At 45.6% G+C, this 72089-nt stretch overlaps 2 protein-coding genes across 6 annotated transcripts in view; one reads left to right on the forward strand and one right to left on the reverse strand.

Annotated features, from left to right (window-relative positions):
• Positions 1–2494: 2494 nt before the first annotated feature.
• Positions 2495–42789, reverse strand: ets1 (v-ets avian erythroblastosis virus E26 oncogene homolog 1; the record flags this gene model as incomplete). Of its 2 annotated transcripts, XM_080007200.1 has the most annotated exons (10): positions 2495–2756; positions 3507–3625; positions 8052–8312; positions 10968–11213; positions 12508–12585; positions 13192–13392; positions 14439–14558; positions 35637–35784; positions 38501–38600; positions 42702–42789. In XM_080007200.1, 9 exons carry the CDS (start codon positions 38567–38569, stop codon positions 2541–2543), a joined length of 1458 nt encoding a protein of 485 aa, XP_079863326.1. In that variant the 3' UTR covers positions 2495–2540. The 2 variants fall into 2 exon arrangements, with proteins under 2 accessions (XP_079863326.1, XP_079863327.1); XM_080007201.1 differs by lacking the exons at positions 35637–35784; positions 38501–38600; positions 42702–42789 and adding an exon at positions 26250–26316.
• A 15337-nt stretch (positions 42790–58126) lies between these two features.
• The window catches only part of fli1 (Fli-1 proto-oncogene, ETS transcription factor), a 36869-nt gene continuing 22906 nt past the window's right edge, over positions 58127–72089 (forward strand). For 3 of the 4 annotated variants that reach the window (XM_080006541.1, XM_080006543.1, XM_080006544.1), the window contains exons 1-4: positions 58127–58262; positions 60308–60391; positions 69872–70083; positions 70912–71063. In XM_080006541.1, coding sequence (XP_079862667.1) covers positions 60353–60391; positions 69872–70083; positions 70912–71063 — 403 coding nt within the window. In that variant the 5' untranslated portion in view covers positions 58127–58262; positions 60308–60352. Of the gene's footprint in view, positions 58263–60307; positions 60392–64601; positions 64696–69871; positions 70084–70911; positions 71064–72089 lie in introns of those variants that run through there. The other variant, XM_080006542.1, reaches the window with a different exon arrangement.

A 72089-nucleotide genomic window follows, 5' to 3' on the forward strand; every position in this document is an offset into this window, starting at 1 on the left:
CAACAAAAGATGGAAGGACAAAAAAAATAATAATTAAAATACGTGAGAGATTTTGGGGGTCTCACTGTCGACCGAACAGCCAGTGGCGAAGACCTCACGCGAGTTTTGGTTATTATTCCTGCTTTGTCTCGCGCTTGTTTATTGAGCCAAAAGTCGGGGTCTCAAAGTATCGAAACACAATCCCGAACAAACAACAGTCTATTCTCATCCGTGAGCGGGATAACACAGTCGGTCACTGTCAACAAATAAAGGGTTTATTTATGCCTTGATAATGATATTTCTCGACTTTCCCATAAAGGCCAGTGCACAGCCACGGTTCCCACCGAAAAAAACAAAACAAAACAAAAAAACAGCGATAAAAGAGTTGCTCATTTTGCCGTTTCAATCCCTCTCTCTGCTCTTTCTTGTCTCGTCTTATCTGACAGTCAGTAACTTTCCGTCTCTCCCTCGATATTCACAAGTTCCTGTAGTTCGTCAGCGGCTGCTTGCTGCTCTTCTTCCTTCCTTCCTTCCTTCCTTCCCTCCTTCCTTCCTTCCGCGCACGTATTCTGCCCCCCTCTTCGCTCCCCTTCTCTTGGCTCCTCCAGCCGTCCTCACGGCGGTGCCTCCGAGACCCAAATATGCTCGGAGAAACGGGGCGGGGCTTAAACATTCGCCGGTTTTCCCGGGAATCCGGTCGCCTCAACGCCACCGTCCTCTCGATATGAACTGATTGGTTGGACGTCATTAATAAACACGTTTTTTGACAAAGGAGGACGGTGGCGGGAAGTCATTCGGGTTGTGCTCATTAATATGCTTTTTTTTTTCAGGCACTCACGGCCAATAGTACGGTCTCTACTTGGATTGTCTATTGCGGTGTTTCCCAACCTTCTTTCTGCCACGGCACACAACTTTTCTGTTTCCACTCAAGGTGACCTCTGACCCTGTGACGCTCTCCAGTACATCACTTTTCGCTCAAAAACGGAAAAATAAACACCGAGGACTGAATTTAAGTCAAAGGCAGAACTGGGTCGAAGGCATTTGCCGAAATTCCTATCGAATGTGACCGATTTTACTGGCTTCATCTCGTTAAAAATACAGAGTTTGGACAAAATAGAACGATTCTCGGAGCCAAACCCACTCTTCCGACTCTCGCTCACCGGAGTCGAACGAAAAAAAAACAAAAAAAAAAAAACAAGAGTCGGAAGAATGGAATGGCTCCCTTTCCTGAGTGACTTGTCAAGAACTGAATCTCCAAAAAAGAGTCGAACGTTTCATCGACCGCGAATAGACGCCGCTTTCGGAGTGAAACTTTTCATGAACGCGGAGCTGCTGTTCTGACTGGAACTGACGACTTTGATGAAGAAGTACAGCCTTGCAGTTTTGACCTTGCAACACGGGAGCTAATTTGCATACCAGATTTGTGGTTTTTTTTTTGTTTTTTTTTTAAGCGGAATTTGAAACATTTTCACGCCGCACCTGGCACGGCGGTGGAAAAACACTGCTCTATAGGGGCGGCCGACGCACGCGATGCCCAAAGTGACGTTGAACCCAAACCGCCGAGAGGTCTTACAGTCACGACGCGCGCTCGTCGGTGCGCGCGGGAGGTTTGAAGGTGTGGGTTTCAACGCCAAACGGCTGCTTTCGGTGCGTCTGCTCTCGGTTTGAGTAAAGTAACGAAGCCCCAGGGAGCCCTCGTCTTGCACGGCCAGTGTCTAGTTTCTTTTCGTCTGATCGGCAAAAAAAAAAAAACTGCACATTTTCGGCCTTCACGTCGCCAAAAAGCCGAAGGGAAAAAGGTCCAACTATGTAAAAAGGATGTTATGTGAGTATTTCCACCGCAAAAATAATAATAATAATAATAATAATAATAAAGAAAAACAAAAAAAAAAACAGTTTGGCTTCTCTACGCACGCCCGCTAGGTTCACGATAGGTTTTCTTTTCTTTTTTTTTTCTTTTTTGGACAATATAATACTGGCACTAGTATACGCTTTCTCGAACAAGACAACAGAAATGAAGAAAAGACAAAACAAAAAAAAAAACAACAACACTTTTTTGGTCCGAGCTGAGGACGCTACCCTCATCTCCCTGTTGTGCAGAAAAACAGCGGCGGCGGATAAACGCAACGGTACTTCCTCCTTTTTGTTCGATTTGGAATTTTGGCAAACGGGTTCACCCTGCTACACTCTCTCTCTCTCTCTCTATCTCTCTTTCTCTCTCTCTCTCTCTCTCTGTGCTCTCATACAATCCCTCTCGCCCACCACAACACTGTCGGTTTCTTTTCACACTCACACACACACACACACACACACACATGTATCTCTAATGCAACAGAGTATGAATTTGCACTTTTGGCATGAGCTTCCTTTTAAGATGAAATGACAAAGACCACAGTTATAGTCATAAAACCAAAAAACAAACCCAAAAGAAATGGATCCCCCCCCCCCCCCAAACAAACAAAAAAAAAAGTTTTGGACCCACCCCCCCAGTCCTAAATGCTCCTTAAATGTTCCTTTTTAAAAAAAATTTTTTTTTTTTTCTTTAACGGTAATCTTTTCCTTCACTCGTCGGCGTCGGGCTTAACGTCCAGCATGGCGTGCAGCTCCTCGGGGGTGTATCCCAGCAGGCTTTTCAAGTCACAGACGAAGCGGTAGACGTAGCGCTTCCCCGACGTCTTGTGGATGATGTTCTTGTCGTAGTAGTAGCGCAGGCCCCGGCTCAGCTTCTCGTAGTTCATCTTGGGCTTGTTTTTCCTCTTGCCCCACCGCCGAGCCACCTGGACGGGGACACGCGGCAAAAACACGCTGGAGTCAGACGCAACAGTCACCTACTGCCAAACTGTGCATATGATATTGTTATTACGTTCTCTTATTTTTATGAGAATGTTAGGACCATGTTGATGTTCACAGTATGTGTACAGTTCTTATATATGTATGCAAATCTTGGTGCTACAGGGAATTATTGTGCTGTTGTTTGTCGTGATTGTTTATTGTTATTTATGAGGTTTAATTGCATTGCTTGTCGCTGTTTTTCAGGTTTATTTCAAATTTTTCCTCGTTTATTATTAATTTTAGGTTAATTTGGATTATCTGTTGTTATTTTTTAAGTTAATGTATGTTGCCAATTTTTCAAGTGTTTTGTAATTTTGTAGATTTATTGCTTATTGCAACTTTTTCTATTTCATGAATTATTATCGCCCTTGTTTTGATGAGAGCTGTATGTATCTACAGTGTACGTACCTACCTACGTATTTATCCATCCATTCATCCATCTCGCTACATATGCATCAATCGTTCTAAATTCAGATGCGTTCATTAGAGCTTCTCAAACCTGAACAAAAAGTATATATATTTAAAAAAATATATTTGCAATGCAATGCAGCCCTTCCACTCTGCTCAAACATGGCCGTCCTCAACATGTCATTTAGGCAAGGAGAAGCCGCGCCCAAGGCTCGGGCAGGGTAAACAGACATGCAGCTCATCTGGAGAAGCGCTCAGGACCTCCCGGCGGGGTCGCGACCTCTCACCTCGTCGGGGTCGGAGAGCTTGAACTCCCAGCCGTCGCCCGTCCAGCTGATGAAGGACTGGCAGGACTTGTCGGTCAGCAGCTCCAGCAGGAACTGCCACAGCTGGATGGGGCCGCTGCCTGCGGAGAGAAAGATGGAGGACGGGGTGAGAACCCGGAGGGACGGGCGGGGATTTAGGGGCGCGTGTCCGCCGCCGAGTGAGACGTCGACCGACACGGGGATCGGAATCCGCGATCTCGGGTTCTCGCACCGAAATAAGTTACCTGGAGAATGAATACTAGACGCTGGATAGGATCTCACAGCATCAATATTACAATTTTCCATTCAATTCAGAAATCGAAACAACTGAAATAAATAGGAAGCATCGATCAATCCAGCACTGATGCATTCAAATGTATTAGCCGGACGAAGAGAATGTCCATTCAAAGGCTTCAAATCTTAGATCGGAATTATTGGGCGGTGAAGTCGACGTCCTCCCAAACACACAAGAGTCCCATTCATCACCGCGGCCCTTTTGTCCGGCGGTCGCCATGTGCAGCGTGTGAACGGCCGGCAGAACATTTCTCGAATGTTTCCCTGCGAGTTCCACACGGATGAAATCACTTGTTTAGAATGAATCCGCCTCCTGACTCACAGGCCAGTAACGGGATCTGTGAGGGTCTCCGAAAAAACAGGCTCCGAGCCTCTCTCTCTCTCTCTCTCTCTCTCTCTCTCTCTCTCTCTCTCCCCATCAGCGGCAGAAATTATACTTTCTGCTCAAAAATCGGGGGGTTTCGGGAGGGGGGGGGACACAAATTAGGCCTAACTGTAGACTCAATCACACTAATTGAAACGGCCTTCCTCAGTCACGGTTTAACATCGTCTCAGACTCACTAATCGAGGTCTAAGTGAAGGATTAAATTAAAGCTGACCAGAGGCAGGTTTATCTTTGGATGATCTGGACCGAGACCAGCACCAAGACCAGACAGAAGGAGCTGGCCGGTCCATCAAATAACCTTAATAAGTCTCGGACTTCCTGGTCAAGGACTGATTGATCTCAAATGAAGCAACATCTCAGAAAGGTCTTTTTAAATTCTGGTCTGGATTCATTAAAAATCCCGATTTAGATGAAACGTTGTCCGCGACAACCGGCCCAATGTCTCGAAATGAAGTTGCACGGATCAGCCACTTCACTGCGGCTGTAATGGAATGCGTAACGTCATATTAGGATTAAAAGTTCGGGATTGTGACCCATTTGCATCCAAAACATCCAAAGACTGCAGTTGATACAAAGCGCTGCTGCCAGGCTTCCAACACGCACCGAGAGAAGCCACCGCATGAAACCAACCTTCCCTGCCCTTCACCGGTTCCCTGTGAGTTTTAGAACTGTTTTTTTTTTGATTGTACTGCTTGTTTTCAAAGCCTTGAACGGCCAGGCTCCTGCCTTCATCTGTGATCTGCTCCCTGCTCCTAATTGTTCCAAAATCTGCACTTGTTACTAAAGGCGATTTTAGGGCCTTTGCTGTTTGGGCCCCTCAGCTGTGGAACTCCCTGATGAAAGACTCACTTATATTGTGTGGCTTTTTCTCAACTATAGGTATTTGTTTTACTATTTTTTTAATTACTTTTCCTTGTCTTATATTCTTATATCTTTGGAATTGAAGTCCTTTTAATATTGTTTTTATTGTAACGCACTTTCTAACTAGTTTTTGAAAGGCGCTATATAAATAAAGTTATTATTATTATTTGCAGACTGTGCAAATTAGCTGTTAACTGTTCACTGAAGTGAAGTGAACTTCACAGGTATTGAAGCGCACTAAGAAGATCGTTAGACGTAATGGAAAAAAATGAAAAAAAAAAAGAAAGAGAGCGAGAGAGAGAGAGAGAGAGAGAGAGAGAGCTGAATGCAGCAGGAAAAAAAAAAAATTAAAACGATTCTGCCTCTGCACTAGTTTACTGTGGTACACTTTGATCTTGCGGCTTTCGGTAGATACACAAAACCCACCCAGTTTCGAAGGCTGAGATCACACCTGCCAGAGTGTGTCTTACACTTATCACAAGAAAATAGTCCCTTTTTCAAGGAACTCCCCACCCCAAAAAACTGTACGTACCCCCCCGAAAAACGATGCATCTGGCGAGCAGCGAATGCCTCCGCACAACACTGGGACTCTTTGAGAAGAGGAGGTTTTGGACTCGCATTCCTCAGAGTCTGCTGCACTTACAGTGGGCGCACATACAGTGGAGCAAACCAAACCCCCTTCCAACCAAGCAAAATCACTTTCCAAAAATATACTCAGAGCTCCCATTGTGCGTCGGAGAAGACTAGAATGTGGCCAAACCGGGCCGGGTGGTGCTGGTGGTGGAGGAGCTGCAAAGATCTGCCCGGGCTCCACACGGAGGGCGCAATGTCAAGATGGAAGGCCGCCGCTCGGACGAGGTGAAGGGGGGGGCTGGGCAACGTTTTGAGATGGCGACTTTAGAAAAAACGGAGAGGGTCTTAATGAGGTGAGAGAACGGAGAGATCGGGGGTCCAAAAAGAAAGCAGAGCACATCCCCTCCGCCGATTGCTGCTCCCGACGGGGGCGGCCAGAGAAGGATGAGGAGGAGGAGGAGGAGGAGGAGAAAGAGGAGGTGGAGGAAGAGGAGGAGGAGTGGGAGGAGGAAGAGGAAGAGGAGGAGGAGGAAGAGGAGGAGGAGGAAGAGGAAAAGGAGGAGGAGGACCACTCCAATTCTACCTTCGTTCAGCCCTCCTCCATCTCTCTAAAACACACAGACCAGCATCCATCACAGTGCAATGACTGTGGGTATAAATTGAAACGGGTTCCTCCGCTCTTCACTTGGAAGTGCAATATCAAGTTACCAAAATAGGATATAGCGTAAAAGTTCCAACGTCCCACAGGCACGACCTGACGACGGCTGCTGAGCCATGTGGCAACCGGTAATTCCACCACAAGAGTGGCTGAGCAGTGCAAAGCAGGTTTTTACTAGTGAAGGTGCATTAAAACCCAATTTATTTTTATTGTCATTATTATGATCATTATTATGTCTATACATCTGAATACACACCAAAATATAAATTTGATTTATTATCCCATCATGGTTGTGTATTGATTTCATATAATTTGAATAGATTTTAATCTTCTCCACTGTGATTTGAACGGCTCCGCATTCCAAATGAAGGCGAGGACGATGTGTCGGTTCTGAGAAACGAACGACGGGACGTGCACATGGTCCAGCGTGAGCTCTGCACCGCAAGATACAAGTACGCATTGTGATATGCAGTAGTTATAGGGTTTTTCTTGGAATACCAGCCGCCAAACCACCCTTTAACGACCCCTCGTGACTGTTTAACCCAATCATTTATACATTTATGAAAAGAAAAAAAAAAAAAAAGAAAGCATTCGGGTTTTTTTTCAACAGTTACTATGTTATCTCGTCGCCTTCCACTTCGGGGTCAATGAGTCATTACGGTTTTCGATCGCCATGAAGGAGAAAAAAAAGACATGTAAGCGGTTATGAAACGAAGGGTTCGCGAACTGAGAGTATAATTGGACGGCGAGCGCGCGCCGTCGAGCTCCCTCGACGTCATGTGCGGAACCGGGGCCTCACGAGATGAACAGATAATTCGGGTGTAATTTTTCTGCGTTGCTAAGACGACCTGGAAAAAAAAAAAAAAAATGAAATGGGTTGCGATGTGGGCTGCAGATAACACGTGGTGGGGCGGTGAGATGTGAACAAAAGAGAAGAGAAGCCACGAGCAAAAACTCTACTTGTTTCCTGTGCCGCGCCTCCAGCCGCCAGGGTTTAAAAAAAAAAAAAAAGAAAAAAAGTGTTTTGTTTTGTTTTTTTTGTTGTTGTTTTTTTGGCGTCGTGGCTAAAAGTGGTGCATCAAGGTGCCTTTTTAGAGCGTCGATACGGAGCGCGGGAGCTACGCCCCGAGTAGGTGTTATGAGCGGAGGAAGTGCTAAAAAATGAAGTAACTGTGACTTGTGTGACATCTATAGAAATATGTAACGAGGAACTTGGTGTTCGCCGCACTTCAGAAACCACTTTACTGACAGAGTACTACCCACTTTGCATGTTTTGTTAATTATATACCTCAAAACGGTGAGCCGTGAGATTATTATGTTGAAAAATCCCATGTGTGACTTTACTCACCCGGCACTTTATAAGAAACAGCCATCGATTGTATTAGTGTCATGCATGCACTCCCCTTTATGCTGTTCCCAATGTTGGTGGCGGGGTCCGCCTTTCCCAGCAAGAATGCACAAATCCAGCGCACGCCAGAAGGGAATTTGATGGACCATCTGAGCGAGTCGTGGGCAGTAAACCGTCCTCAACCTGGGATTCAAAATTCCACCCCACGGGAGCAAGGAAAGACAAACCGACCGCGGCAAACTTTGGAGAAAAGAGAGCGAGTTCGGAGCTGAGAGGAGGGTGAACCTGGACGTTTACCCGCAAAAGAAACGTCCAAATCCGCCCGACGTGGACGCCCCTTACGGCTTAACAAGGACATTGCTAAGCTATACCGCAAAGGGTGACAAGACTCTGGGAAAGGCGTCTCACCTGTGTAGCCGGCGAGCGCGGCGGCCGGGATGACGGGCTTGTCCTTGCTGAGGTCCGAGCGTTCCCTCACGTAGTCCTTGAAGGTGCCCTTGGGCTTGTGGCTGTGCAGGGCGCTGGGGTAGTCCTCCGAGTCGAAGCTGTCGTAGGAGGGCACGCGCTGCAGGCTGCTGAACGACGACTGGCTGCTCCACGACTGGGTGAGCCGCTCGCAGCTCTCGAAGCTCTCGATGCTCTCGAAGGAGTCCTGGCCGCCGAGCTTACCTGGGAGCAAGCACACGGTGGGGAAAGGACGGAGGGTGAGTGGGCCGCTCGGCGCTCAGATACGCGACTGCGGACTGTCGACCTGGTCGACGTCCAAGTTTTTCGGGGGCAAATAGAGTCGACGGACAAGTGCTCTCAAAGGAGCGCTATGGTATGCTGCTGTCGACTGGAAGTAGAAGAACATCTTCAAATCCAGTTCCAATGACGTTCAGTCTCTTCCTTCTCTGGAGAAAGGTGTTTGGTCTTCTACGTGTTGGAGTAGCTGAACGCTTCCAAATTATGGCAGCGATAAAACATTTTTTAGGGGCAAATAGAGTTGATGGACAAACGCCCTCAAAGCAGTTTGTGCCCTTTGTTCCAATGAGTTTTCAGGGCGCTTCTTCTCTCTTGAGAAAGGACGTGTTGGAGTAGTGTAGCACTTCCAAATCACGGCAACTTCAAAACCGTCTTTAGGGGGAAAATACTGTTGACCAACGGGAGACGTAGCTCAGCAAACCGACTCCACATGGCTTTCCCTGGCCCCCCCTTGTTCTCGAACGAACCCTGACTGATTCTTCTTTTACGTCACGGTGCTGTTTTTTTTTTTGTTGTTTTTTTTAACAACCTTAATCTGCCGTTACGAACATAACCGGCCATCGGTATCTCTACTTTACCGTGTCTGAAATGAACGGTCACGCTTTTTTTTTTTTTTTCTTCTTCTTTTTGCCTTCAGCGCCAGAACCGTCTAGAAACCTCCCAAACACTTTGCGTTGGTCGCTTGGTGTCTTGGAGGTGGGATATTAAGCCCGACTGGCTGAACGGTAAACTGTGGTCAGATTGAAACTTGGGTCTTTAACACGTTTAATGGGCGCAAAATCCTGAGCGGTCCACCTGATCAGACGGTTATATAAGCGCAAGGCTCTAAGTTGTTACTAAGCTTTTCCATGTTGGACGGCTCATTTCATTTCGCCACAGCCGCCCATTTGGCTTACTTTCCCAAATAGAAGGACGATCACATAAATCGCCCGGCTATTTCAGACCTCGGGGGGTGGGGGGGAAACGAACGATAAGAAGGGTCTTCCAATTGAGAGCCATTAATGGATTGCAGATAATTCAATGCCCTTGTCTGATGCTGAAAAATCTTCAATTACTTCAATTGGGGCCAGATGTGGATATCGGCCGCACAACAAATACTTTCCCACGTTACGGGGAAAGCGCACCGCCATGCCAAAAACGCTTTGGAATTTATGATGCGCCAGGATTGGACATCGTACCTTCCGCCTGGAGCGGGGGGATGCTCAAGGCATTGGACTGAGGCCCGTACACTGTACGTCCGTAACTCCCCGATACCCCCCCTGCTGTGCGTTTGTACAGCTGCGGGGCGGCTTGAGGAAAGATCGGAGCTTTACGGCTTCGGAAATGTCAACCAATAATGTCAGTGTCTCCAAACCCTTCAGCGGGAGGGGAGAAAACAACGTGGCGCATTCGGGGGGGAAAAGAAAACAAAGCAAAGAGAGCGAGGACGCCGACACCTATGGCTCTTACCCAGAACCCTGAGGTTGACATAGGTTGCAGAGAAGTAGGTTGTTATTCTTTGAAGGTGACGGCCCCTCAGCCTGTTTTGCATAGACGCAGGGAGGACAGACAGACGAGCATAGGGCGCGCGTTGTGGCTTTTTTTTTTTTTTCGTTCTTCTTTTCTTTCCGTGTTTCACTCTGACAAAAACAATAGAGTGTTCTCTTGTTTCCTCAAGCCAAACGGCGCGCACAAGGCGGGTACGCTCGAACCGCAAGGCGACCGAGCAGAAGGCCTGCTTTTCTTCTGCCTTATGACATGCAAAGTGATTTGGCGCGACAAGATTTTGGTAACATCAGCAAGAGAACACCCACACAACACAAGTAAAGCATGCAGACCGTTTTTTCACACTCGAGTCACTTTGTATTAGATACAAGTCCAGAACTGAGCATTGACTCAATATCGACATCCTTTTGTGTTTCGGCACGGTCATTGATAATAAGGTATGATCTTTCCGTGGCACGCTATTCTGTATTATTGGTAATAACCTTTATTTGTATAAAACCTTTCATACACGCCATGTCACTCAAAGTGCTTTACCGTGCATTAAAAGGAGATTGTGATAATAGAAGCCAAGCAAACAGGCAAAATGCATTTACAAAGTAGAATAAAAAATAATTTGAAGAATGAAATAATTAAATACAGGGTTGGAACAAGCATGCCTCTGCGAAGAGTAAGAATTAAGAAAATAATATATAAGCACACACTGTGGTGTAGAAATCTATAAATATTTGGTTCGTTCCTTGTCCAGGCCTGCTGTAAAGTCTACAGCAGTGGTCCCCAACGTGTGGTCCGCAGACCCCCAGGGGGTCCTTCAAGAGGTTCCAGGGGGTCCGTGCAGCACCATTCGGGAATGTGCAATAACGACTGTTTTCATCCTTCACTGTTATTTCCACAACTATAGTATGGACAGGTATGGAACGTTGGACCAAATCATAACTCACGGTAGAAATCATCTCAGATCGTGCTCCCAGAGACAAAATGTGATCGAAATGGTGGCGGGGGTCCGTGATATGGAAAAATGCTGAGGATCATGGGTCTAGAGCATTGCCTCTCATCACCCTCTTTTTACTCGATGTATCGCAGAAATCTGGACCTCACCTCTGCTGATGCGTCCCACGCACATATTGTCCGGTGACACCACTTCCTGCTTGACGGAGAAGTACTCCCCCTGCAGGGGGTTGAGGGGTGTGTCGCGCAGGATGACGCTGGTGTACTCGCTCTCGTATTTGAGTGTCAGCAGGTCTTCCGAGCTGATGGGGTGCAGTGTCTGGTAGGACTCCGTGATGAAGCCGGGCTCCGAGTATTCGGACGGAGGAACGCACTGAGCGTGCTCAATGCCGTAGTCTGCCGAGCCAGAAAGGAAGTGAGCCACACAGAGGGCGGGAGGAAACGGGAAGTTGTGTATAAGAAAAGCCATTTCGATTGAAGGAGGAATTATTAGAATTTCTGAATTTTCTTTCTGGTGCCAAGCTAAGCAGCAACCAAAATCTGAGTAGATGAATGGGAAGGCCTGGAAAACATTGGAGGAAGGTGTAGTTGAGTGTTTAACATCAAGGGACGTATAGAAAACTTCTGTAAAACTTGGAAAACAGAAGTCACTTTGGGAACTAATTAAATAATTCATCTTTTTTTTTTTGCTAAATATTCCATGTCATCTTCTTTCCTAGTTTATTGTTGATTTTTTGGTTTATTTTATTGTTAATAATTATGTTTACCATTTTTTTTTATTGTTCATTGTTTATTATTGGGTTTATTATCCTGATTTATTGTTAGGTTTATTTTTGTTGTTTCATTTCATTATTGTTGTTTTTAGGTTTATTGTATATTGACAAGATAACATTTATTTGTTCATTTCTAGATTTATTGTACATCACTAATTTTTGATATATTTTTTTAGGCAACTTCTATAGTTTATTGTACAATGTGTTGTCATTTCTTTCTATTTCTATAGTTAAAACTTTATTCATATTGGCTAGTATGTTGATGTGTGCTGCTCTAAAACTAATTTATCTATCTATCCATCCATCTATCCATCTATCCATCTATCTATCTATCTATCTATCTATCTATCTATCTATCTATCTATCTATCTATCTATCTATCTATCTATCTATCTATCTATCTATCTATCTATCCATCTATCTATCCATCTATCTATCTATCTATCTATCTATCTATCCATCTATCTATCTATCTATCTATCTATCTATCTATCTATCTATCTATCTATCTATCCATCTATCCATCTATCTACCCATCTATCTACCCATCTATCTACCCATCTATCTACCTATCTATCTATCTATCTATCTATCTATCTATCTATCTATCTATCTATCTATCTATCTATCTATCTATCTATCTATCTATCTATCTATCTATCTATCTATCTATCTATCTATCTATCTATCCATCCATCTATCTATCTATCTATCTATCTATCTATCTATCTATCTATCTATCTATCTATCTATCTATCCATCCATCCATATCTCTCTCTCTCTCTCTCTCTCTCTCTCTCTCTCTCTCTCTCTCTCTAGTAAATTCATGATTTCTGGCTAAATGTTATCTCCGTCTTCACAGTTTAGATAGACTTAATTTGCGCACAGCAAATGATTACCGAATTATTGGTACTTACTGACAAAGTAGTCTGAGGTATAGCGGGATTCCTGGAAGTTGGAGGTCAGTCCGTTGACAGGGAAATGCTTTGTTTCCTCTGAGGAGAAAAAAAAAATAACGGGTGAGAAAGCACGTCAGCGACCTCCTCATTGATTTCTCTTTTCTTTTTTCTTTTTTTTTTTGACGTACCATGTAACCGCATCCACATGATAAAATATTCATGAGCCGAGCTTAATTGTGTTTTCCTTTTTGGCTCCTGTTACTATCGCTAATGCTTATAATGCTCGATCTGGACCTCAGCTCTGACAGAGACACTGACGTACACTCCTGCAATGCTTGATATTTATCACCTACGGTCGTTTTTTCGAATAGAATGGAAGTAGGAGCTGCAACTGAATCAATAAGGGCAAATAGTGGGCTGGGTGTTTTCTCAATATTGATCATCATCTTCCTCATCAATGGAATCCTCACCATGAATAGGATTAACTGTTTAAAATGTAAAAAATAAATAAATAATAATAATAATAATAATAATAATAATAATAATAATAATAAAATAAAACAAATAAAATAAAGTTCATCCTTTTACTTCACCTCACCCTAACCCATCGCCACAAAGGCCAACAGACCAAAACCGATCAAAGCGGCTCATCCCAACATGCTGACGCGCTCCCGCTGCTATCGTTCAGTGTTGTGCACGGACCTTTCTGCAGCATCTCTAGATGCTCCCAGAGGATGTCGCCCACGAAGTCGGGTGCCAGGTCCAGGAAGCGCTCCTTGCCCAGGGCGCACAGGATCGCCCCGCTCATGCAGAACTTGCGGAAGTCCACGCTCTTCAGGCTGAACTCGTTCACCGTCCACATCAGCCACTCGGCCACGTGGCTTTCCGTCCACTGCTTGGGGTCTGAGGGAGGGGGGGCGGAATATGTGGTGGTTACGTTCAATATTGATGCATGTTCCATGTGTCAACTTTCAAAGTGACTTACAGTACAATATGACTCTTGATTCTTATTTCTAAATTGAGATTAAGCCTAAACCCTAGTTTCCCTACAGGCCTAGATGAACAAAATATGATCAAATATAGCCAGGTACTTCCTCATGTTGTACAGTATAGACATTGCTGGTAAAACAGAAGTTCAAAAACTTTATTTAAAGATAGCAGCTAGTTTGGCTACATGGTTTGAATCGCAAATCTTTTGGTCACTTTTCAGGAGCTATGGAAACCTTACACCCAATGATGACTGAAGAACTGCTGGAACTGAACACTTAACCCCTTTGACACACAGTGTGGTGAGTGAATGACATGAGATTACTTTTAAATGACATGTCACCAGATGGTGGTAGCAACATCTATCTATCTCTCTCTCTCTCTCTCGCTCTCTCTCTCTCTCTCTCTCTCTCGCTCTCTCTCTCTCTATTAAATTCATTGGTTTGGTTCTGACATGTTTTTCACCTCCATTGAAGAACCTCCATTGGATTCATTGGATTTTATCACGTTTGACATTTCTAGCAGCTACAGCTACTGTGATATATTGTGAATATTGATAACCGTGTGGAGTTCTATTCCTGTGTAGGGCCTGGCCTCTAAATAGCGCAGGGAGGCTCTGCGGTCAGTCCTGAATTAGTGACACGGCTTAGTATTTTCACTGTCTGTCTCTCGCTCTGTGTTTATATCCAGTCAGTCTGCCTCAACCTATGACTGCAATGCAAGAGCATTTTTTCGTAAATTAGTGGGTGTCTCCTCGCCCTGAGAGACTCTTCCCCAGGAGGACGCCGCCATTACGTCTGAACCGAGCACGTGAAATAATCTGACGTCTGTCCGGACACGTGACGCAGTTTTGTGATGACTAATGCATTTCATTTGGGAAAATTGTTTTTTCCCCTCATGATAAAAACCACTGATTCACCATAAGGAATCCATCCAAAAGGGTTTTTTTTTTTTTTTTTTACCTTTGGGAATCCCCAGCCGCTGCTGCTCCTTGGTGAAGCCGCTGAAGGTCTCCTTCAGGGCCTGGGACATCATCTCTTTACTCCCTGGAGTGAGCAGGGGTACGTCGCTGCACTCCAGATCTGTCCATGACGAAGGAGAGAAGGGAGAGAAAGAATACATCGTTATTCATTGACTATTACATTATTGCCAGTTACTCTGGTGAGTAACGATGTGTACACAGACACACATAAAAACCAAACACCTATCGACCGTTGTATCTGACTGTGATCAACACCTTCGCTTCACTATTACAACCTGTCTAGACAGACATTTTCTTGTCATCAGATCTAATCTTATCCCATTTGAAATGATGACTGAGTGACCCAATCCATTTGCATCACCAGGATAATTGATTGGATTATTGGCTTCTTGCAATAAAACAATAAAATGCCCTTCAAATGCTGTCCACGATATCCAAGAAACCCCAACCTGGACAACCAAAAACCAGAAAGCCAGGGTCTTGGCCTGGGTCTGGAACCGGACCACTCCAAACACATGCATTCTGGGTGGGACACTGAGTGTGAACTTCCCAGCGTGACCCCTGACCCCCTGCCCTTGTTCCTAGCATGTCGCCACCGTGCACAGTAGGCCCACTGTCGCCGCTCACAGCCAAGGCATCAAACCCTCAGGCGGTCTGGAGGGGGTCAAGGGATGAGACGGTGATGTCACCAGAAAACTGGAATGGGGGTAGGGGGTAGGGCTGTCTCGAGGGTCCCGGACAGACACTGGGCTCACTGTTCTCAGTGGACACCCAGCGGGGGAACAGGGCTCCCTTTGATGGCTTTAAACAGTGCCTGATGACTTGAGCTGATCAAATTAAGACAGACCAGGCTTGGAGAGAGCGGTAGAAGATGGGGCAGAGGACTGGAGATGATGAGGGAAGGAGAGAATTAACTCCCTTTCCCTCAGGCAACAGTCACTAGAATAGCTTGCTGAGAACTAGAGCACCAGAAGCACAAGATGGAAGAGAAGGAAAATGAGAATAGCGTTGAATATGCAACGCTGCCAAACTGATTACTGAACTGTCCATTATCAAAACGATGTGAAGCAGAAGAACCGACTGACAAAATAAATATGTTGTCTAAAGATTTAATGATACACCACTGTCGGATGGTGAAAAATGATGACAACCCGGGGTCTCTAAGTGTCTCAGAAGACAAAGGCAAATAGCATCTGAGACAATTTGGGTCTGCCTCAACCTCTGTGCCATCCTCCCTGTGGTTCTTCGCCATGCATTAACCAAAGAAGAAATCGGATTTCACCAAAAGAGACTTGGCTCAGCAACAGGAACAAGCTGATGAGATGTGACCAGAAGAAGACGTCTCATCGCCCCCTCTGGCAGCAAACTCTCATTGAACCCAGACGTCCTGGCATCTCCTCCGGCAAAGCGGTTAGATGGACCGGCGCTACAGTTCATGCCTGTTTTCACCCTTCGCTGACGTCTCGACCTCGCCTGGAATGCAGCAGCTGTCCTGGTTTCTTTTTCCTTTTTTTTTTTCTGTGCCTCTGTGACCAACATCTGTCTGGCTCTCTGCGAAATTGGGGTCCCCCAATTTGTTGTTTCCGTCTGCCTCTCTCCGAGAGAGAGAAAGCCCAAAATAAAATGAAAAAAAAAAATCGGACAATACCCCCTTTGCTTCTCAGCGTGATCTAATTAGGCGTACAAGTCCCCTCTTGATCTTTTTCCTTCTTCTCCTGGTATTTTAGAACGCTCCATGGTTACTCGGCAATTACAGTTGTTTTTGACAGTGAGCATTTCAGGAGTACTTTTTTCCACCTCTGAGCAGTCGCTTTAATGGAAATTGCCCGTCAATTGCTGCGCCATTTCAGTTAAGAACGCTGGACGCCGAGTTGAGAAGTTCGCCTCCTGCGCGGAAATGAGGCTGGTTTCTTTGCACACGCCTTGCCTCTTACAACAGAGCTGTCTTGACCTCCGCCAAGCAACATTCCCCATATTGCCCCCCCCCCAAAAAAAGGAAGAGAAAAAAGTGTTGCAAAGTGTTGCAAACCGAGATGGGGACGGGGCTCAGACAGTCTGGGCTTTGAAGTGAAGGCGAAGGCGAGAAGTGGCAGTTTATTTGACGTGGATCAGGTGGGAGGAGGGCGGTCGTCTAAACCCCTTGCCTCGCTCGCCGTCTCTTTCATCAATCGCGCCGCAGCCTGCACTTGCCCACACGGACTCAAACCTGTTTTAGCACTTAATCCCCCATCAAAGACACTCAACACCACATGGCCCAAGAAGCAGCGTAGGGGCCGAAGGAACCGAATATGGAAGTCTATTCTGTGAATTGCATTACCAAGCGTCCATTTACCGCCATTGTTACAAAAAACAAAATAGTAATGGGAGCGGAGAGAAGTCTTTTTTTTTTCTACCTCCGTGGTGAATCATGTTGAAAAGCGTTCTAGAGTGCTAATGTAATATGTGCATCCATTAAGGAATGAGGCTGGCGTAGCTCTAGTCAGTGATGAGGTCATGATAGGGTTTCACCGCCTATGATTCCTATTATCTCACCGGTTTTTACAGGCTACAAATTAGCATGCACGGGCACTCATCTTGCACATTAAAAACCTGTAGCTCCGGCCACGAAATGAGGCCTGTGCCTTTTAGCCCACTGGAAAGTGGGAGTGGGTGCACATTAACAGACCATTTCTACATGCAGTACAGTAGAAACCAAGAGGGAAGCCAATGGTAAAAGACCATCTATTGTAAAATGTCTGAGATAGGAAACAAAATCACCTGCTGATGTAGTCGATCTGTTATCTGTTCTACGAACCCCTGATAAAGTCTGTAGTCTGGTAGTCCAGTAAAAGCTATTGATCAGCCCCGACTCTGATGTCACTGTATGAGTAATCTCCCTTGGGATTCCCACTGATATGTGCATTACCGCTGGCCCATAACTTCAGATTTCCTGATAATGTCGATACGTTTCAAAGATCAACATATTTTCATGTGATTTTGATCTGGTTTCCTGAAAATTATGGCCTCCAACTAAAACATTAGTTTCATGAAAAATTGTATTTTGCAGTCGTAAATTCTTAGCCATTTTATTGAATTTTAATTGCCTTCATTGACGACATGTCTGCACGTAACTGAACAGAGTTAAAGGAAACACAAAAGTTGTGTTGTATCTAATATTGCTATTGGAACCATGAGTATCAAGGAGTGCGTCATTAAAATGACACACACTAATGTGCTAACATGTACAGTACACACCGCGCGCAGACACACACACACACACACACACACACACACACACACGCACACACACACACACACACACACACACACACACACACACACACACACACACACACACACACTAAGCCAAATTAGCAATCTTCTTTGCCTCTGTGCCGGAGCAAAGGTGTGAAATTGGGAGGATTTCTGTGTCTGGGGCAGAGGTCTGTGGAAGCGGTGGCGTGGGACTGGCCTGGACTGGGTGGGGCAATGCCGGGTTAGGGTAGAGTTAGCAGAGAGGGAGCGTTGTGGAAGAGGAGGGGTAAGGGGTTGATGGGCTTGGGGGATGACTCACCGAGCTGTAACGTGATCCCATCACAGGACAGGAGCGCTCGAGAGAAAAGACGAGGGGTTCAATGCAGAGGGAGAGAGAGAGAGAGAGAGAGAGAGAGAGAGAGAGAGAGAGAGAGAGAGAGAGAGAGAGGGAGGTGAATGGGAAGTATCATAGAGCTCCCTCTCTTCTCATCATCTCTGGTGTGTGACATCACGGTGGGATCTGTGCCATCTCCCAGCCTCTGGCAGAGACTCTGTTCATTCATAAAGCTGGAGCCACTGCCTCCGCTTGGAGTGATGCAACCATACAAGCAGCGCAGGCAACGAGGCCCCGGCAAACAGGAGACAATGCGCTTTCTATAAGGGCATCAAACTATAAATAGTCCTGCAGAGTTTAGTGTGCGTGGGAGTCAAGAAAAGTTAGTGGGGTCTGAGATTCAAATGAAGACTCCATCTAAGGGGGCTATTCAACACTGCATATGTGAACAATGCAATACTTTTTCACTTTCGAGAGCTGAGCTATTTCTATCTGAATGCCAGCTCGTTCTACAATTCCTCTCTCCCACACACACACACACACACACACACACACACACACACACACACACAGACACACACACACACACAGAGAGCACCGAGGGGTTTTATTTACCAACGTAAGAGTCCATTTCCTATGGTGAAGTTGCCACTTCCTGTGGGGAAGTAAGGAGAGTTGTGGGTTCCGTTGGACTTTTAAATGAACCTCCATACATACCAACCACCATACGTACAAGCTAATATTGCTCAGGTCACACGAGGTGCATAGAAAGATGTTAAAGGGGGGTGGGTGAGGCTCGAGCTGGCTGCCGGCGAGTTGTAATTGGCTCTTTAAACACGGCTCAGTCCACCCGCGACAGACCAGAGGTGACGGTGGTGTCTGAGAGCGCCTTTGATGGAGATCCCTATCTGGCCCCCAAGCCTGAGAAAGCGGGGTCATAAACTACCGACATGAAGGGAGACCATTCAGCGCCACAGGGTGATAAACTGGTGGCGGGGCGCTGCAGAGAGACGGAGAACATAGCGGAGGAAAGAGTGGTTTTGAGTGGGCCGTTTGTTCGGCCAGCCGCTGCCCTGTTTGGGTTTCCATCCGAAGGGCCGAGGCCCCCGGAATAGCGGAGGTGGAGGAGAAGCAGACCCGCTAACCGGCCGAGCGCTCAGGCCGAACCCGAGCGGCTCCCAACATAAGAGAGTTAATGTGAAGATGCTTCGATGCCTGGGTTGGAGCCATCTAGTCATCCTGCAGAGCAGCGGCGAAACACCAGCTCTATTCTTAGGCCTCCAGCGCTGTCATTTGGCTGCTCCCTCGAATCCAAAGCCTGCGGTCGTGTAAGAGGCTGCGCTAAGGATCGGCCGCTAGTACTGCCAACAACCGTCGTTGGCCGTGAAAATAAAGGGTTCGCGATCACCACCGCCACAGACAAACAGGCTACCGGACTAGACAGTAAGTGAGACTAATGCCCCCATAGCTGTCTTCTCGCTGTCTTCCCTCCGCCCTATCTCCATCTCTGAAATCGCATTAGCTTATGATGGGAAAGTGCATTACCTCCTCCTGGCCTATCCCAAAGTCTCGGTTCTTTGTTATGACATTACCTCAAGGTTCTGAATTGATCCCTTCGCCACGCCTATGCTGGATAACACTGAATGAAGTCCGGCTGACGGCTTCATGGAAATTCCCTTCTTGCTGAAGGAATGAACCGAAACAGAGCGGGCCGCTTCAGAAGAAGTTTTCTCTACTGACTGGACGGCCCTAATGTTTCCTCCCACAACGGTTCTTTGTGCAACATGCTAACTGTGGACAAAGAAGGCAGTCAATGAATATGTGAATAGTACTGCTATATGTGTCTATGTTGTTTTTTAATAGTCTCTAAAAATTCCTGCGGCAGAAACAGGAAATGGACTTACAACTGTGTTAGAAAGTGCAGGTGGTGTTAACTTGCTCCCAGGCCCGGGCATAAACAGACCGGGGATGCTCCAGGGGAATTGTTTAGGTGTTAAACCAAACACACGATAGATCTGACAAACAGTTTACACTCGCCGTTACATTTTTTTTCCCCAAAAAAATTGTGCCTGGCTCATTTCTGGGTCCAAGCTGCAACATTCCACAGAGCCCGGGTTTTTAGAAATAAGTGGGACAGATTTGTACAGGACACAGCAAAGGCTTCACACACACCCACAGACAGACACACACACGCACGCACACACACACACACACACACACACACACACACACACGGAAAAACAATCATGTGACTTCTCCTTTCACTACACCGGAGGATAAATTGGGGATTTCACGAAACCAGAAATTTGGTAGGCGATCCAAGTGGAATTCCATGATTCTCAAAACCCGATTCCCAAAGTTACAATACCGGTGTACTTCAGCACACAGCTCTTTATCAAAAAGATTTGTATGAACATTACAAATTACTGGATCAGTGGCAAAGCCTATAGCTTCAAGTATTTAACCCAATTATGCGTACATTAAGTGACATAGGAAATTACTTATAACAGCTACAGTAGCTTTTACATTTTAAATGGTGCATAACCATCAAATAGTTAGCCATTATGCAAGTAAACCAGTGTTAGCACTGGTTAAGCCTGAATACAGGCATACACATCTCGTTATGTGCACTAATCAGTGCGACCAATAATGAAAATTTAGTCTGGAAAATGTATATTTTTAAAGGCAAACGTATTTTGATGAGACACTTGACTGAACGAAAGACCACTATGAGTTATGACAAACTTAAGGTGGTTTATCACTTGTGACTACGGAACACAATTGGCTACACAGCAATGCCAGCTGTCTTTACCAAAAATGATGAGAACTTTGAGGATAATCGTTTGCTTGGTTGAGTTCTTCCTTTGCTGTGCCCTCGTCTCGGGAGGAGCGCTTGGTGGCACTGGATGGTTTTTGGGCATCTATGGCCATCCCTTGATCATGTGCAATGTTGGTATCGAATCGGTACCAAAGTGTCAAAGTCTTGTGACATCCCGAGCACGCATGTCTTGTAACGCCTGGATCCATTTATATAGACCATCCATCTAAATGCTCAACATTTGTTTGAGGGCAAGCTATGAGCAACAGATGGGTACTGATACATTCCCTAAAGCCCACAGTGTTTTAGTGTTGCGTGCCTTGAGTTCTTACCAGTGTTTTACAAAACGGCAAAGTGCTTCTCACAGCTTATTTGTTTCCTTCTAATGTGACCAAAAATGACTCACGGTCCAAGTGGTGAAATTGTTTCATTCTCAGGGTGATTAATAAGCCCCCAATTTTAAACGGAGCGGACTCCAAGCATAGGCTAGATGCTTCATGGTAGACTGAAGCATATAACATCAGACATCTGGCTGCCACTCGTCACCCTTTTTTCTCAAGCTTGATCTGAGACGTATGTGCAAGCTATAATTTCTTTCTTAACAAGGACTCACTATGAGAGCTATGGTCTAATGTTCTGATCAAAAGATACAACCCTTGATTGATCGTGACTGTGGAAAAGCACAACTTTGCTGTTTTGCAATAGGAGATGGAGATTTCACTAGTGTGTGCACGCATGCATTGAGACACACACACGCGCATGTGGACAGAGGAACACATACTCACACAAAAAGGCTGTGACTCATTCCATCAAAGACCAACTGGACTTCAGAGGAGACACAGTTGTGGTTAACATGTGACTGTTCATGACACAAGCAATCAGGCCATCTTATAAAAACCGTGCTCATTTACTCAACATTCGTCATTAAATTCTTGCTCATTTTCTCAATGTTTGTCATTCTTGCCTTCAGGTCCTAATAAAACAAAACGTAGGTCTGAGACAGCGCGAAAAAGGCCTCACTAATGGGCAATTATGAGAAACAGGCGACGGACCGTATTCCAGCAGCACTGTGATGGCTCAAGAATGGTGTCAAAGTCTCGCTTTCATTAGCTCCAAGGCCCCCGGGTCCGCTGCTGATGACTGAAGGAACCGAAGGCCCACAAAGCTCGAGATTCCAGGCAGGGCTAAGGAATCCAGCTGCTCCGACACCCATGGCTCTCACTCCAGTGGCAGCGCTTAAACTTTCAGCCTCCTTGTCCCAACCCTCACCCCTTGTTGTCGAAACGCACGCAGCTCCCATTTCCCTGTAAATCATAGGAAACCAATGCATCACCTCCCCAGTCTGGGACTGCCCTTCCTCCTTGGTGTCCTGTGCTGTGAAAAGACAATCTGCCCATACAATGACGGAGTGATATTGACATATATAGTCTCCCTTAGCCTAATTATTAAATTGGGATGCGATTTATGCATATTCTTAAGACTAAGGAGAGTGCAAAAACACAGGGATGGCACAGGGAAGGGAAGATACCTGGGTGGGAAGGGGAAGACACCTGGACCTTGTAAGCAACTGGCCCAACTGGGGAGCAATCGCCAAAGCCAGCTGACCAAAATAGTTGTAATAATGAGGCAGTGGCGCCTATAAGCACTTAAATCAGATGAGCAAGAAGGAGTCGCGGGGGGGTGTTCTGTTAACCAGTCAGCCAGTCACTGAAAGAGTCTGGTGGAGCCAGTGGCGTGTGGTGCAGCATGCGTCTGCTGTTGTGACTCAGTGATTACAAGTGAGTTTGGATGAGACAGACACGGAGACACGCAGCAGGAAGACGCCCCATCAAGCACCGAGGTGAGGTGGGGGAGGGTGGGGGCGTGGAAGAACAGAAGCAGAACGTAAATAAATCATGGACCAATTGTTTGGAGGCAATCAATTAACAGGAAACTCAAGAATGTCTTTCTTTCCCCAGTCGAAGAAGGCTTTCACCGCACCGTCTATTTGGTCGCAGTCTTTTATGAATGAATGTTTTGCAAAAAATACCTCTAATACCCAATTTACACTACAACCATACATTAGACGCATGCCGACTCGTACTCTAATCTTCATGAGAAGAAAAAGGGTTCACACATTGTGTGCACGATTCACCATCACATGGGCCACACCTTGAAAATTCCCTCTACACATGCTTGCTATTTAGCCCACTGTTGTATCTGGCGCAAACACGCCTTGTTTTATGACTAACCTTTATAAGGCAGAACTGAGGCACGCAGTCACTCGGGAGGCATCCAGATAGGAAACAAGTCACCATAATGGTTTTCACACTGATGTAGTGGTGATGAATGAGGAAAGTGAATGAAAGACCGAATGGGGGGATAATCTGTTTGATGTGATGATGTGACATCATCGAGGGACAGACATGGTCATTGTGGAAACAGACTTTCGTTTCACTCGGGCTATCCACGGTCCGGCCGGCGTAACGATGTGTGAGCCCCATTGAGGGCGCGGGCATCGCCCTTAGGGGCATGACCATAGACAAACCACAGCCTTACTTTTTAAACTCCGTCTCACATCATATGAAACACGGACCCTTTCGCCCCCGCTCGGCCCGCCAAATCTGATGGCCCACATCACAGGGAGGCAGGATCGCCTGGATGGCTGTTTGCACAGCTGCCAAGCGGCCGTGCGCACATGCAACACCGGCATATATTGCACAGTGCTACTGAAAGAGTGCTGACACGACAAACCGAAGCAACAACCTGAAGTTTATGTAACAACCACAGACCCGAGGCAGACTAACATCCAACCCCCCCGCACATACAGTATTGACTCCTTGAGGGCACCTTGGGAGAGTGGAGGGCTCGGAGCTGGGGGAGTGTTTGGTTTGGCGTGTGGCATGGAGGGAATGGGGATGGGTGGTAAAAACGACTGCTGTCAGGAATGTCAGTCATGACAGGCAAGTGTATTTTAATCAGGTACAAGTGAAACTCCCCCACGCTCGCTCACTCCTACCTTGCCTCAGTCCATCCCAGCAGGGCATGTTCCCGAGCATTCCTGTAAGCCACTGAACCCCGACCCGCAGGTCTGAGGAATGGAAACTCAACCTGGAAGAGCAACCGCTCGCACAGAACAAGTACTGTAAATGACTGACAAAAAAATAAAAAGCAAAGACTGGCCAGAGTCTTAACAAAGATATTCAAAGCAAACTAACCAAAATAAGAAAGAAAGAGGCATCAACCCTTTCATAACTGGCTATCATCTGGCAATGTAACACCTCCCATCTCCAGAAGCCATCGCCCTCATCGTCAATGCTTTTCTTTAATGCTGCTTCAATGCTTTTCTTAACGCTGAAGTCTTTGTTATGGCTACACGGCACTTTAGAAGGAAGAACAAAAAAAACAAAAAACGCTATCGTGGTCTGTGTTGGGTTGGCGAATGAGTGTGCTGCATGTGGAAACCTCTACTGTAAAACACTTAGCAGAGGACTCAAGCCTACATGGAATGTTAGGAGTCTTGTTTGGGTGCACCTCTGACCCTGACGGTGTGCGAGTGTTTGAGAAGGAATTACCTCAGTTGGAGAGAGAATAGAGGGGCTTCAGTAAGTCGACACTAGTTACACTAGCTTCCCTCGCAAAAAGAAAAACAAACAACCGTTTGAGGGGGCTTCAAACCACTTGAGTATCTAGCCGAAATCTTTATCGCAAAATGCTCAAATCCAACGCTCGCTATGAAAGTAGAATTACCATGTCCGCTGGGACAGCAACTGCTTTCAAATTCAACCGATTAGACATCTTCAAATGCATTCTGACCTTGGAGAGAGTGCTTAACCATTTCAGTGGATGGTGGGCAGAGAGAAAGCTCTGCCGCCTAATGCTTTGGAACTGAACATTATTTCGATCAAAACAAGCAAAGCGAGGCTTGGATTACCAATCCTTATCTGGCAGGTTCACAGAGACAGAAGGGCGTGTACATGAAACGTAAAAAAATGTGTTTGTCTAAGCTTGTGAATTGCCTCTTGGCGGCCTTGGACTGCAGGTATTGTTCGAGAGGAGAAGGTGTTTAGGAGGGCAGCCAATTCACACCCCTGTATATTCAGGTCTGCTTAATAGATTGACACCGTTCCATATCAATGCCTTCCCACATGAACAGCTGGCCCAACCCTGCGTGAACTATCCAGCATAAGAGCCGCCGCTATAGAAGAAGAGATGATAAATAAAGGCAAGCGAGCCCGAGGCAGACGCTAAGTATAAAAAGCCTTTGTGTAAAAGAATAGGGTCATAAAAAAAGGGATGTGAAACCACATAAGTTTTCAAGCCCTCAGAAGGAACGAGTGGACGTTGGTTTACATGCCCTGGGCCGGACTACCCCCGGAGCGAGCCAAAGCCAAGCGCAGCCAAGCCTTCCAGGCAGCAAGGGTCAGGGAGGTTTAGCCTCAGGACTGCAGATTCATCACCCTCAGCCTGCCTCCCCTTCCTTCTGGAAACTCTGCCCAAACCGCTCAGACACCAAGAGAGAGCGAGTTGGTCGAGAAAAGGGAGAAGGGGGAGGAGGGGAGGTGGGAGGGGGGTAGAATGTAGTGATAGTGGGGCTGTACGATGGTGAAAGGTGGGAGGTATGACAAGGCACAAGTCTCCCACGGTCTGAACCTCTGGTGTGGATGAGAGATGGGTGAGCAAATGGAAATTAATCTATACATAGATTAGTCAGTTGCAGTATTTTACACTGTGAGTGAAAGACGCTTAAAGTCCCAAACAAATGCATTGCTGTCTACTGTATGTGCATTTGACCGATGAAAACAAGTCCCTGAGAGACACGACCATTAAAACATAACTGAGAAATCGTTTGTGGACAATAAAACAAGACGCACATGGAAAAACTAAAAAAAAACCCACACACAACAGAAAAAAAAAAAAACCCTTACTTTGCGGTTAAGTGTAAACATGCAGTCTCTATAGGTTCACGCAACGTTCGTTGGGCGAAACTGAAATAAAACGAACTTCCATGGGACACAACTAGACACATCTCTCCATAGGTCTCCGATGCAACACTCCACTTTCACAAATGAACCCCGTTGAGTCTGCGCGCACAGAAATAAGCGGCATTGGCAAAACAAAAGATCATAATAAGCAGTAATGTAATAATAATAATAATAATAATAACAATAATAATAATAATAATAATATATCATAGCTGTCAAAATGTGTAACCCGACTGTCTTTTTTAATGTCATTTCTTCTTAAAAAAACACAAGAACCAAACAGTCACCGTTACAAGCCGGCTGGCAACTCCGTTGACGCGCAACAACGTCACGTCAAAGAAACGATTGAGGAAAAAACACAAAAACAAAAAAACGTCAAAACCGCCACAATAAAAAAAAAAAAAAAACCGGTCCGCGCGCGCCGGTTCGACCCCTACTCACCGTCCATCTTTTCAGCCTTTATGATCGTTAATGTCGGTTTCATATCGACAGCCGCCGTCATGATCATCGGTCCCTTTATTTGAATAAAAATCTCCACAACAGTTTGTGGCGGATGGAGAGACGGAGTCCCCGGTCCGGTCTCTGCTGCTGCGGCTGCGGCTGCGGCTGCTGCTGCTGCTGCTGCTGCTGCTGCTGCTGCTGCTGCTGCTGCGGGGGATCTGGATCTTTAAAAAAAAACCCAATAATACAACTTACTACTAAACTTCACGGTCCCTCGTTCTCTCTCTCTTCCACCCCAGTCACTCATTCCTTCCTTATGATCGTCTGGGCGGCTCGCTCTCTCTCTCTCTCTCTCTCTCTCTCTCTCTCTCTCTCTGCTCGGAGGAGGTTGTTCCTCCCTTCATCGAAAAAAAAAAAAAAAAGAAGTAAAAAGAGGGCGGTGTTTGGAGTGATTCACAATTCAATTACCTTCTCCTCTCTCCCTCTCTCCCTCGCTCCCTCTCTCCCTCTCTCCCCCTCTCTCGCGCTCTTCACCTCAACTTTAAAGTGGTAATCCGTGAGATTATTTTATCAAAAAAAAAAAGTTTAAAAAAATAAAAATAAAAATAAAAAAATCCCATGTTTTGGTGTTTATCCCCTGTCTGTTTACCTCGGACACTGCCGTTGCATGTGCTCGTGTTCTGTATGTGCCGCGCTACGGGCTGTTCCCGTGGCGGGGTCCGCCGTTCCCGGAGATTCGTCAAACTGGTCATCCCTGAAATGATTTCGTTTAGTCGTCCTGTATGAGATACTTTATTTAGCTGGCATTTTTTTTTTGCCTTTTTTTTTTTACGGGAACTTTTTCAGAAGCTTTCCGTTGTTGGTGCTGGGGTCCAGCTTTCCCGGCAACGACGCAAAGATTGTCAAGTAAGAAAGTGAAGCAAGGCGAAGACAAGGATAAGGCAGCCATTGGAGGGGAAAAAACCCCCCGAAAAACAAACGTTGTGGCTTCGCAATGCATTCGGGGACTTTCGCAGTTCCAAGAACCTTTGGAGGACCCCTCCCTTTTGTTGCGCCCACACTGCAGGAACGAGGAAGGTTCGGAGTTCTTAGAACGGCGTTTTGAGGAACCGTTTTTAGGTCCTACTCCGGACTAACCGGCACAAGAGGAACCTTGGGTGACGTAAGTGAACGCTGCTTGGTCCAGATGTGAGTCCACGGTCCCCGGGACTGAGTCCACCCGGTCCAGTTGCATCGCTCCGAGTGCGGACCAGCCCACATACACTCAGCCGTCATAAAAAAAATAAACAATAATAAAAAATAAAAAAACAATAAAAAAATACAATTTTTATTATTATTATTTCATTTATTTAATTTTTTGGCTTCAATTGAATGAATTGACAAGCCCCCCCGCGGTGTCCCGATGCGTGCGCGTGCCTTACAAACTTCCGAACAAACGTTCAAATGAGGTCTTGTAGATCTGAAAGATTCAGATTTTGGTGGACTGATGAGGTGAGATAAGTGAACGTTTCAGAGCGAATACAACACGGAACACGGAAGTCATGCTGGAAGCCCATCGGCTGACGTCACTTCAGCGTTCCTCCCGCCGGTGCGAATACAACCAGAAATAAAGCCCTTGAAGGTATTTGGTTCTCGGGGGACCGCCCCAGTTCCTGGTTCCCCTCCCCAAAATAAAGTGATTGATGAATAAATAAATATAAAATAACAATAATAAATAAATAAAATTCATAAATAATACATAATTAAATATAACAGAAAATACAATTTAAGTGTAAAAAAAATATTCAATATTTTATACTAACGATGCATGTCCTTACCTATCCAAAAATAAAAATGCATCGGTCCTCATTAATATTATTGTTCATTCTTTTCCTCCCATGTATCCACCGAGGTTTCAAAGTAGCAAACCTTGTTAGCGGTAAGTCGATACAGCGCGAGTCAACAAGATACCGCCGTGTGCGCGCCGCACGCGCATGCATCTCCAAATGGAGATGATGGCTGTGGACGGGGGCCGAGCCAGAGCCAGAGATATCGATCACGTATGGATTTCTAAAAAAAAAAAAAAACGGCGGCGCCATTAGCGAGAAGCCGCGGCTCGGGTTTCACCTTCTCAGGGCCGGGGCGGAGGACGGGATGGAGGGGAGGGAGTTGATCCCAGCGGGTCAGCCACCCCCTCACAGCGGGGTGTTAATGAACTCCCGGGTAACGGGGGGGACGGGGCGGACGGGCCCGCGGGGCGGTCATTAGGGGGCTTAACGGTGTCGCTGACTAATTTCCAGGGCCGGGGCTGGAGCGCTCAGTGGAGCCATTCTCCGTTTCTGTGGAGCCTCTTAGAGCCTCTTCTCCTTGGCTTTTTTTTGGGGGGGCTCCAGGTGACTATTTTCAAGGACCCACTTGGATGAAATCTCAGATTTATAAAAAGAAAATGATAATAGAGGGTATGATGCGTAGATATGTATTCACTGGGCAACCTTATAATGCCAATTATTTATTGCTCATTGTTCTTTTTTCTGGTCTGTTGTTAGCTTTATTTCATTCTTCGTTTTCATTGTATATTGCAGATTTTACAGCAAATTCTTAGATACATCCCATAATGCCATTTCATTCGGCAATATTTTTGTTTTGACAAATGTTTCATTATGTCAGTTCCTATCTATTTAACTATTATTGCCGATCTTTCTATCTATCATCCATCCATCCATCCCTCCATCCATCTGTCCGTCCATCTGTCCATCCATTCGTCCATCCATCCATCCATCCATCCATTCTGCCATCTATCAATCTGCCTGTCCATCTATCTGTCCATCCATCCATCCCTCCATTTATCTATCTGTCTATCATCCATCCATCCCTCCAACTCTCTAACTGTCTGTCCATCTACCTATCTGTCCATCATCCATCTATCCATCCATCCATCCATCTGTCCATCTATCTGTCTATCATCCATCCATCCCTGCAACTCTCTATCTGTCTGGCCATCTATCCATCTGTCCATCCATCCATCCATCCCTCCGTCCATCTGTCCATCCATCCAGCTATCTTAGAAAAAGGGGATGTATTGCCAGGTACACAGAGCACAGTACCAAACCCTCCGTGGCCTGAACAGTCAATTCTTCTACTAAATTGTTGTTGTCGATTGTGTTTTCAGTTCTGCTTCAACTCCCTTTGCGCCGCTTCCATCACCGCGGCCTTTTTCCCCCCCTTTTCCAGACGAACCCATTCTTCTTTCTCCCTCCATTGTATTCCGATGGTGGAAACCCTGCTTCTTTCGTACGCCTCTGGTTCCAGCAGCTGCGTCCCGTGTCGGTCAACACGTCCGCCTCCGTTTCGCTATCTTTTGCTCTTTTTTTTTCTAATTCCTCTTCACCTGGCGTGGGCTGTTGCCATGGCTGTGACAGCGAGCTGCCTCCACACATTAGCCTTGAGTGTGAGCAGCCGTAGCCAAAGCAGCATCTGGACCGCCCCCGACCTAGGCTACACCTGCTACTGCTTCACCTCCAAAGCTACTCCCACACAATACTCACCATGTACACAGAGCTGTCGTCCCTCACAAATAACAGTAAAAGACAATAAAATATGTTGAATAAGATATGAAGAATCGAAAATATAGAATAAAATATGTAGAATTAAATATAGAGAATAAAAAATGTAGAATAAAATATGTGAAATAAAACATGTAGTATAAAATATGTAGAATTAAATATGTAGACTCTATCTACCTAGGAGCATGTAGCCAGCCTGTTAGTTCTGACATTCATCCAACAAACAAGTATTTTGGTGAAAACCCACAGGCAGAATCACACATTTAAGTAAAGCCTATGTGCACGTATCGCACGCACGCACTCACACACACACACACACACACACACACACACACACACACACACACACACACACACACACACACACACACACAGTAAAGCAGTGGGGTACTCCGTGTCGGTAGCACAGCCCCGGCCCTGTCTGTCCACACACACAGGCTGCTGTCTTTAAATGATGCCACGGGCTGGATACACTCCTGCTGAGATCACAGGGTTAGACGGCACATTAGTGTGTGCGTGTGTGTGTGTGTGTGTGTGTGTGAGAGAGCGAGAGAGCGAGAGAGAGAGAGAGAGAGAGAGAGATTCATTTTAACTTTAATGCTGTTGTTTTCCTGCATGAAAGCATCTGTGTGTACAGTCCTGTTTGTGTGTGTGTGTGTGTGTGTGTGTGTATATGTGTGTGTGTGTGTGTGTGTGTGTGTGTGCGTGTGTGTGTGCACGTGCACGCACCCCGAACGCGTGCTTACGTTTAAGTGCCCCCCCCCCCGAACAAAGGCAGAGCTCTTTTCTGAACAATTAGCGTTGCAAAAAGGACATCTCTTGATCCATTAGCGGCACCACGTGCCCCCCTTCACTCCATTGTGCGGATAATTCAATTACCCCCCCTAGCTCCTTTGACTCCCAGACCTCCCGCCCTTTCGTCTCGCCCTCCCCCTGTCACTCCCTCCCTCCCTCTCTCGGCTAAAGAGCTTACAGATAAAACGCCATTACCGCCGACTACTTAAAAGGCAGGGGTGGAATAATGACCCTGCCTCCCATTTGAATTTGTTCCTTACAATTTAGCATTTAACAACTCGTTGTACATTGAATAACACTGATGTATGTTATGTATATTTTTCTGCATATATTTGGCAATTCCAATTCTTGCCCTTCAGTATTGGCTCTGTGTATGTATGAGTGTGTGTATGTATGTATGTATCCTATGTTTGTATGTATCTTTGTATCTTTGTATGTCTGTATGTATGTATCTTTGTATGTATGTATCTTTGTATGTATGTATGTATGTATGTATGTATGTATGTATGTATGTATGTATGTATGTATGTATGTATGTATGTTTGTATGCATGTATGCATGTATGTATGTATGCATGTATGCATGTATGCATGTATGCATGTATGTATGTATGCATGCATGTTTGTATGTATGTTTGTATGTTTGTATGTATGGATGTATCTTTGTATGTACGTATGCTACATTGTTATTCATTTATTTATTTACTTGTTCGCTTGTTTATTATCACATATTTTCATTATTTATTTAATTGATTGATTTATTTGTTTGTTTATTATTTACCATTTTATTTCTATTTTGATAAAAAGTTTGATTTAAGGTCAACTAAACATTAACTTAATTATTTAATTTGTCCAAAAAAAAATCCTGTACGATATCTAATAACTTCACCCTTGGTGTTGAAAAATCTTTTTTTTTTTTTGCGAGATAAGACCCGCTCCCAGCTACCTGAATCAGAACACAGAGGTATTTAATATTCAACCTTAGCATTACCACCACCACCCAGTCCTTCCAGTCAATTGTAAAATTGATATTATGTGTCGAAAACATTAAAACAATAGGCACACTGTCTCGTCTAATGTCCGACAAGCCCTTCCACAATGAGCTGGCACGTGTTGCTTCATCAGCCCTTACTGGGGCAGAACGCCGTGTTCTGCAACTCAAAGTGCTTCGTCATTTGTCATCAAGAGGAACTCGCCGAGCTCACACTTCCCAGAATAATCTGGAAGCCTTATCTGTGAAACGCTGTGGTGGGGGGGGCTGCTTAGTTGTTGTCAGAGGTGTGTGTGTGTGTGTGTGTATGTGTGTGTGTGTGTGGGGGGGGGGCGTTTCAGAAAGTGGAAATTCCACTCCGGGAATTTGAGTCGATCGTGTGGATTTGCTCAGAGATCCAAGTCGTGGAACCAGCTGAATCAGTGCAGGGGCTGGAGCCAAAACATGGAAATGTGGATCTTCAACTTTCTGTACCTGGAATTTCCTCAAAAACCCAATCTGATTCTCATGTGTGTGTCTGATTAAAAAAAAAAAAAAAAGAAAGAAATGTAGAATTCTCAAAATACGTCTTATCGACTAATCGACTAATCGACTAATCAACTCATTTTCTAACGCGCGGCCCACCTGGTGATCTCAGTTTGGGTGGTGGGACAGAGGCTTAACCATGACGCGTCCCGCCCACTTCCCCAGTATGGTCTGTTGCTTTTCCGCCTTTTCCCCCCGTCTTGTTTTTGTTTTATTGTTGGAGGAGGGGAGGAGGGTGCTGGGGGGGAAGTGTGCGGCGGCCTGATTAGCATCACCGCTTCCTCCTTTCCCATAACCCCCCAGACCCCCGCGGGCCGCCTGTTTACTTTTGGAAAATAGAGGAGAATTTTTTTTTTTTTTTATGAAAAAGAAAAAAAAATAAAAAAAAATAAAACGGGCCCGCGCCCGTGAGGACGTGCCCTTTATCACATATCACCCCCGCCGCAAACGACCCCCCCCCGCCCACCTCCGCATCACATCGCAGACCCTCCCCCTCCATCCCCCTCCTCCTCCCCTTTCTTTCTCCCCTTCCTCCTCCCGTCCCGCCAGCTCGCGTCCCGATCCCGTGAATTTTTTCTTTCTTCTTTTTTTTTTTTTTTTTCTGCTCTTAACCCTCTCCGCACTTTCAAAATTCATCCCCCACTCTTCTCATAGCCCTACCCCCCCCCCCCCCACCCCCACACCGCCCCCCACGGCCTCCTCCCACCGTCCAGCTGTCAAATCACATCAAATAAAACACACAGGGCCAACGGTCCCCGGATGCCTGATCACAGCTGTGTTTGCCTCCACTAAATGGGAGGACATGTTTAAATGTACAGTCAAGCCACAAGCGCCTGGGAGAGAGAGAGGGAAGGAGCGAAAGAAAGAATGAACGAGTATGTGTATGTGTGTGAATGAGGGGATGCTGTATGTGTGTGTGTGTGTGTGTGTGTGTGTGTGTGCATGTGTGTGCGCGTGTGTGTGTGTGTGTGTGTGTGTGTGTGTGCGTGCGTGCGTGTGTGTGTGCCCTTTTACTGAATGAGAGGATGCTGTAATACAATGCAGGCTGTGGATTTACTGAATGAATGTTTAGAATAGATACCTACGGTAGGCGTGTGACATTTCCATTGCAATGGGAATTCACACACACACACACACACACACACACACACACACACACACACACACACACACACATACAGTGCTGAATAGCCTACGATGGGGGGCGCTGGGATGTGCTGAACAGAGCTGAAGTTTTAGTGTAAACACACCTCGTGGCATGGCCGCCATCAGGAACCAGAGTGTGTGACAGTGGGGTTTGGAATCCCTCCCAAACGCCAAGCGCTTAGGCATACGATGACCCCTTTTAACGTTGAACATCCTGGCCTACGTTCAACACCGTCTTTTTTCAAATCTGTTATTACTTTACCATTCGGCTAATGAAAGCAGTATTCTTTATATTTCTTTTCATTCTTTTTTTATTGATTATATTTTTTATTTATATTAAAATTAATTTTTTTATTTCATTATTTTATTGATTTATTGATTTGTATGTAGGTATTTATTTCGCTATTATGTATATTTTTCCTTCGTATTTATAATGATCTCAAGTGAAATAAAAGGTTCAGCAATCCTCTCATCCTGTTAATCAAGGGTGTGCGAGTAAAAACCAAAAGTCGTTTTATGGGAATCGCTCGTTTTACAGGATGAATGACGCAATTGATTCCTGGGAAGTTACCGCTCGTAAGCTGTCGGCGTGGCCATGCTACAGTAAAAACCGAAAGAATAGTCAAACGGAAGGATGGAGTGCAGTTATCAGAACAATTAGTGTCGAAGTGAATGTAGATGTTGTTGCACGGTGGTTATACTGTATATGACTCTTTCTTCGCCTGTTAGATTGGGTCATATGTATAATCAAAAAACACAAAAGCAATTGAATATTAGGTCGGAGCATTTAGTACATTAAACCAAAGTATTAGCAGAAGAAGAAGAAGGAGAAAAAGAAGAAATGAAGTCCAAAGCAACAGTTATGGTATGTATCAAAATGTACTGTGCTGGTTTCTGGTGTTAGAGTGGATTCATAGCTCTGTTGGCTGGTGTAGAACCAGGCTAAGTGGCATTATGGCCCGTATCTGATGCTTCCAGGAGGAACTGCCTGACACCAACTCTGTCCACAGGTGGTGGGGGAGGCTCCAGGACTTGTGGCTTAGCAGCTACAGTATTTCGGGGGGGGGGGGGGTTCAAAGACTGGTCATTTCTTTCCACTCCGCAACGTTAATGTCAACAGTTTAACGCTGGGACCAGTGCAGTCGGAGATCCAGATGACTGTGCGCGTCTCTGGCAACAAACTTCTTCAAATCCCATCAAATCCCATCCTATCCAATCTCCCATCTTGAAGACACACACACACACACACACACACACACACACACACACACACACACACACACACACACACACACACACACTCCTAAACAAACACACACTCACCCACAGCTCCCCATCCGCATGCACTCCCGTCTTCCCCCGAGACCCCGAACCTCGGGCTTGGGAAAAGGATGGCCGCCCTTTGGACCCCTGCCTTGCCCCCTGCATCCAGCCCAGGGAGGTGACGGAAGAAGGGGACGGTGCTGCCCCCGCCCGGCGCCCCCTACCCTACCCCCGTGGCGCGCGTCCCCGGCCGCCGGCATCCATCACTCTTGAGAACGAGGGGAGGCCGCAGTCAAACACAGGCAAATGCACTGGAAGGAATGTTCCGGTTTTAAATAAACCTCATTGAAGCGAAAAAAAAAAGGAGTGAAGCGAAAACAGAAAAATTCAGGGCATTTGGCTGTCCCAGAAGGGAGGCGTGTGTGTGTGTGTGTGTGTGTGTGTGTGTGTGTGTGTGTGTGTGTGTGTGTGTGTGTGTGTGTGTGTGTGTGTGTGTGTATGTGTGTGTGTGTGTGTGTGTGTGTGTGTGGGGGTGGTGCAGAGAAATAAGAGAGGCATCTGGTAAAGGCATTGCCCCGGGGGTTACCATTACCACCAGCATCCCCCTGAGAATGAGAGCCATTACACCCATTACACCAGGCCACGGAGGCACTGTGCCTGTTGTAACAACTGTAAAGGCGGTTCATAACGGAACCAAACGTGTCCAGGGACAAAAACGGTAGATGCAAGAGGTTGCATAAGACTTTTGGTTTGCTCAAAGCTGTTCCACAATGAGCAATCATCCAAAGTTGTCATCCGTAACCATTTTGGCAAACAAACACACACATTGCATAATTGCGGATTCAGAAAGTACAATTCATCAACCCAGCGGTCCAACTGATGAAACTGACAGCGATGTGAAATTCCAGGTTGGCAAGTTCGGCCCTGTTTTTGCTCCAGCCACGCACTGAGCCAGCTGATTTGAGAGCATGGCTGGAGCAAAAACATGGAAACAGCACTTTTTTTTCATTCCCAAATCCCTGTATTTTCTGATTCAAAGCTGTTTGGTGAATGGGGGTTTCACGTGTCAAATTCCCATCTCCGGGGCTCATTCACTCTTTTGAATGCGACATCTCCAGTGCCGTACCTGTGGGACAGAGGTCGTGTCCGTTGGGGACCTCCTGCAGGGGTATGTCTTGGGGGTAGAGCGGCTGCGAGGGGCAGTACTGCTGCTGGGGGTGGACCACGCCTGGGAAGTTGCTCTGGGGTCCCACGGCAACACCTCCACTCGGCCTCTAGGGACAGAAACCAGACGTCTTTCAGATGAATGGATAGATACACATCTGCTCAAGGTCTCTGCTGAGGATCTAGGGGTTTTGATTTCAAAGAGAGAGTCTGGCAAATACTTAAAGGAAGTTCACATGGGCATCTTTGTAGCGCTGCTATATTAAGCAATAATATCAATATCACATAGTGGCGTAATAAATTTTGAGAAAAGTTTTTTGATGTTGAAAACCGATCCAGATGAAAGTGGGCCGTTAACCTTGAGAACGAGGCTATTTTTGAGTTGGGTTCGAAGAGAGGATTCTCACAGTTAAGTCGGAATCATTTGGTTTATCTTTGCTGTGTTGATTTATCCCGGTTAGCGGGGAAATGTTTACAAGAGAGGGCGCTCTAAAAGTGGGGGGAAGGCCCCACTCGGTTAAAGCGCGGGGCCAGAGGAGATATGAAATTCTATGTGGATGCGAGAGTTAGCCGGTCAATCTTTTTTTTTTTTTTTTTTTTAGTCTATTAAAAACATCAAAAGCAAACAAACAAGCCTCAATGGCTATCGTGGAACATTTCTATTTAAAGAAAAATCTTGGAGATCTGTTGTACAGCTTTCTCATGATAGTCCGCTCGGCTCAATGTGTGATCAAACGAAAGCATGTCTGGCATACCTCTCAGCCGCCGCAATAAAACGTGATTTGTTTTTAAGGATTTTCAAATAATCTCGACTCTTGTGTCTTTTTTTTTTAACTTTTACCCACAATAGTGGTGTTAAAAGGAGCTTATATAATAGCATCCACCCTATTCATCAAGCTACTGCCGAATACAATCATTCAACACATACGGACAATCTGGCTGGACAAACCCGAAATGAGAAGTGCTTTCTGAGAGCGATTGACCCCAAATCATACATTATAGGAAATCTGCTTTTCGTGATGTAATTTGAGTGGGCTTTTACATTTGACACATCAAAAAATGTCTGTCTATGAATTCTATGAAATCATGACTTTCAGAGGCTTTCAGGCACAGCATTTTGCATAGGCCGCTTGGGTTCCATGCCAGCTAAAGCCAGGTAGTTACCATCAGTCTATCCCTGGTCTCAAGCAGGAGCCGAGAAATGGGGTCCGTGACCATTACATATTCCTGACAGACAGTCAGACAGACAGACTGGCTGGCTGGCTGGCAGCTGGACTGACTGATTAACCGACTGCCTTGACAGACTGACTGACTGCTAATCTGATAAGTAAGTCTCTGCTTGAGTTGCCAGGTTTATCAGTAGCCAGCCAACTTTTCGGATTGACTACATGGCCAGGCGATTGGGGGGGAGGCCTATTTATGGGGTTTCTCTCAGGGGTTGCCTGGGCCGCCGCCATCCCCCTATCAGCCAGCAGTCAGCAAGGGAGAGGAGTAAGATAGGCACAGAGGGAAGCACATGGATGATTTATGGGTTATTGTAGACTGATACTGTAGATAACGCGGTGTACTTGCCATATCCCATGATAGATTTATGTTAAATTTAGAGCACTTTTGGTAATGGCAAAATAGCAACGGGCTCAGACATACAAAATATAAAAAGGAACAGGTGCTTTTTGGACTTCCATAGAGACTGTAGACACCGATATTCCTCCGGGGGAATCAAGTGGAACCAAGAAATGGTTTACTGTAAATACATGCTGTTGCTAACAAGAACACTTTTCTTATGTGTGGGGGGTTAGAAATGGTTTGTTTGAAATGATTTTCTGCTATTGCAAGAAAAATATATTAAGCATGAGTCAACCGCACTGAAGGAGGTGTTTACCTGACCTTTCAAATTTGGAGCCAAGCGTGGCGCTGACAGTTGTGACTCAATGTTCCCTCATCGGTTTCTCGCATGGTACCGGAGGAACACTGGGCAAACCGAACGGGGATATGGGGACGGAGGGGGGAAGGAAACGCCAGAGCTTTGCGCTCCCCTCTGATAATTCATGTAAATCCAGGAGAACAGAGCCAGCAGGTTGGCCCGGGCTCACCTTTTGACCAGGTCTGCCCCGGTATACAGTAATCTCAATTTCAAAGGCAAGCCCCGCCACCTGAGCCAATTAGTAGGAGGGAAGCTGCAGCCTTCAGTGTTTTCTATTAAGACCAGCTGGGGTTCATTTGCATATAACCTCGGCCTCCCTCCCTAATGTGCTTGCGTTCTGCATACAAATGCTGGCATTTCTTGTTGCGCTTCTTGGCCTATGCGTCTCAAGCGCTCACCTGACAGGAATCCCAATGTCCCCGGCTGCGGCCATCTCCGCACAGCTCTGTATTCATAGAGCACTCTCATTTGGACAGAGGTGCAGAAAGAAGAAGGAAGAAAAAAACGCTGAACGTGGAGGAACTATGACTCACCAGTGGTGTTGTCACTAACCGAGTCATTCCAAATTGCCTTGTTATACTGGCAACGCTGGTGACCCAAAGGTCACAATATGTACTCTTGCTAGTGGGAAACGGCTTTGGCGCAATGGGGGTTGCGCAACTCCAAAGTCTACGGGAGTGATTTCACAGCTTTTCACAGATTAATTTCTCAACTCTCTGTGAAAAATTAAAAAAGGGGGAAGATGAACGACATGAGAAACGGCAGTGAAGGCTCGACGGGCGAATCCGCATGTTCCATCGAGGCTCAACTACTCACCACTCCCCACCCCGCCGTCCACCGGCAGTGAGTTAGGTAGACCAGACAGCCCGTAACATAGGAGTAATTTATGAGGGAGGTCTTACCATCGCGCCCAGACGGTCACAGGGGTGAAGGGCCGGGTAGGAAGAAACTGAATCCATGTAGTAACTCATCACGGGGGTCTCTGGGTTGGAGGAGCAGGGCCTGCCAAACGGATCAACACATAAACAGACGAGGCAGGGCGGGGCAGCCTATCCATCACCAACTGTTTACACCCAGTGTGTGTGCATCTGTGTGTGTGCCTGTGTGTGTGTCTGTGTGTGTGTGTGTGTGTGTGGGGGGGGGGGGCATGTGTGTATACAAGTGTGAGACATTTGAGTTGAGGTTGACTCGCTCAATTGAGCGCCACTGTGGATACGTGTGCAAGGGCTGAGACTCGTATATAATGAACCTGATCCCACCATTAGATTTTGAATAACCCAAAGCCTTGGTCACCATGTTGTTGTTGCTGTTGTTTGTTTGTTTTTTGGTTTCGCTTTCTCGCTTTGCCTGCTTGAAAATGGCAGCTTTGCATAAGATTTGGGGGGGGTCTCACGAAACCCCACGGCGCAATGAAAGTGATGAAAGATCCAATGAATCGGAATGAAAGATCGGGCCAATGGACCGGGCTCGGGACTCTCTCAATTTAGCGGCACTGTGGATACGTGTTCAAGGGATGAGACCAGTATATAAAGAATTTGATCCCACCATCAGAATTTGAATAACCCAAAGCCTTGGTCAACCTGTTGTTGTTGTTTGCTTGTTTTTGGTGTTTTTAACAGGTAAAAACAACTTAATTATCTTTCCCGTAGACTTCAGTGTTTTCCCTAAAATTGTATAGGCCTGGCGTTCCGCCAGGCCAGCGAGAAGCCCCGCCAGGCAAAAAAGATCTTTATTTAATGCCAAAAATAACAGCACTGTCCCCCGAAAAAAGAAAAAAATCATTAAGGGCTTCTTTTATTGGAATTTACAGTCCACTTATACTATTTAAACACATGTATAAACTAGGGATGTTAAAATGTGCCGACTAAACGACCGGCTGTCTCCGTGTTTTACTGGTTTCCAAAATAGCCTATTCAAAACGTTCAAAATGAAATAAAAAAACGGAGTGGTACTTGTGGCAGTTCTTCATGCCACACACCACCCAACTGGCGTTTTCAGGGCCATCTGGCACAGAGACACAGACAATGGGGTTCAGAATATTCCAGTTTATTGTCGTGAGTGGGCTAGGTGGAACAAGCCCAGAGCAGATGTACAACAAGTCGTGATAAGGGCTCTTCTCCAGTGTGTGTATGGGGATGGGGGTTTCACCTGTTGCTCGATGATTATTCTAACAAGCAACAGGCGTACAGCCAGACCAGTCCTGGGCCTAATCACCTAGACCCAGTTGTGGCTGCTCAAACCACACCACCCCCACACCGGAGTACTGTTTTCCAAACGGGAGAGGGAGCAAGTGTGCACCTGCACTGGCTCCTGCAGCACGCGCTGCAGGAGTTTAGCTTTCTCGCTTTGCCTCCTTGAAAATGGCAACTTTGCATAAGATTTGGGGGGGTCTCACGAAACCGCGCAATGAAAGTGATGAAAGATCCAGTGAATCGGAACGAAAGATCGGGCCAATGGGCAACCACCACTCGAGCACACCACCGCCTCCGCCCGGTCCGTCGGGCCTACAGTATATGTACCCATTTATATATTTATATTGACATTTATTTATATATTTATTGCCTCGTTTATTTATTTCAGGATTTATTTCATAGCATTTATTTTTATTTGGAGCGATGACGGTAATGAGCTCAATACCACGGTGACGTCATGTGACCGCAGTATCCCTAATCAGAGCTACTTAAAATTACTGCGCTCACCGTTCCTGTGGGCAGTGTGAACTGTGAACGTGATTTCTCCACGATGCACAGGGTACTACAACTGCAACTCCCACAACGCATGACTGCTTTTGATAGCAGTGTATCCTTAAATTTGAGAATTTACTAAATAAAGGAAAATCTTCACTTTCGGTAGGTGAAAATAGACCTCAGAAACAGGCTGCAGGGAGAGCACAGGGGGCCCTGGATGAAGATTTCAATAAATGGGCCTCCTGTGGCAAAATTTCCATATCCTGATGCTATAGTGATTTTTTTCTCCAAGCCAAGGAAGATAAACTGCAGCAATGAATCATGAGCACTGTGTCCACCATGTGCTAATGTTTTGCAAAGGCCATTGGTTACTCAGCTGATTTTTATTCACCAAATGAAGCTTATTAAGCTATCCTCTCTTTGTGATCACTTTGTTTTTATTCTTGAATATACCGAGCGAACATAGGTTTTAACGCAAATATAAATTGCAATGCACCTGCTGCGCCATCTGACCAAAGCCGGCCGCACCAATAGAGATGGCACATTATGCCATCCCTTGCGCCTCGTCTTTTTAGGGCTTTTTCGGTGCGTAACACCAGGCCTGGACAAAATTTGAGGGGAAATTCTGGACTTTCACCCTCTACATCAGTGCTTCTCAAGGAGCCTCAATTTGATACGCATTCGGCCGCGGACACCCTTTGATAAGATTTTTCCTTTGAGAAGATTTTTTTTGTGGCACAAGCTCAGCGCCCCGAGGGGCGAGAGGGGGCGCCCCCTCTCGCCCCCTCGTGGCGGAGCGGTGCCGGCCCGCGGGCCATTTGCCGCCGGGCCGGTGAGAAGACGAGCGGAAATCTTTTCAGAAGCGACCTTATGATGGCATATCAGTGCCAAAATCCTCTACATCCACGCGCGCAGGTCAAACACTCAGCCGCGCACACATATTATTTTTGTGTGCTTTCACAGCACTCGCTCGCAGAATATCTAGAGCAATATTGTAGCCTGTGAGGAGAATGACGGGACATCAGTGCCGGCAGCTCCACAGCACAATCAGAGCGGGTTTTTTTTGTCTCCAAACAAAGCAAATAAAAACAGTGTGTTTTTATTGTAGGTCTATTTAATTTAACCAGTTTCCTAATTGAAGGCCTTGTGTCGTGTCGATACTATAGTTACGGCGATAACAGCGGAACTAGGGTCAAAACAGACAATATTCTACATATTCTCATGAGAATGAAATAATGTTGACGTTTAACTATTAATCATTTGTCCCTGGGGACGAACCTCTGGAAGGACCCCGATGGGTCCCTCCATCACACTTTGAGAACCCCTCTCCATCCTCCTCACCTCTCCTGCTCCCCTCTCTCTCTCTATCCCTCTCTCTCTTTCTCATCTGCCACACTTTCTTCCTCCTCCTCCTCCTCCTCCTCCTCCCTCCTTCCTCCTTCCTCTCCTCCCACTCGCTCCGCTTATCTCGTATTGTCGACGCGCAGCATAATCGTCGGCGCACCGACTCCGAGTCCGGATGGGGAGGGGAGTGGCGGGGAGGGGGACTGCGGGTTAAGTTATTGGAGGAGCGAGGTACGTGGGCAGTGACAAGTTGCACGTTGATTTGGGCTTTTTCATCTGCGCCGCATTCATACGAGGAGAGACTCAGAGGAAGAAACACTCCGTGCTGATCAATGCCCGCAGATGTTCCGATTCATACCGATTCAGACGTGGTATTAAAAAAAAAAAAAAAAAAAATGAGTCTCATCAGATGTTTATATAAAAAAAAGGCTGAACTCGCAACTCGTAACTCGCAAGAAAAAGTTCATTCATTCATTGAAATGAGTCCCGGAGGATGTCTGCGGAATCGGATTCAATGAAAGTCAAGAGACTGAATGAAAGAGTTTCAGAGCCTAGGTTATTATATATATTTTTATGGTTCATTACAATATATATATATATATATATATTTTTTTTTTTTTCTTATTTAGTTTGTATTTTTATATATAGAATATTATATTGTTTAATATAATATAAATTTAATATCGACATATTTTCTCATTATTTCTTTATTGAGATAACAATTGACGGTTCAGAAAACTGGATAAAAAGTAAAGTGGGTTAAATACATATATTCACGTGACACTTTCTTTTACATTTTTGAGAGCTTTGTAGATGCCGCAATTTTTAATTGGGTTATTAGTATTATTTGCGATTAATCGTGCGCAAAGCAGCGCCACGAGAGCGCATCTCCTCCAAAGAAGCGCTCCAAGCGTTTTACGTTGACTCCTGCACGGAAATGGCTTCAAAGGCAGGAGTTGATTAAAAAAATAAAAAAATAAAAAAAAATAAAAACACGCATCTGTTGCCATCGGTGTCATATTTGTCATATGTTTCTGCAGCTATGAAGTGGAAGGAAAGTTTTTGAGCTCACCTAGAGTGGTCAGAGAAGGTTCCTGCAGGCTGGGGGCTCTGGCTCTGGAGTGCGGAGCTGCAGAGATGCTGTACCTGCAGCTGCAAGCCTGTACGGTCCGCAGAGGAAGGAGGAATACCACGCACACTTTAGGTCCCTCCCTGAATAACACTCTGATCCATTGGATCGGGGGGGGGGGGGGGGGGGGGGTGTTCTAACCCTATCTGTCTTCTTATCCCCGCTCCCCTCCCTCCCCAACAAGTGGAAATTATTTTTTTGCCTTTTGCCTTTGCTTGATGTATGGTGATACTTTAACATGTGTCTTTCCTGTGGTAGAAGTACTCAGACCCTTGCACTTAAGTAAAAGTACAAATACTCACTCGCACAAAATCACTCCAGGCAGAGTGGAAGTAACACATTGCCTTAGATAACAAAATATATGAGTATTTGCTCATGAATATACTTAAAGTATTAAAATAACTGATATCCGGTGGCCCTCTGTTAGATCCATATTACAGAGCCTATAATACAACAATGTGCCAATTGTATTTCCTGATTTGGCCTGCTTATGATATACATACTGTATACGTCTGTACATTTTTTCAACTAAAGTAAAACAACTTTGTTAGGAATGTAGCTGTGTGAAGTGTATAGATATTTACTTATCAATATAGTGGTAAAAGTACAGATCCTCGAAAAATGTGCTTAGTCAAAAAATACCTGCACTACAACCATACAGTATACCTTCTTCGATATAGCCCTTCTACTTATTTTAAGAATCACGTCTGTGGCAAAATAATAATAATTTCTGCTATTTGCATCTGACAGAACATTGAAGGGCAATTGTTGAAAGCCCATGCAATCATCTTACAACATCAACTGCATATCTGCCTAAAATACCTCACAATATACTGTAGAATACATTGATGATGTTGATCAACTTCAGGTTCATGTTCATTGATTAGGGAGAAATGACATACGTACTTTCAGGTATTCAATCACAGAAATTAAACTCAAACTTCAAATATTTGACCGCAGGAACCTTCCTGGCGGCGTCACCCCTTCAACCACCCACAAAGATAGTCTTACACAAACTTATGCTGTGTTTATGGAAACAACTTGGCTCAGGGCTGATACTCTTGGTCAACATTTGGTTCCTTCTTTTTTTTATTTTCCCCTGTTCATCTCCCCTCAGTGCCCGGTATATCAAGGTTCACCTCACCCCCATCCCATGTGGACCGCTCTGCTGTGAAATGAGATCTACGACTATCTGATACCTGACATGCAGCGAAAGGTGTAAGTATGAGATACACCTTCTGATTTGTGTATTTATCTGCATGATATGGAGTATGGATATGGAGCACTTCCACCGGATCACAACCTTTTTTTTGCCTTTATTCCATATACCTTTTTTTTTACCAATATTCCTTACACATTATCTCTCTTTACACACTCTCTCGACTGTTATTTTTCCGTCCTTTTACTCCGTCTCGCTTGTGATCCGCTGTTCTTCTTAGCTCTCACTCTCTGCGGAACACTCAACACTTGCCAGCCATCTGAAACACCTTGTGGCTCCAGGATAATACTGTGACCTCAGAGCGGCATTTGTTTGAATTAGAAAGTGCATGGTTTAAACCCCCTGACAGCCACTGCTCTTGAAAGTAAATCTTGCTGCGACTGGGGGTATGAAGGTGCGTGTGTGTGTGTGTGTGTGTGTGTGTGTGTGTGTGTGTGTGTGTGTGTGTGTGTGTGTGCGTGTGTGTGTGTGCGTGTGTGTGTGTGCGTGTGTGTGTGTGTGTGTGTGGCGGGGGGTGTTCAAGTCCAAGTGAAAAGGCGTGAAGAAGTACCATGAGAAGCGCGGTGGAAGGTGAACAGATGGGGTCGGGGCAGCCTGCATTTTCTCAAGATGGCGTCTTAAAGCCTCGGCGGTTTTGCAGGGCCCCCGGTACCGTCAAGGCCCCCGGCTGGACGCAGATGGGTAACACGTCAAGGGCCAAAAGGGGAAAGGTATGAGTTATCGCCATGCTGGGAATAAAAGCACGGACGACGCATCGCCCCTGGCGATTTGGAGTCCAAATTGAATCAAGCAGGATGGGGTGGTGCGGAGATGAATGTGGTTGAGATCGTGAGCCGGTTGCACCTAGTGAGCCTGTTTCATTTTGCCGACGTAGCGGGTCAAAGGCGGGGGCCCCCGATACACTCGTGCTCAGCGTGACGCCGCTATCACCGTGCTGCCCCAGCAGGCCTTTCACTTCCCCCACCCACCATTACCATAGGTACCATAGGTTACAGTGCCACCTTTTTCCGTTCAGGGGCTCGTCCCACGCTCATGCTTTATATTAAACAGATAAGCGGGCGTCCTGCCATTAGCTGCAGGAAACCCATCTGTCAAAGACCTGCTGGGCTTTATGGCCTCCATCACCACCTCCCCAGGGCACGCACGTTAAGCACTTCTAGCTATTCCGCCTCAACTGTCAGTGATCTCCTTTAAAGGAAAACTCCGGTATTTGCCTATTATACTCTAGTATTCGTCTTCTTTTTCGATCATTGGGAGTCAACCGGAGTGATGGAGTGCCGCCAAGGAATGTGGTTGCAGTTCCCCCATTGAAGAACATGGTCATGGCTGCCCCATTGAAAAACATGGTTGCAGTTCCCACATTGAAGAACATGACCATGGTTGCCCCATTGAAGAATGTGGACCCAAATGCTCCATGAAAGAGAACGTGGTTCCGATTGACATTTTGAAGAACATGGTCCTGATTCCCCATCGCGAATGCCCCATTGTCCTACACATTGCTTAATATAAATTTGGTCCCCCAAGAAAGATTTTGGTTATAAAATACTGCAGTTCTCTCTAAGTGCACCTTTAATGCTTCACAATCTTTATAGGAAATTATTGAGTAAGGTGGTAGATAAGGGGCGTTCGAACAGACAACAGTTGACCAAAGTTTCTTCAGCCCAATTTTCATTATATCTTCTTATCTTGAGCATTTGTTGGTGTCACGGAAAGATCATATTACTATCCGAAGCATCTCGGCCCAGCCCACACTAAGCTTGAAGTGTGTGGATACTTCAGAATTTAAGGGTGGAGATATTATTTGTTCACATTATCTCTTAAAGAAGTGCCTCCCCTTTCCGCTCCAAGAAGTATGCAGTCTGCTTTGAACTGGAAGTGGGTAAGAGAGCAATATTTAACCTAAAAGATGAAAACACGTACTCCTGTACTGTACATAAATTATGGGTAACACATTAGAACATTAGGTCTGCTTTTCAGACGTTTTGCTGTCTCCATCTCTAGCTTCTTGTCCTCCCTGGCGCTTTTTAAAATTAGCTGCCCCGCCCCGTCTCATGGCTCTGGTCCTCTGAATCCCTTTGTCTCGGGTTTCTCCTTTTGGATATTCCAAAGATAGTGCTGACAGGTGATATTAATGGTCTTCTATTAGCAGTGTCCTGATTGCCGCAGATTTATTGGAAGAGCAAGAAAGAGGGGAAGAAGACAGAGAATGAAAGAAGAAGGGGAGAGGAGAGAATATGGAAATCCTCCACCCACCCTTTCTCACAGGAGATCGCCTCTCCCTTTGATAGTCTGCCCGAATCTGTTCCCGCTGAAGAAACTGCCCCGCAGATGTTGTTGATGTATGCCGACTACAAAGAAGGAGCCCCTTTATGAGTAGAACATCTATTTCGGGCCTCAGTGTTTCCGATGGAGAGGAGAGGCACGGGCCCCAATCTTTCTGTCACTAAAAAAAAAAAAAAAACCTTTTTATTTCCTGCCCAATCAGTATTTTTAGATTAAAGCTCGGTTCGAGCAGATAAAGCGAGGATGTAATATTTTATGACAGTATCAACATGGCAGTAGGCTTGGTCCTGAAAGGAGCCCGGGAGGCTTACTGGCACGGCCCAAAAGAAAGTGTGGAAAATCGAGGTGGAGCGCCCTGCCAAAGTGCCGTCGTGGAGAAACCTTGCAGTTGCATGGGAGCCGACCCGGTTCATTCAGAAGTCGCTTTAAGGTCGGAGCTCCCAGAAAGAACCGCGACTTTGTTGCACTGTTGACTGGTCGGAAGCGAGAGGTCTTCGGGGCAATATTAGCTCTCGATATTATCTTTAATTAAACCGCCGATCCCTCGGCCGAGTTGTCCAAACAGACCCTAAATAGGCCGCGTAAATCAGACAAACATTCTCAGTGTTCGATGGGCGGAGGGCGCGCTCTCGGTGCCTCCAGATGGTTCGCGTTTCTCAGGCTTTTCACGAGGGGGACGGTGCCGGACAGTCATTTTCTGTTCAAGTGTTGCCTCTTGACAGCGAGAGAGTTTCCTTCAAAACGGCATCGTACGCCGGGTCTCCTCGGGCCTCTTCAAGAGTGGGTCCGGCGCGAATAGCCGAGTTCAATGACGCCGAGTTCGACATCTGCTGCGTGAGAGCGGTCGCTGTTCCTCGCCCTGATAATACTTTGAAGTTATTGGCAAGCAGGTTAATGCGCTGATAGATGCTGACGCCGCTCACTCGAGCTCTCGCGGAAAGAGCCTTGACGCTCTCAGAGGCACTTGAAAACTTTGCAAAACACCCTTTGGAGGGTTTCTCTTTCAAGCCTTGTTTGCATTCGTTTCAATTAATGGAGGCTTCTGGAGAACCTTTAGCCGCCGGCGTGCGACTCTCAATTTTCAAGAACCCTCTTTTCACCGGGAGTGGCTTTTTTAGGATCCGCCATTGTAGCGACACGTTGCGCAGAAAGTGAGGTGGCGCCGAGGGATGAGAGATACTGTACAAAATGAGGAAGAGGAAATGAGGAAGAGGGGAAGAGGGAGGGGAAGAATGAGATGCTGAGTCCAGTGTGCCCTGGTTGATAAGCCACTGGCCGGGCCCCAAAAAAAACACCCCCCACACATTAACACACACACACACAACACACACACACACACACATACACACACACACACATACAGTCATGCAGAAACGCACATGCACACACCCCTGTGGCGGCTCCAGTCTGCCATTCCTCTTCATTAACATCCCAGAACGAAATGCTTGTCGTGTAATTAGCAAAGGAGGTTCGCTGAATGACTGAAACACACTCTCATTAAAAGCCTGATGAGAGAGAGAGCGAGCGAGCGAGAGAGAGAGAGAGAGAGAGAGAGAGAGAGAGAGAGTAAGGTGGCAATGCACATTGAAAGAGACAGAGAAAGGGAGAGACATTAAGCAGAGAGTGAAAGAGACAGAGCTACCACAATAACTGTTTGGAGTTGCATCCAAAAAAGCGAGAGGAAAAAAAAAAAGGGAGGGTGGGGGGATGGGGAGAGCTAGAAATAGCACCGTTTGTGAGAAGTTGCATATCTAAACCAGGCCTGTGTGAGATAGAGGCCACCTCGCTCGCCCGGAGGCGGTCCACATTTTCTGCACATTCTAACAAAGTTAGCTCTGTTTACTGGTTTTGTCGTAAATATTTGGGAGGCGTGGGACGGGCCATTTATGCTTAGCGTAGCGTCTTCGGGGATAGAAGTGGGGGCCTGGAAGGGTTGGGGTGTTGGGGGTGGGGGCTCCTCTATCTTGAGTTGGCTATCTCCCAACCCGACGCCGTCCCGTGGCTTCAACCTTGTCCCATTGTGTCGCCACCAGATAAGGACCTCGGCGCCTCCGGCGGACCTGTCGGCCTCGTTCGGTCCGGCCGGGCTGTGGCCGGCGGCCGGGCGTCTTATCGGGTGAGAAGGCGATGAGAGGGCGATGAGGGGGAAGAGGGGGCTGCTTGTCAGTGGCCGTGGCCCCCCGGCGGAGTCTGTCTTGTGTCTGGAGTCTAGAGTCCGTTCTTCACTCCGATAGGACCTGCCACCTACCTGCACCTTATAGTTCATAGTTTATACTTCACTTCAACAGGGGAAGTAGGGGGATGAACTCAGTTGTGCGAGCCGGTAGCCCATAATGAACGAGAGCATTCTTTCAACCTTTCTTTACCCCGATCAATACTGGTACTCCAACCACCCATCCATCCTTCCTTCCTTCTGTGTTGTCTTCCTACTTTGCCTCTGGATCTATAAAATGTCTCTACTGCTCCTCTCCTCTTCCATGGCATCCCGTCTCCACCCGAAGCACCTCTCCACTCTTCCGGTTGGGTGTATTTTTGGGGGGAATATTTGATGTGCTCCGAAAGGACCCAAAGTCCATAAAGTGAGAGGATTTTCTTTGAGGAAAAGTACTGATCTCAAATACCCCCCCCCCACACACACACACACACACACATACTATTCTTCTCCCCAAATCTATTCCATTTCCATAATTTCTTTGGTCCACTTTGAAATGCACATAGTTACCGCCTGTTCCATTCCTCATTTACCATTTGAAGCCCAAAATGCCACAACCCCACTGTTTGAATCTCCATGGCTCTCATTTTCTCTCTCCCTCTCATTTTGTCAGCTCTGACACCCTTGATGTCATGTTCTCTGTCTTTATGTAAGTATGTATGTATGTATGTTTGTATGTATGTATGTATGTATGTATGTATGTATGTATGTATGTATGTATGTTTGTATGTATGTATGTATGTATGTATGTATGTATGTATGTATGTATGAATGTACTGTATGTATGTTTGTACTGTATGTTTGTACTTTATGTATGTATGTATGTATGTATGTATGTTTGTATGTATGTATGTATGTATGTATGTATGTATGTATGTTTGTATGTATGTATGTATGTATGTATGTATGTATGTATGTATCTATCTATCTGTCTGTCTGTCTGTCTGTCTGTCTGTCTATCTAGTATCAGGTCATCTCACTCACATTCCCTGTCCATCTCTTCAGCTGCCTGTAAAAAAGGCACCAAAACAATATTAATATTGCTGACAATGCACTGTCTGTCTGTAGGTGTCTAGAGGTGTCTATGGGCAAATATAGGTGCCTGGACGGTCTGTGTCTTAAGGCGTCTATATGGGTCTTGAGGTGTCTAAAGGTCTCTATAGGTGTCTATAAGAGTCTATGGGTGTCTATAGATGTCTATAGGTTGCTTTTTGTGTCTGTGGAGGTCCCCATGAACTTTCCTGGTATTTGTGACGTGGGAGACATCACAGAACTTTTTGATTGATGTGAGTAACCAGTTCCTGTTAATATCGTATACTGTTATATATCATCTTAAACTGTGGCCAAGCACTTTATCTTCTGGAGTTTCTCTGTGTCTAGCACTTCCAAATAAAAGATGAGCACATTGTTTTCACATTTCATTTCACATTTCACCTCACCTAACCTCTTTTTTACAACCTGACACAATCAGGATGTAAAGGGTTTACTTCTATGTTTGACACCAGGAAACTGCAACCGTCCCTCGACCATAAACACCTTGAACTTAACCAGTAGAGGTTACTGTATTCATGAGAGGTTGGGTGGTGCCCCCGCCCACTTGGTACCCGTGTAAATTTTGTATCAAGCACTTTAATCATTTTATTTCAGTAGAATATTGGAGAAAAGGACTTTTACCAGATTTCTACTTGGGTTCAAGCTGTGGGTCCCGAGGCCTGACAGATTCAAGATTCAAGATTCAAGATTCAAGATTTTTATTTGTCACAGATATCTGTAAAACACAAAAATGTCCTGGTTTTCAACATTCACTACCAAATTGTCCCAGTTTTCACCACATTTAAAATACTCACAACCCTGAACTTGAACCCTTATATTATATAGGTACTCCTCACTTAACGGCCTACCTGTTTAACAACCGTTGGGACTTATGCCCAGCTCTCTGACCAGACTGTATTGTACAATACCACCGTCTCAGTGTCAAGCATCTTAACGCTCGTCACCCTTTATATACTATATTCACTATATACACTATATACACTATGTATACTATATACACTATATACACTATGTATACTATATACACTATATAAGGCCACGCCCCCTTGCCGTGAAATAACAGGGGTCCTCGCTTATCAACCAATTCACTTAACGACCTGGTCCTAGGAACGGAACTCTGTTGTTAAGTGAGGAGTACCTGTACTTGTTTTCAGCACTTATATATACATATACAACGAAGGGAACCTCACTGAAGTATTTTCATCATTTCCTAATTTTTTTATTGTGAAACTTTTAAATATGATCTAAATAAATAAATATATACATATGAACAACATTAAAAACAAACTTAGGTAGAATATCATTTATTTTCCCAGTGTCACTGATCATCATTTGACAATAGGCGGATTTGCAACATACACACACACACACGCACACACAGACAGACACAGACACACACACACACAGACACACACACACACACACACACACACACACACACACACACACACACACACACACACACACACACACACAAACGCAAATGACTTAGAGCGTTTCTTTTGAACGACTCTCGGAAACGAACGGAACCATACAATGCGGTTCTCATCAAAGAGCCATAATTCCCATCATGGCTCTGTGTGTGTGTGTGTGTGTGTGTGTGTCTGTGTGTGTGTGTGTGTGTGTGTGTGTGTGTGTGTGTGTGTGTGTGTGTGTGTGTGTGTGTGTGTGTGTGTGTGTGTGTGTGTGTGTGTGTGTGTGTGTGTGCAGGGCCGGCGTTTCCTATAGGCGACTCCACTGCACGTCCCTGTGCCCCGTTCCCCCAAATAAAGCAAATAAAAACATTGTGTTTTTACTTTAGGCGTATTTTTATCTTACTCTGTTCCCTTATTGAACGAAACAAACAAAAAAAAAAAAAGCTCTGTGCATAACGGGGACGCTCTCTCAGTCACCCCCCACCCCTCAAACAGGGTGCCAAACGCGCAGTACACCTAAGGGTCCCAGTTTGGGAGTGGGTCACTCTATCCATTGGTAAACGCCCACCGTGAGGTCACAGAATAAGCAGAGGCTCGGACGTACCGATCAGCGATCAATGCTCTGAAATTCTAATCAGCATCAAACCATCTTTAGGGGGTCCTGCCCTTGTTCGTTGTAGCAGGTTACTGAGGGAAAACCCCCAAGGCCAGACCGCCATGACGCCTTAGCTGCAACTCATATTTGTTTCACAGCTCAACTGTGCCCTCTCTCACTGGATGTAGGTACTGCATCAGAGGCCCAGCACATCAGGTACTCCACAGTTCATTTTCAGACAGCTAAACAACCCAGGCCCCAAGTGCCTGGTTGCATTTGGATAAAGCTTTAATCCCGCGTACGACTGGATGTCACGTCAAATCTTTATCAGTTTGAGTAAAGGGGAAAAAAAATGAGCTTTTTTTTGAACACGCTGATGTGACACGACGTGAGCCGTGCGCCGTCTGGGTTGTCGACCCAAATCCAGTACCTCGCACGGCCACCTATTGGCTAATACGAGTCCAGCCACCACTTCTGGAATAAGACCTTCCCCATGTGTTAACACTTTACTCCCCAAATATCCATGATGACAGCGTTGCTCTGTCTCTTTAAGGCCCGGCGTGGAATGCTGTGGTTTTTTTTTTTTTTTGCCTGGGCGTTTGGGGTAGTGCCCTCACCCACACATAAACACTACCCCAAAAGAAATACTGCCTGTGACGCCCTCTCTCTCTCTCTCTCTCTCTCTCTCTCTCTCTCTCTCTCTCTCTCTCTCTGTCTCTCTCTCTTTCTTTCTTTTGCATTCTTTCCAGGACACCTCTCGGTAGCTGCTGTCATTCCCGTTAGGTGGTTCGGTCTGTTTTTGTTTTTGATTCATTTGTGTTTTACTTTTGCTTCGACGGCGACAGCATATGTTTCCTGTTGCACATTTTTGTTTGTGCCAGAGGCAAAGTGGATTGGGGAGGTGGTGGCGGTGGTGTTGGCGGCGGCGGCGGTGGTGGGTGGGTGGGCGGTTGGGTCGGTGGGTGTGGGGGTGGGGGGGTGGGGGGGGTCCCATTGTTGCCTTTTGATTCATTAACTCCTCTACATCTGTGGGAGTTCAAACACTCTCGAATAGGAAGCAAACATCTTATCTCACAGATCGCAGCCGACCACGTCTTATTCCAGGCAATCTCTCGATGGCCCAGTTCAGCTCCGGGCAGCGACTCCGCATATACCGGTGTCCAACTTAAACAAGGATTCCAAAAACTTGCATCTGGATGCCTGTAACTTCATCATGGGGGGGGGGGGTGTTTCTTTGTTCACAGGGGTCCCTCTGTGCTTAATGAGCGGCCTCTAGCTTGGGGCCACAGAGCCCTCTAGTGGCCAGAGCCCGGCTCCTCGTCTCTCTCCTCTCCCCCCGATGGGGATCAATAGGCCGGCCCTCTTTTATTAGATCCAGATTTGACCGTCTGAAGGCACAGATGAATGATTTTTGTAGTCTGGTGAGCAGCCCACATCGAGTTCAGCCTGTCAGACATGTCTGGGGGGACATGGGGGAGGGGGGGGGGGGGGGGGGGCGTGGGCCTCAAAGTAAAAAAGCCCTGAGAATGCGGGACAGGGGTAAAACCCTAAACCTGAGAGCGCAGGCTGAGCGAGCGCAGCCTTCCAGGGAACAACACTTTTCTTATTGAGCCGGCGGGCCAGACCCAAATGAGAGGTGACAGCGTATTCATTTCACCCAGTGTTTTTCTTTAAGGGCTTTTTAAAATGCTGCTGAATGATGAGCGGTCAGTAGATTTATAGTGCAGGGGGATGATTTAGGCTTTCTAAATGGCATGCCCCCCATCCACCTCCACCCCCCAGCCCCCCCCCCCCCCCCCCACCCTGGATCCTGCTCAGACTGCTGTGTTGTTTTTTTTCCACCGAAGTTGGGTCTTATTTCAGAGACAGTATTTCATCTGCATATCCGCGACTTGAGGTTGACTTTGTGTGCGAGGTTCCCGTACAGTCCAGTCCTGTTCCGTCCTGTCCGTCCTAGCGGCCTAGCATCCCCGTGGCCGCGTCACGTCCCCCCCACGTCACCGCCCAAACTGACGTACCAACACGCAGGCTAAGTGCTGCCTGCGCCCCACCTCTCCGGCTGCGGTAATATGCCTGGGAACATCGCAATGCACAGAACTTTGTGGTCCTGTGAGAAGTATGAATGCGGGCAGATGCATACTCTATATCTAAAGCCAACCCCATACTCTATATCTAAAGCCAACCCCCCCCCCCCACACACACACACACACACACACACACACACACACACACACACACACACACACACACACACACAGACACACACACACATACATTCAAACAGTGCTTTTGATTAAGTGCATACCAGAACATATTGTGTGTAATGAGAGCATGCATTTTGTCTCGACACCACATGTATTCCTCCCAGAGCATCCAGAGATCCCTCCGGGGGCCAGAATGCCAAATACCCAAAAGAAGGGGGTGAGGTCATATCGTGGCCATATCGGAGCACCAGCTATATTTCTGGACCTTACGAGTGGAAACACATTGGGCAGAAATGGGGTGGCTCGTTAATTTATAGGGATGCTATTACCTTCATAAATGGTTGGCCCGTAAAACCGATGCCTTGTTTTAATTTAATACTTCCCCCTGCTAATTATTGCGACACACACGAGAGGGCGGCTGTCTGCTCACTGTGTGGGCTACTTTCAATGTTCGAGGAGGGTTGTTTTTGTTTTTATACCTTGGGATAACTGGAAGCCTGCAATTCCTCAACCTTCCCAATTTCTGGTATTTGTCCGTCCCTCTCGGCACACTCCCTCCCTCGCGGAGGGTTCTTCAACCGTTGTGGCGTGAGAGCAGCGCCGGGTATGCCGTCAAATCCTTTTCAAATTCCACTAACATAAAATAAATAATGTAAATTATCCCTGGTGTTGCACTATCAAAAATGTCAAGGATGCGCTGATTCGTCGTCTCCAGCCGAGGTTGTAAGCTTTGTGTTCATCCGAGCGAGATCAGGTTTCGCACCGAGAGTGAGAACTACGAGTGGCGATGAAAGCTTCTTGACGAGTCGCTCGGCGAAAAGAGCCGTTCGATTCTCAGACTCCTTAATGCTCCGTGAGCAAGGGGAGGACGGAAGAGCGGGTGGGCTCTGAGCTGTGAACGGAATTATCTCAGGAATCATTTCTTTCTGACGAAATGATTTATTTTGGTGGAATGCAAAGTACGTGAATCAGTCACATTCGACATGTTACCTCCACTCTTTTATTTTGCGCTGAATTGACTCATACTTGAATTTACTCCTCATTATTTTCCGGTTTGTGAGTCGAAAGCTCACTCTGTTTGCCACAGTGACTCCCGATTCATTCGTTCTCATCACCGACTGTTAGCAGGCCATAATAATAAGCACAGTTCAGTGTTTCGAGTTGTTTTGAGTGGTTAACAGATTAGTAGTGTGCCGTGGGGGTTATTATTTCATTTTTAAAAAGTGCGCCGTGGCCGAACAAGGTTTGGGAAACTCCGCCCTATCGTGCCCACCCCTATAAGACACCACGATGCTCAGAGATCGCATCCAGGTGAAGCCCGGTGCCCGTGGAGCCGCACGACACCCCGCCCCGGACGGGCCGCGAAATCCTCCTCTTTCCCCGTCCCCCGCCCTCAAGTTCCTCCCCTCCGTGTCAACGCAGAATGTTTTCTCTCCTCATTTTCTTTCGGCCTCGGCCGCACGGGGGGTTTGGTGTGAGAGACTTCTGACGTTCGTGGCCCCGGCCTCGCCCGGTGCCACGCTCTCATTTTCTCCCTCCCAGAGGGGAAGGAGAAAAGGGGGCTTGGAATGGAACCGATCTCCATCTCCAGATCATCTCTGGTCACTGGACCCTTTGACTAAATAAATAACTCATTACCGCTTCAGAGCTGGGAGCTTCATTTACTCGAGGCGATGCAATCGCAAGATGTCTGTACGTTATGCCCCACATCATCACCATCATCATCATCCCAAATACAAATACAAGCAGTTTTTTTTTTTCGGGGTAGAGTCCCCCAGAGAGGGTGGCCGGCTCTAGAATGTTAACATACCAGTGAAAGACGACTGGGGGCAGCACGGCTAAACCACAGGCGAGGGTAAGTGTTATTATTCCAAAATGGGGACATACTGTCTGCAGCGTGCGCGTGATAATTACTTTTAAGGAAAATTGTCAACACGCACCGCGAGACGACGATAAGGCTGTGTCGCAGCGCGGCGCCGCGGCACAGCCACCGTGTCAAAAGCGCCTTTTTTCATCAGAAGTGCAGAGCTTCGAGCCGCGCGACGGATCTCAAATCGGCGGCGTAAGATCATCCAAGCGCCGACGGACGGTTCGGTAAATTGGCAAGAACCCACTTGAGAGCACATTCACCGTGGAATTTAAGTTATTTCCCTCCGTTGACGGACGTGGACATTGCGAGCCTCAACAAATGAAGTTGTAGTCCTTGCCTGAGAATATTCCTGAGAATATGTTCAGGTGTCATAAATCACCGTTGGGGGGGGGGTGTTATTTTCTCCCTGAAACCTCTTTATGTATAACACATTTCCTCAAATCTCCTCTGCCCAGATATACCGCACATCATTAATTCGGGCCGAGATATATCGCTATCTAAGCAGCCAGGTTCGGCTCTGTCGAAAAAAAAACCACAGGGTCCCGGCAGGAGGCCCTGTGGTGCTCCTGCGTCACGGAGCCTGGAATGCCGAAGCGGTTGTGTTGCGGGAGCTTTTTTTTTTTTTTTTTTCAAGCGCTCCGCTACGGCCTCCACCAGCACGCTAGGAAACTCTTTTTTTGTTTTGCGCGCGGACAGTTGCCGCTCAAACGTGCTAGAAAAACGTTGTATACAGATCCTGAGGAAGGCAACACAACAGGCACATGAATGCCGTTTCTCAGCGAAGCGGATGTTGAGATTTCCGGCCATTGTTCCGCGCTGGGAACACCATTATCACTGTTGTTGCCGCTAATAGGAAATTGGGAAACAAACACAGCGTCTGGCCTCTGATGAAAGCCCGCATACCATAGGACCCACACCGACCTGCGTCGAGGTTGATCCGTTGAGTCAAGTTTTCCGACACTTTTTATATCGCCGGCGGATTGTTTGTTTTTGAGGGGTTGCCCGCTGTTTGACATAGCCGCCTTAAAGCGGCTTTGACTGCAAAGTACCACGGTTTAGTGATTTCTCTCGCCCTGAATTGCCCCCATACATCCTCCTGGTGGGAGATGAGGGCGGCGTGGGGGGAAATGAAGTTAGTCAAGTGAGTGGGGGTCAGCCCAACAGGAAGGACTCTCTCAGGAGGCCACACAGCCTCGTATCCCCACCAGAAGTGAAGTAGCTAGATCACTGATTGAGCCGTGGACGTACAGTAAATACATCCTCATTAGATAGTGGATTGATACTGATTGACGCCATGGTTTCACGGACGGTGACTTTTTTAGCCTCTGCGCTCCTTAGGTTCCGCTGTCATTTTCAACCCTGTTCACGCCATCGCCCTTTAATTTTATTTTTATTTTTATTTTTTTACGGCTTTTTGAGATTGCTAAACTTGTTTTATGCTACTTGTCTGTGTATCATGGACAGATTGTACCATCTCTACCCAGACAGATTCCTCATAAAATAAAACTTACCTGGCCATATAAGTCAAAGGCTTCATTTACCTCATATATATACTGCACTAAATATATTGGTTTTACTCCACTGTTACATATGTTAACTGTATATATTCTGCAATTTGTTGTTGTTAGCATATGTTTTATGTTTTATAGTATCTTTGTGACTATTTCTTTACAGTGATTGAGGCTGGCTCTGTGAATAAGAATTACATAGTCAGCAATATCTGCTTCCAAACTCCACAAAAGCCATCTGTTGTGCATGTGACAATTAAAAAAAAAGCTTAAACCTAATATATATATATATATATATATATATATATATACGCTTACATATATACCTTAACATTTTCTTACACAACTCATAATTGAACCACAATCCGTATTAATACAGGATGAAAAGCAAAAACATTAAATATATATATATATATATATATATATATATATATATATATATATATATATATAGGGGACGTCTGTGTACATGAGTTGATGAAACTGTTGGATGGAGACTCTACCAAGCATTTTCTCTTACAGTACAGTAGTACTGTAAGAGAACAGTAGTCTAACTACAGGGCCATAATTAAGATATCACAGATTTCCACTCCACTCTGAGTGATATCTCCTTTCATGAAGCGTGTCAGTCAGACAGGTATCATTTCTAACATTCCTCCGCACTAGGCAAGGTCATGTATTTTCAAACGGACGCGTAAAGAATAAAAATAAAAAAAATACATATTAATTAAAATAAAATGTGGGGGGGGGGGGGATTAAAAAAAAAAAAAAAAAAAAAAAGACATCGCATCGTTTGTTTTGTTTTTTTCGTTCTTTTTTTTTTCCTATTTAATTGTATTATTTTATTTGTTCAGGCTAAACCATAGGAAACCGACCCTAAACGCTCGTTCCCCCTGCTCTCACGGTTGGGTGGCTTTAAGGAGGCTGTTCTGCCTCCTCATTGGTCTCTTTTTCCGCAGAAACACTTCCATCCATTCATCCACCCTGCGCTCCCTCTTCACCCTTCCAAAATAACTCACTGTCATCATCGGATACCGCGTTTGGCTTAGAGGGGACTAATTGTTTTAATTCGGAGTAGAATTCAGTTGAGCGGGGGAGGAAAAAAGGGGGAAACAAGGCGAACGGCTTCGGTCCCGCTTCCGCAGGTGAGTGAAGAAAGGACGTTTTTGCACTTTTGCTTTTATATATTTTTTTTTAAATCTTATTTATTTATTTATTTATTCATTTTTTTGTTGCGTCGGTGCGTTCGTAAGCGACTTTCCCCCGCGCGCGTGTTCGACGTCCGGACCCCACGCGGGGAGTTTTCCGCGGCCGTGCACGAGCTTTAACGTCCCGCCGCCGAGGCGCGTCGTCGAGAGGAGACGGCGGCGCTCGAATGAATCGACTCGATATTCGTTTCGTTGGCGTCGTTTTTCTTTTTTTTTTTTTGGGGGGGGGGGGGGGGGGGGGCATCGTAAACGCGGTGATGGATCGAGCGGTTGAGTCTTAAGGGGAGAAAAATAGAAACAACAACAACAACAACAACAACAACAACAGCAACAACAACAAAAAAGCTCGAAATATTACACGTGTTGGACTTGGGGAGGACAACGATGGAAATAAATGTGAAATATTTCAATATTCAATACAATGAAACGACGAAAAGCTGGGTTGTTTTTTTTTTTTTAATAATTGCATAAACAAATACGTGAAGAGATAACTAAATAACCCACTAAATAAATCGATTTATTTATTCATCTACATAAAACAATGAATACACATAAACAAATGCGCGAAAAAAAATAAATGAAATGAATCAATGAATCATTGACACGTGAATAGTTGATTATTCTACACATTCATGAAAATATAAATTTCCATTCACGCCATGTTCATTCACACCCAGTTGATCATTCAACACCGCAAACGCATCGTTAAATGAATGAAAGCTCAACAACGCATGTGAGGGCTCGCTGTGGTTGAAGACGGATCGTGCCGCGACCCGCGAGATGCTTAAAATGTAACACTAGAGGCTGCGGGCCCACGGCTGTCTCGCAGGAAGGTCCACGCCGTCGCTCACCGCGGGGCCGTGCGAGCTGCGAGCTGCGCCTAATTGGCTGCAGATGCGGCGGGACTCCGCATCTGCACCGTTTGGAAATTGGACGCATTTGGGAAAACTTTATGAGGCGGGAGCCCAGAGTTTCTGCCTGCGGGAGCTGCACGAAGGGACGAAAACAGTGAATAGAGCGTGCCCCCCCCCACCCTCCACCCTCCACCCCCCACCCCCGTTGCATGCGCTTTAACATAAGACCATTGAATAATTTACAGCGGGGAACAACATTTAGACATTGCAACCACAACCATAACTTGTGCGATCCGAGCTCTGGTGGCGTGCCCACGCTGATATAGAGGCCGTTGCTTCGTTTTCTGACATATTTGAATGATGTCTCCTCTATCTGCGTGGCACGCTGGCCATACGTGCCATGGGAACAGGGCAGCGGCGACCCAGATGAAAATGTGTGTTTGCCAGTAAAGAAGTCACTTTGCTTTGCTCAGACGCCAATCTCTCAATTAGCTGGAGAGTCTGGCCGGTTTGTTGTGCGCGCTTTCCCCTGGTAATTGCGCACTGGATGGATGGAGACACCGTCCTCGGAGTGCCCTTTCACCCGAGACTTTGTAAGCTGCACTTATTAAAGCGAAAAGTGCTTCAATATGTGGCCAGCTTTAGGGGGAAACAACGTGATGGGGGTTGGGGGACGGAGCCCATATATACGCTCCAGACTGGGCAGGTTGGAGTTACTCACCCATGTTACTGGTTAGGTGCCCTCGTTTCCATGCAAATATATATATCATGGATGCGCCACAACACACCCCGTACCCGATCGCCGCCCTTGTACGCGGGAGGTTCGCGCCCATGCCTCCATTTTAAAGGCGCAGTCCGCCCAGTGGCCAATCTTGACCTCCCGGTTCGTGGTGGAGAGGTAGCTTTATGGAAAATGTCCCCGTGGTTCTCATGGTGTCAGTTAAAGGGATCATTAATTCTGGAAAGCGCCAGCAAAATGGAAATAAAATTCTCAGCAGCACGACTAATACTATTTATTGTGATTAATTGGTCGTTCTAATAGAACTCACACTCGTGCCATATTTTGAGACACACACATATATCTATATATATATATATATATATATGTTTTTGTTTTTTTTTAATCAGGGTCCTTGAACGCTGTGCACACTTGGGCCTGGCTGTCCAGTAAATATGTTCCAGACTGTCCCTGACACGTCGTCTTACGTCAAGGTAAGACACCGACGTCACTACGAGCAGGTAATGTGGGGAGGGCACCCACTGATAAACCTCTAATCTTTCATAATTCAAATGTTTAGTCGTTTGAAAGTTATCAACCCACAGAGGTGATTACAACTTAGAAGCATTCTGTCAAGATGATTTTTTTTTGTAATGAGGCAATTATTATTACGATTATTATTTTATTATTATTATTATTATTATTATTATTATTATTATTATTATTATTATTATTGTTGTTGTTGTTATATAACTTTGGTTTGAGAATTTATTTTGTTTCCCAAATTATGTATTACATGATGGTCTGTCCTGAATTGTAGGTGGAAAATACAACAAAACTCTTTCATTTATAGTACATTTATCATACAGTACACACACTATAATAATGCTTACATTCACCATAATCATCTATTGAGGTTCACGTTGGACTGTGCGCTAAATTGAGCCATTGTGCAAGGCACTAATACCCTCACAATCATTTGTTTTTCTACCTATGGCATCTTGTTATGTTTTGAAGGCTTATTTCCCCATTTTGAACAAGAGCTCTTTTCATACAGTAATAGAATCGGTGCCACTACAGAAAGCCACAAGCTGCAGGCTGCGAACAATTCCCGATTTGTGTTAGGGAGGGTTTTATAGCGAGGATATGTTTTAGGAGAAAATATGCTTTTGAAATGACCATTTTTTTCCCGTGAGAGGGGCGAATGAGGAACACTTGAATGCACCCTTCTTTGGGGGTGGGTCATAGAAATATTTGACATTTTGAAGTTGAATGTGGAATAAAAGTAAAAAAAAAATGGATTTAATTTTCTTGGGTTATTGTCCCGGGTTCAGTGTTTTTTTTTTTTTTTTTTCCTTGTGTTTTTTCTTTTACACTTGACTGCACCCGTTCGGAACAATGTCGGGCAGAATGTGGCACGCCTCAATACCAATATTAAAGAAATGTTTTTCCATTCAAGCGAATCGTCCGAGCATCGGTTTTGTTTGGTTAAGGCAAGGCGAGACGGGAGCTTTCCAATAAAAATAAATCTCAAATTAATTAAGGCCTCAAGCAAGGGGCCAGACAGTGTGCACTCACAGCAGACTCACTTTGTGCCTGTCTGCATTTTGACTCTGTTGCTGTTTGGAGAGAGAGAGAGAGAGAGAGAGAGAGAGAGAGAGAGAGAGAGTCCATTCAGACAATGTATCCCTTAGAACACACACAATGTGTTAAATGCAGCGAATAAAATGTGATTATCATTGCATTTGTTCTGTTTCCACACGTCGTGCCTTGCTTAAGGATAGCGACTGAAATATTTCAATAGAAATAAACACACAAATGAATGAACACGTAATAGTTAGAAGAAGAACAACACAACCAATTCGACCAATTCGTCAAACCGTTATTGTCCCCGAGGGAAAATGCGTTGAGTAGAGTGCTTTTCGGGTAAACGTCTAAAAAAAAGGAACAGAGTCAAATACACATGAAACACATAAAATGGCAATAAGACAACGTGAGGAGTTGAAAACTCTAAAGAAAAGAAGAATAATAATATTAATAATAATGATTATAATAATAATAACACAAAAAAAGAAAGAAAGAAAGAAAGAAAGAAAGAGAGAGAGAAACACATCACTGTGACGAGCAAATAAATATGAATTCAGCCCCGGCTATAAGCTCCTAAAAAGCCGCCCACATCCCCGTGGAAAGCCCTCTCCGCGGCTGCGTCGTATAGGACGCGCTTTGCGCTTATGAAACCGGAAGCCGGACCAAAACAATGGCGGCGCCCGCAACGCTCCCCCGCGGCCCCGCCCACCTCCTGGCCCCTCGCCCAATCAGGGACCGAGCCGCTCCTGGCTCGCGCGCCCCGCAGCAACGCGTGTGCGTCTGGTCGCAGCGTCGGGCCAGATGTTCCGCGGTCTGCTGTGTAAACCGACCTGCGTCTGTTTATTGGCCTTCCGAAAATGTTTGTTACCGCCGTATCGTCACAGACCCATACGTCACGTTTGTACGTTTCGTGAATTGCGTAAACAGACGGCTGGCCTGACCCGAATGATCTCCCGGGCGATCGCGCTCCTTCGGTCGCTTCATTCGTCCTTAAACGCCGATGAAAAAGTAACGAAAGTAATGACTCATTGAATTACCCAAGTATATTCGGTTTTGCAGACTTTCGACTAGTACACCACTGCATTTTCCCAAAGCGGACATGTATTATCTTTACTTCTAAATGTATAACGCGGTCGCGTTAATTAAGTTAAAAAAAAAAAAAACAGGGACTGGATCGATCAAACTGCTCGTCAATGATTTGTTAGGTCCATATCTTTGTCAATGATTCCCCTGTTTCCATTGCAAATTATAATCAGGATATTGCACGAGCACTACAAAAATAGATAGTGGTAGTAATAGTAGTAGTAGTACTTTGTGACGTAATATAGACCCAGCACAGCACTACTACTTAATTTAATTGAAGTATTGATATATTTTGCCTTCATTGCGGTATATTCACTTTAACTAGATTTATTTTGTGTCCGGTTGTGTACTGTAGTAAAAGCTCTAAGTACTTCTACTGTCAATAAGTGCAATCATGAAATGGAAATTAGAAGAAAAAAAAATAATATATATATATATATGTGAAAACAGGCCCAGGAATGCTGTCTGTGTGCTGCCTTAAAAAAAAGGGCTCGGCTCCTAAAGAGTTAAACAAGGTGTCTCCCTTAATTACGCGACTCTTGAGCTGGCCTCAGGCAGGAGAAGCCTTGACCCCTAGCAGGATCCAGATGTGGTGGTCCCACGGGGTTGTGGGTGGGGGTGGGGGGCGGCGATCTGGCCCCGCAGACCCCCAAGTGGAGAGCAGACAGGCCGGCCGGGCTGTCAGTCTTCTGAGCCCCCCCACACCCACGCACCCCCTCCAGGTCTGCTCACGTTCAGAGCTCCACGGCTCCACGTCGAGCATTTGGGGCTGAAATTGTGCTTGAATTGATGAGGGCAATTTTGTACGGTGGTGGTGGTGGTGGTGGTGGTGGTGGTGGAGGAGGGAAGGAGGAGGAGGAATAGCCCATATACCTAAGTGGGGTGGAGACTGCTGGGAATTTTGTTGGGTTGAGTTCTGTTCTTTAGGTATATGGGGTAAGTGAGTATGAATTCATTTGGGCACCAATAACAACAAATAACTAATATAATATAATATAATATAATATAATATAATATAATTTAATATAATATAATATAATATAATATAATATAATATAATATAATATAATATAATATAATGTAATAAAAATAATATAGCAATAGTTCTATGCGTGGGTTTAGGCACCTTCTTAGGGCCTAGTTATGCCTACGAGGCCTAAAGTATTAATGAATTCATGTATTTATTTATTATTTTGCTCATTTTTTCATTTATGTATTGATTTATCATTCGTATTTTTATTGATATAATCATTTATTGCCATAGCATCATCACCATCATCATGGGTTTTCCCAATATATTTTCAATATCCTCCATCCAAGTGTGTGTGGCTATTTGGAGCGATGCTGCGACGTAAAATATGTTATGAAGACATGGGGAGATCGAAGATGCATGTTGATGGTGAATTCTTCTTTTCAGAAGAACAATGCAGATTACAATAAAAAAAAAAAAAAACACTTTTATTTGAGTCATGTCAGACAGCTATGCCACCAAGAGCAAAGATGGCTCACAACAGAAATTGGGGCTGAAATGCTGCATATTGAAGGACGTGGGCAAGATGTCACACGCATATAATTTGCGGCGGCTGATTGAGCTTGGGGCTGGTGTTGGAGCGGTGCTTCGGGGAACACGACTCAGCAGCAGCGGCGGCAGCAGCAGCAGCAGCAGCAGCAGCAGCAGCAGCGGCGGCAGCGGCGGCGGCGGCGGCGGCGGGGTGTCCTCCTCCTCCTCCTCCTCCTCCTCCTCCTCCTCCTCCTCCTCCTCCATCAGGCTGCGGCAGCCCCAGTCATCCTGTGTAAATATTTCCGAGGAAAAACACCGAGGTGGAGCGGAGTATACTCCATTGTTTCCCCCCTCTTATCTGCATGGGACAGTATCCTGCCCGGTGGAGTCCGCGCGGTGAAAGGCAGGGCTTCCAGTGACACACAGCTTCCTTCTCAGCAGCGGTGACTTCACTTCCCAAATTTATAGAGGGGAAAAAAAAAAAAAAAAAAGTCCGATCCGGTGAAACTGTCTCTTTTCTGGTGCGCGACACACCGCCGGGGACTGGGGGCCAACACAGGAGCGTGTCATGTTCGGAATAGCGTCGGGCTCCACGGAATTTCGCGCAAAATGGACGGAACTATTAAGGTAAGGTAAGGTTGGAGGACGTAGGTGTAGTAGGAGGGTTTTTGTTTTTTTTTTGTGGGGGGAATGGATTTTTTTTTTTTTTACGGAGTTGCGCCTCCTTTTTCGGACGGACCGAAAAGAGTCTCCGCACGGACCGTAGCCGCATTCCGGGTCTCGTTTTCCATCTGTTTGTTTTTGACGTTTTCCATTTCTCTTTGCGACTGTTCCCCAACTTTTTTTCCCGAGAGGACTGGATTTCAAGTCTGATTCGGACTTTGGATTCGGATTTTGGGGGGAACCGAGCGCGCCGTTACGCGCGTCGGCGCTGCCCAGCGGAGCTGCGATTTGGGCTCGGACGGCACGGTTTGGCACAAGGCGTCGCCTAAATCAAAGTAAACCTGACAAGTAATCGTCATTTCTTATGGTTTTTGGGATTGAGCAACAGCCAGGCTGATGGTTGTGTGAGTGTGTGTACCGTTATAGCGATGCGTGGAGCTGCGCAACGCCGTGGCGCACCGCCCGGCGCTCTCCAGAGAGCCGCTGCTGGGGTGGATTCTGCATTTAAAAAAGGCTCTCCGTCGATAATAAATGAGAGGTCCTGATGTTCAGGACCGAGGGGGTACAATGTTGAAATGGTCACATTAAGGCTGCCTGAAAGTCCAGATGCGCCACGGGCTGCCGCTGCTGCAGCCTCCAGATGTGGAGAGTCCCCATACTGCCATACATCGGCTTTATGGCTTCCACTTAACAAGTGTAGACTAACAAGAATGCAACAACATCTGCATCTGGACTGATTTTCGCAGTCGAGGAAAAAAAACACGTAGGGAGCGTGCTTGTTTTTTCTCTTTCTTTTTGGAAATGTAAAGTATCGGGTTTGTGGCGGCTGGGTGTGGTGTGGTGTGAGTTTTGGGAGCGTGTAAACGCTGGCTAGACAAAAAAAGGCAAAATGGCATGCAGGCTGTAAAGCGAGCTGCATTCCATCATGTGTCTAGATAGTCTCAATGAGGAGGAGACCAGTACCACATGGCAGTTTGAGACCAAACAAGTGATGCTTACCATCATCCCCCTTTGTATAATAATAATAATAATAATAATAATAATAATAATAATAATAGTAATAATAATAATAATAATAATAATAATAATAATAATAATGATATTGTTATTGTTGTTGTTGTTGTTGTTGTTGTTGTTGTTGTTGTTGTTGTGATTATTATTATTAATATAAATAATAATAATAATAATAATAACAATAATAACAATTGTAATAATTGTTATTATCATTATTGTTGTTGTTACTGACTCCACCAGAGGAAACGCTCTCCAGCCATGAGAGCTTCCTGTTCCACACAATCTTTTCCTGACAGGTTTTCCTTTTCCTCCTGAAACAAAAGACAGGAATGCCCCCCCTCTGGAGTGCTCCTGAGAGATGACTGAGTGTGTGTGTGTGTGTGTGTGTGTGTGTGTCTGTGTGCGTGTGTGTGTGTGTGTGTGTGTGCGCGTGTGTGTGTGTGTGTGTGTGTGCGTGTGTGTGTGTCTGTGTGCGTGTGTGTGTGTGTGTGCGTGTGTGTGTGTGCGTGTGTGTGTGTGTGTGCGTGTGTGTGTGTGTGTGTGTGTGTGTGTGTGTGTGAACGCCAAACCGAGACACGTGCAGTCTGGAAGTGGGGTTTTTTGCACACATCCAGTCTGTTACCGGCGCGTCGTGACGCATTTGGAGAGCTATACTTGGCAGGACACAAACATGCACCCCCTGGCAGGTGGAACTGCAGCCCATAATATTGATGAATGTGATCCCGCCCCAAACCTAAGAACCATAGCTATCAGACACCTGAAAGAAAAGTCCATTGTGAAATCCCGAAGATTAATTTATGAAAACAATCCTAAATTTGATACAATTTTCTTAAACTGGAACAGATATTCAATGGATCTGCGTTAAGTTTGTGTCCCTCTATATGCTGTTTCCATTGTTAGCGCTGGCGTTCGCCACCAATATTGGGGAAGGCAGCCATGTTGAATTTGATAAAGCAGCACAGCTAGTTGAGGCCAGCCAATTGTCACAAAAAGAACCTTCGGATAAACTATATCCCCTCCGCCTCAAGTGGCCAAGAAAAATGCAAACAAAATCCATCCATCAGAAGAAGACATATCTCCTTCCATTTGTGATCTTGAAACAAAAAAAAGCTTTTCCAACTTCGAACAGAATTTTGGGACTTGTAATGTCATCCTCCCAACGCAGACGATCTGGTGGATTTCCACCTTAAATTGGTATAACTACCAATATGTTCATCTCAGAATGTTCTTTTAATGTTAAAAGAGAGAGGAAAGTCAAACTTTTGTATGTGTTTTATCCTTTTATATACCCCATTAGAACAAAACACGCCAAGACGGCCCTGTCTGCAGCCGCCACGTTCTCCAATCCTATTTTTAAAAGACCCACTCGTAATCTTAATGGAGAGATGTCACTTTGCCAACCAAGTCCAAATTTGTTTCTGGCTGATATGTCAATGTAAATATAACGCGTAACAGCCATAACACTTTGGCACAACCTTATCGCGCTGCAGCGAAATAGAGCCGTAATGTTTCACGCTTTATCATCCGCGGCCAAGCTGGTGTGGCCCGTTCAGATAGCAGGCGCCCCCTGCCAGGCGTCCATGAAAATATGGCATAACTGGAAAAATCGTGCTTGGGGCGGGTGGTTAGGGTGGTAGCTATGGTAGCTGTGTAATGACCACAGGAGCAGCGCCGTCATACTCAGCATAGGTGCTATACCGACTGCATGGACTCTATGTGTCTCAGGTTTGGTCACTTGACTTATGTTGGGAACAAAGGCATGCAAATTTGTAATCTTCTGATTTTATGGATTTGTGTAACATTTGGACTCGAAAGATCCTTTCGACAGCAAATTATTCAGGAAGAACCCCCCAAAAAAAACAAATTTGACCATCTACAATGTCCTATGACTTCCCCTGGAGTAGCCCTTACCCTTCCTCACAGATCAAGGTGTATTGTCACCCATTATGACCGTACGTCCATTTTGGCCCATTATGAGTAAAATGTATTCAAGCAGTCCAAATGAATCAATCAACAAGTGTCTTTTTTTTTTTTTTCCATTTCCACTACGATCAGTGAATAACGCCTTAGAATGTCAGCACGGCTACAGTAGCTGTGCTGTGACACTATTTCAACAGAGGGCGTCAGATTGCATCAAGTTGGCATCAATCCACCAAAAACGACTTCTTTAAGCCAGGAGGTCAAATGTTTCTAAAGTGTTTACTTCCATTTTCCAGATGAGGACCTCAGAGGTCAAGATGGCAATGTTTCATCGTAATTCATTTTCATAAGTTAGTTTCGGAAAATATTTTGTTTGAAATGAAAACCTTTCCGTGAAACTTTAAGCACGTAAATTGCTTTTGTTTCCACAGAGATAGTTCAGAGAAGGCATGTATGAGTTTTGTAATACTGGCAAGGAACACCGTTAGTTCTTCTTTTCTTTTTTTTTTTTTTTTTTTTTGAATTCCCCAAAAACTTTGATATATTGAGTTTGGGGAATGAAATCATCCCGTCCCGGGTGATTAGATATGTCTTGGTCTGAGCTGTGCCATGGGATCCGATCAGATCCAGATGTCCAGATGTATCGGGTCCAATCCTTAAGCGGTGGCGGCCAGCGACTGTATTGATTTCAGCAGACGGTTCAGACTGCTTTTTACTGTTTGTTTATTGGTTTGTTTATTCGCCTTGTGTGCAGTCGCGGCCTCGCGGAGGCAGGATTCTATCGGAAAGGCTCTCTCCCCGAGTCTTCGCGCCTTCAGGTTTTGCCGTTTCTCGGGGCTCCGAAATCCATAGTTCGACTTGAGTTTCCACACAAAACAGGATGCGTAGTGTCGTGCGCGCCGTTCCCGGCTGTTTGTCCGAGTGTCTCTCGGAGCACTTCGCCGTTACGTGGAAACGCTCACAGAGCATCTCCGCAAGCCCGGAGTTGCCGCGTTTGTTTTCTTTAATAAACTTACATTGCTCCAGCTGAGGGGTCGGCATAACGCTGACCCCTCTGCTTCTGTTGAGTCTTCAGCTGCGTCTCGATGGAAGGAAAAAGCCCAGAGCCCCAGACAAGACAGACATTACAGCGAGGCTGGAGGGGGGGGTGGGGGGTGGAAATAAAAAGATGATTTAACTTCTGACTCCTCGTCGTTTCTCATTCCGAAAACCTTCCTCCGCACACACTCCAGTGGATATTTTAAAACAAATATCAAATCTCCGTCGGATAACAAATATCTTTTCGGAAACTGTTTATGGATTTCAAGTGCCGCGTCAAACGTCGGACGTGCTTTCGGAGCCCTCGTGTCCGCTCGCATTTTATCCGAGATAATGTGTTGACATGCCGTGCACGCCGCTCTCTTTGATGCAGTCCAAAGTGGGCACGTACCACTCCGTCTTAATGTTTTACGGTCCTGGATCCGCTCTAACATCAACAGGAAGCTGCTGTTGCTACATAGGCTGAACGCTGTGTACATAAACTACTGAGGACGCCAGATTGCGATATGACATAACTGCACATAATTGCTGCAAACAGAATGCCCATGCCAGAGATTGTACGTTTTCGCGATCGCGGGCTTTTTTTTTTCTCAGATGTCGGTGTTGGACAGACTAAGCTCCACTGCTTGTGTTTTGCCGAAGCAAGTCAAAGATTCTTGTGGTTTTGTGTGAAATATTGATGGCGTCAACATTGTGCATAACTGTGCAATACACTGTAATAGCACTGTAATACCACAGTAATAAGGTACACTAACCCACCCATCGTCATCTGTCCATATTGTATACATATTATTCATCACATGCGAAAAATATCCCATCTATACTCACCAATTAACCGTTTAGCCCCGCCATAGACTTAATTCCTGTTTCTCTGTTGGATCCAGCGCACTTTGTATATTTTGTACATATTCTTTTGTTGGTGTTTTTTTGAGTTGTTAAGCGTTCTTTTGTATGCAACTCATCTGTCTGTACTACGATGCACCAACCTTTACCAAGACAAATTCCATATATATGAATAATGTACTTGGTCTGATTCTGCTTCTGATAACCTCAAACCTGACCCAAAAAAAAAAAAGATCCGTCGTTCCCTTGAGTAACATTTTTTTTTAAATAAATATTCTGCATATATTTGGGATTTTCTCTGAATGTCTCCTCCTTCCGCCCACAGGAGGCGCTGTCAGTGGTGAGCGAAGACCAGTCGTTATTTGAGCCTCCATACGCCGCCGCAGCCCCGCTGCCCAAGACGGACATGACTGCATCTGGCACCCAGGACTACGGCCAGAGCCACAAGATCAACCCCCTCCCCCCCCAGCAGGAGTGGATCAACCAACCGGGCCGAGTCAATGTCAAGAGAGAGTATGAGCACATGAATGGATCAAGGTGTGTCATTTAAAGATAATTTGATGAATGATGCCCTATATATATTGTTTAATTTTTTTTATTTAATTTAATTTATTTTTTTACGAGTATGTATAGGAAATGCTGGATCTTTTCAGCTACCATTGACCTAATAATGTCAGCATCAGAGGGGGAAAATACAAATGGCATCACAAAAGTATGTTGTTATGTTTTGTTGTTAATTTAAACATTTTTGCTAACATTTTCCTGAAAAACTCAACTCGCTTCACACCAAATCCGTAATCGCATCTCACAGTTGTATCCTCCTCCTCGTGGTCGTGGGATGAATTTTATCTGGGTTTCGCATACTATATCATGTCAGAGAAAATGGGAAGAAGTTGTGTTTTTCCAGTACGACAGTGAGTAGTTTGCTCAGCTGGACATTTACCATGTTCCATGAATGATTTAAAATGCGCGTATTTGCAATTTGCCAAAATATGGTGTATGGAATATGGTGACATCCAACATTGACGCTAATAATGTCATTATTTTATATCTGTGACTTATTAACTTAGTTTTAAGCCCAGTTACAACAAAAAAAACTTGACAGACCTCAAAATACCAAATTGAATCGATTTCCGGTTTGTTTTTGTCGTTTGTCAGATTCGATGTGAATCACGGTTTAGTTAGGGTGGCTCCTTGACCAATTGTGAGAAATAACAGCTTTATATACATAACATATAGCAATCAGACTCTACCAATAGCATGTTCTATAGCATTTGTGTATATACAACTCATATTTGAAGTTTGAAATGTGAAATTAACCACAGATGATTGTTTTAGCTGTTTTCTTTGTTGCGCTGTGTGCAGGGAGTCTCCAGTGGACTGCAGCGTGGGCAAATGCAATAAGCTGGTGGGGGGTAACGACACATCTCAGATGAACTATGGGAGCTACATGGACGAGAAAAACGCCCCGCCCCCCAACATGACCACCAACGAGAGGAGAGTCATCGTCCCAGCAGGTCAGGACATCTTAAATCGTTCACGTACAGCGTTAAATGTAAAGAATCTGCACTCCTAAAGGGCAACAGGGGTGTACAGGGGCAAATTAACCCGTTTTTTTTTCGGGGGGCTCTTTGTGTCCCATGCTGCTGTTTTTATGGCTCTGTTTTGCTATAATTTAGTTGATGTTGTAAAAACATTTTATGGCTCCCCTCCTTGTCTTGCTGGGTCATGAGTGTAAGCATTGTTTTGATGCTTTGCCTAACTCGGAGGGACCAACGGTACTTTACCGTCCCGATTTCACAATGTTGAAGTGGATCTTTATGTGATGGTGGGATTCGGACAAATTTACTGGGAGCTGCTAATCCGTCTGGGTTACACAATGGTTTTCTGCTCTCATAATAGTCAGTCATTTTGTATTTGAGTTGATGAGGGGTCCGAGACTTTGGCAAAATTGGATGACTGTGACTCTCTGTAAAGAGCATGAGCAATTCCTTTTAATTTAACTCAAACGCAATGACGGCAAATGTTCCATTTTAAGGCCTATCAAATGGTACCGATGCGAAGGGCCACTGGTCCATTTGGCCTAATAACTTGCCGCATGCGGGCCACTCCTTAACCACGCTCACTAAGTGAGGTTAGTGTTTGCCGTCAGACTGGATTCAGTGGCGCACTCGATCGGACTGGGGGATAAACAGTGTTTTTAAAAGGATTTCATTGTTTGTTTTTATTAACTCACATGTCAAAATGGGAGGTGTTTGCTACACAGACCAATTTAAACAGTATTAAAATGACTAAGGTACCAGGAAAGATCTCAAAAACTACTTTTGTTTTTTGCCTGACAACTTACCTGGGGATATATGAATCAACCAGGTCCGCAAAAAGCTCGCCCATCTGTTTAAAATAAACACCAGGAATTATTCCCAACTACTATCTAAACCAGGTCTGCTTCCGACACGCCGTGCTGTTTCCAATTTGTTCACATTTCTCCCCTTCCCTGTTTGACTGCTCTGATATAAAAGGTTTTTCCTTCTTCAATTTGTTGG

This window comes from Zeus faber, assembly GCF_960531495.2.
Source record: "Zeus faber genome assembly, chromosome: 9".
In the NCBI taxonomy this organism is placed as follows: domain Eukaryota; kingdom Metazoa; phylum Chordata; class Actinopteri; order Zeiformes; family Zeidae; genus Zeus; species Zeus faber.